The sequence below is a fragment of the Arachis hypogaea genome, chromosome 17 (assembly GCF_003086295.3).
Source record: "Arachis hypogaea cultivar Tifrunner chromosome 17, arahy.Tifrunner.gnm2.J5K5, whole genome shotgun sequence".
Lineage (NCBI taxonomy): Eukaryota > Viridiplantae > Streptophyta > Magnoliopsida > Fabales > Fabaceae > Arachis > Arachis hypogaea.
In genome coordinates this window covers 82,076,152-82,148,240 of record NC_092052.1, presented here as the reverse complement: position 1 = coordinate 82,148,240, position 72,089 = coordinate 82,076,152, and positions in this window count along the sequence as shown.

The window sequence follows — 72,089 nt, the reverse complement described above, 5'->3', positions numbered from 1 at the left end:
TTAGGATGTGTATCATTCAAATAGGAGGGTATACTTGGGAATTCGGGTAGATATATAGGTGTGTAATTGTAGTGTAATTGAAAATTCTAGGATTTGGGAACATACTCATGTGTTGAATGATTAAACTGTATGCATTGAAATTTTGGTTCACAAAGAAACCTCAAGAAAAGGGGATGTATGAAAAAAAAAAAGAAAGAAAGCAATGAAAGGGGATAAAAATGCCCCAAGATAAAGTAATAAAAACAATGCATATGGGTGTGAATTGAAAAGAATACATGAGTGTGCAAAAAGAGAAAAACTCAAGGGTAGCTAGGTAATGTATTGTAGTTTTATAGGTTGTTTTATGTGTCTAGTGGATCCTAGGTTAATCAAGGACTCAAATTTTAAGCCCACTTGACCATATACATCCTTACCTTCACCCTAGCCCCGTTACAACCCATGAATAAGACCTCATGATACTTGTAAGCATGCATCGAGTAACTGTTGATTGTTAGAAGAAAGACAAATCTTGGAAAGCATGATTAGGAGAAGATTGAGTGATGAACCCTATACACTTGAGCGAATAGAGCGAATACACTTCCGGTGAGGGTTCGATGCTCAATGCTTGTTCCCGACTTTCACAAGCATTCGTTCAGCAAGTCATATGCACTCTTTAGTGGTATTCAATTTGGTGGGATTCATGAATTACATACTATTTTCACCCTATATGCCCACATGTATTCTCGGAGGATAGATTTACTCTTGACCAAGTAGGTAGATTACTTTACAATTAGTTGCATGTATCCACTTAGGTAGTTTGCATTTCATAAACCCTTTCTCATCAGGATCTTTGGTCTTTTTATTTTAAGCATGAGGACATTCTTGGTTTAAGTGTGGGGAGATTTGATAAATCCCGATTTTGTGGTTTATCTTGTGCTTATTTTGGGGGATTTTATCAACATTTCTCACACTTATTCACAAGAAATGCATGGTTTTGTGTTCACTTCCCAATATTGCTCCATGATGGAAAACATGCTTATTTTGCCTTAAAATTGCCATATTTTAACTCTCTTCTATTGCCATTCGATGCCGTGATGTATTTGTTGAGTAATTTCAGGAATTATAGGGTAGGAATGACTTAGAAGAGAGGGAGAAAGCATGTACAAAAAAGGGAGGAACATGAAGAATTGAAATCTTGGGAAAAGCAGCATCGGTGTGCTCGCGCACTCCACACGCACGCGTGGACGGGATTGGCTGGAGGCGGCGCGCAAGGATGGACGCATCCGCGCGGATCAAAAATCTCTATCGATGCGCACGTGCACTTGGCGTGCACGCGTGAGTCACAAAAGCAATCGGCGCGCACTCACACACGGCGCGCACGCGTGGAAAGCTGCACGTGATCTCATTAAAGGAAATCATGCCTGGTGATTTCTGAGGCTTATTAAGCCCAATTTCAAGCTGTTTCTGTATGGAAAAGACCTAAGGATGCTAGAGGAAAAGGGGGATCACTCATTTTACACTAGGAAATAATTTTTAGTTAGTTTTTGGTTCTTGTGTTATTCTAGAGGGAGAAACCCTTGTTCCTCTCTAGATCTAGTTTTAATTTGATCTTCCCTTGTTGATTTGTGACTTGGATCTTGTTAATTACTAGTTTTAATTGTTCAATTTGAATTCCTTGTTACAATTTTTCTTATATCTTGTGATAGTTTATGAATTCTTGTCAATTGTCATTTTATACCCATTTCATGAATGTTGTGAATCTTGACTTGTTGATGTTACATTGATGATTTCTATGTTTAGCTTTGTTGTTTGGATGATCATATGTGGATAATTTTTAGTGGGTACTTATAGATTTCAATTTAATTGCTATTTTGAACATGTCTTTTGTTAATGCATACCAAGTGTTTGATGAATTATTTACTTTGATTATGGAGTAGTCTTCTTTACTCTTGGCCAAGGTCAAGGGAATTGGGTAAACTTGAGTCATTGGGTCTAATGGATTTGATGATTTGGGAGCCCTAGGTGGTCAATTTGATACTCATTGACGCCAACCCACTACTAATCTAATTAGTAGGTAGGTTGGGACTTATGGGTTGATGTGATCAAAGCCATTTGACGTACTTCAAGTCTAGGAGTAGATATCACGTACTTAAGACTTTGAGAGTAGACTTAATGAGCTTGGTTCCTCATAATTGTCAAGATAAAGTTGTTAGACAAGGATGGTGGCCCCAATTCCCAAGCCTAGCCAAGAGTTGCTTTTATTATTCATATTTGAAATTCAATTTCCTCAACCAATTGCTTTAGTTGTAGTTACTTGTTTGGGTTATAATAGAATTAAGTGGAATGTTGTTTATTCATTGAAGTTGCTCATGTTTTGCTTACTTAATTGAATTAGTTGTTGCATTTTAAGATTACTTGCTTGTTAAGATTCCCATTTATTTTTATGCTCATAACTCACAACCCCGAATTTCTAACCAATGTTGAAGCACATGTTTGCCCATTCCTTGTGAGACGACCCGAGGTTTGAATACTTCGGTTATTTCTATTGGGATTGAACTTGTGACAACCAGATCCCTCTTCTAAATTTGATCCCTAAGGATTGTTGTTGGTAGAGCTATACTTGCAACGCGACCTTATTGGAGAAAATCTTTACCAATACACCCTTGGGGCTCGTGTCATAGATTCCTTTAATTCTTGCAATCTATATGTTATTTGTTTGTATTGCCCATTAGGTGTTTGATGGAATGCTTCTTTTAGTTATGAGTTAGATTTTGTTCTTCTAGGCTTTGGTTGAGTAATTAGTGACTCTTCAGTTGTCAAACTCTTTTGTTGATTGATAATTAGAAGTTGCTAATTGACTTGAATGCCACTAAAGCTAGCCTTTTATTCTGAGTTGGCTAGGACTTGTGGACTCAAGTTAATTCATCCACTTGACTTTCCTCCATGGTTAGGGGTTAACTAAGTAGGAGCAATGAATAATTCTCATCACAATTGATAAGGATAGCTAAGATAGGACTTCTAGTTCTTATACCTTTTCAAGAGCCATTCTTAATTGTTAGTTTGTTTCCTTTGTCATTTACATTTCTTGATTCTTATCTCAGAAACCCCAAAACATACCTCTAACCAATAACAAGAACACTGTATTACAATTCCTAGGGAGAACGACCCGAGGTTTGAATACTTCGGTTATTTTCATTGGGGTTTGTTACTTGTGACAACCAAATTTTTGTATGAAAGGATTATTGTTGGTTTAGAAACTATACTTGCAACGAGATTTCAATTGTGAAATTCTATACCATCAAAATTTCGTTCATCATTAAGTCAGTTCTTACACATACCACACACTGTGAATAGAATCCTGTCTCTAGAGCAAGTTGAACTGGTTCATGAGAGCACAGGGAGGAAGTTCACAATGAGGGGTGAAGATCTAAGCCTCTATAACTCTCCGTAAAGGAGCTGTCAGTCAAGCTAATGACGATAAAGAAGCGCTTGTTGGGAGGCAACCCAACGATTAGTATCCTATAGTTTAGTTTGCTTTACTTCAGTTTATTTGAGTTTGATTTCATATTATTTCATTTTCTATTGATTTTCATAGTTTTCCTCATTTTTCTAACATTTGTGATCATGTATAGCACTTAGAACAGGAACAGAAAAGCGTGGGAGGAAAAACAGGGCACCCTAGAGGAGACCCCCTAGTGCGCCAAACGCTAGGCTGCCATTCAGTGCCCGGGGGGAGCAAGGTGTTGGACGTTTAACGTCCAGGCGAGAGCATTTCAAGGCCAATTTTTAGCCACCTAGGGCATTTAATTCCCATTCTTAGCGTTAAACGCCGGGAATTTTGAAAAAGAAAAAAAGAGATGGAGATCCCCTGGTGGCGTCAAATGCCAGTCCAGTGTCCAGCGCCCAAGGGGGCAGCATGCAAAATTTGAATTTCAAGCTTCTTTGGCCAATGGATAAACCCCAACCACCAACTACTTCACCACTCACTCTTATCCATTCTTTCTCCTCTCTCACCCACTTTTCCATCCATATTCATCCTTCCCATCACCCATCACTTCCCTTGATTCTCTCAACCCACTCCTCACTCCACCCAATCCCCTCTCATCAATCCCATCTATCTCTCTTCCCAATAACCCACATTAAAATTCAATTTCCCCCCTCCCCATGACCGAAATCACCTCATCTCCCACCTATAAATATCCCTCATTTCATCCACTTCCACCACACCTCACACTACTCTTTCCCTCTTACTTACTCTTTACCATATAAATTCTCTTTCTTCATTCCGTCATCCCAAAGGCCAAAGCCTATACCCCCTATCCTGTATCTCCTTCTTCTATTTTCTTGTCCTTTTCTTATTGTATATTTCTATTTTGCTCAGGGATAAGCTAAGCTTTTAGATTTGGTGTTGGGCACTCTGCTTTTTGCTTTATCATTCTTACCTCCATTACACCAAAAATTGGAGAGTCCTCAAGGAAAAGAAAGGAGAAATCTGATAAATCCTAATTTTGTGGTTTATCTTATGTTAAATTTAGTGGATTTTATCATCTTTTCCCACATTGATTCATTAAAATAGCATAGTTTTGTAATTCTCCCTAATTTTTGCCTAAGAGTGAAAACATGCTTTTTAGGCCTTTAATTAGCTAATTTTAATTCACTTTAATTCCATTCGATTCCTTGATATATTTGTTGAGTGGTTTCAAATTCATAAGGTATGGTGCACGAATTGTGAATCACACTTTTCACAACTCGTACCACTAACCAGCAAGTGCACTGGGTCGTCCAAGTAATACCTTACGTGAGTAAGGGTCGAATCCCACGGAGATTGTTGGTTTGAAGCAATCTATGGTTATCTTGTAACTCTTAGTCAGGATATAATATCAATAATAATTTTTAGTTTTAATTGTAAAAAGTCAAAGGGCATAAAATAAATACTTGTTACTCAATAATGGAGAATATGTTGGAGTTTTGGAGATGCTTTGTCCTCTTTATTTCAGCTTTTCTCTTGTACTCCTCTTTACACACACAAGGCTCCTTCCATGGCAAGCTGTATATAGGGTGTCACCCTTGTCAATGGCTACTTCCCATCCTCTCAGTGAAAATGGTCCAAATGCTCTGTCAATGGCTACTTCCCATCCTCTCGATCATGTTAGAACAGAATCCATTGATTCTTTTGCGTCTGTCACTAAGCCCAACAATCGCGAGTTTGAAGCTCGTCACAGCCATTCAATCCTTGAATCCTACTCGGAATACCACAGACAAGGTTTAGACTTTCCGGATTTTCATGAATGCCGCCATCGATTCTAGCTTATACCACGAAGATTCTGATTACGGAATCCAAGAGATACTCATTCAATCTAATATAGAACGGAGGTGGTTGTCAGGCACACGTTCATGGATTGAGGAAGGTGATGAGTGTCACGGATCATCACCTTCTTCATAGTGAAGCGCGAATGAACATCTTAGATAGGAACAAGCGTGTTTGAATAGAAAACAGAGATAATTGCATTAATTCATCGGGACGCTGCAATGCTGCTCACCCCCAACAATGGGGTTTAGAGACTCATGCCATCAAAGAGTATAAAATTCAGATCTAAAAATGTCATGAGATACAAAATAAATCTCTAAAAGTTGTTTAAATACTCAACTAGTAACCTAGGTTTACAGAAAATGAGTAAACTATGATAGATAGTGCAGAAATCCACTTCTGGGGCCCACTTGGTGTGTGCTGGGGCTGAGACTTAAGATTCTCACATGTCTGGGCTATTTTTGGAGTTAAACGCCAGGTTATAACCTGTTTCTGGCTTTGAACTCCAACTTGTAACCTGTTTCTGGCGCTGAACGCCAAACTGCAACATGGAACTGGCGTTGAATGCCAGTTTACGTCATCTATCTTCGCGCAAAGTATGGACTATTATATATTGCTGGAAAGCCTTGGATGTCTACATTCCAACGCAATTGAGAGCGTGCCATTTGGAGTTCGGTAGCGCCAGAAAATCCACTTTGAGTGCTGGGAGGTCAGAATCCAACAGCATCAGCAGTCCTTTTTTAGCCTGAATCAGATTTTTGCTCAACTCCCTCAATTTCAGCCAGAAAATACCTAAAATCACAGAAAAACACACAAACTCATAGTAAAGTCCAGAAATGTGATTTTTAATTAAAAACTAATAAAAATATAATAAAAAGTGACTAAAACATATTAAAAACTACCTAAAAACAATGCCAAAAAGCGTATAAATTATCCGCTCATCACAACACCAAACTTAAATTGTTCCTTGTCCCCAAGCAACTAAAAACAAAGTAGGATAAAAAGAAGAGAATATACAATGAATTCTAAAAACATCTATGAAGACCAGTCTTAATTAGATGAGCGGGACTATTAGCTTTTTGCTTTTGAACAGTTTTGGCATCTCACTTTATCCTTTGAAGTTCAGAATGATTGGCATCTATAGGAACTCAGAATTCAGATAGTGTTATTGATTCTCCTAGTTTAGTATGTTGATTCTTGAACACAGCTATTTTATGAGTCTTGGCCCTGGCCCTAAGCACTCTGTTTTCCAGTATTACCACCGGATACATACATGCCCCAGACACATAACTGGGTGAACCTTTTCAGATTGTGACTTAGCTTTGCTAAAGTCCCCAATTAGAGGTGTCCAGGGTTCTTAAGCACACTCTGTTTTTGCTTTGGACCTCGACTTTAACCACTCAGTCTCAAGTTTTCACTTGACACCTTCACGCCACAAGCACATGGTTAGGGACAGCTTGGTTTAGCCGCTTAGGCCAGGATTTTATTCCTTTAGGCCCTCCTATCCACTGATGCTCAAATCCTTGGATCCTTTTTATTACCTTTGCCTTTTGGTTTTAAGGGCTATTGGCTTTTTACTCTTGCCTTTTGGTTTAAAGAGCTTTTGGCTTTTTCTGCTTGCTTTTTCTTTTTCTTGCTCTCTTCTTTTTTTTTTCATTTTTTTTTCTGCAAGCTTTGTTCTTCACTGCTTTTTCTTGCTTCAAGAATCATTTTTATGATTTTTCAGATTATCAAATAACATTTCTCCTTTTTCATCATTCTTTCAAGAGCCAACAATTTTAACATTCATAAACAACAAATTCAAAAGACATATGCGCTATTCAAGCATTCATTCAGAAAACAAAAAGTATTGCCACCACATCAAAATAATTAAACTATTTTAAAATTCGAAATTCATGTACTTCTTTTTCTTTTTCAGAAAATAATTTTCATTTAAGAAAGGTGATGGATTCATAGGACATTCATATCTTTAAGACATAGACACTTAGATACTAGTGATCATATAGTAAAGACACAAACATAATTAAACATGAAGCATAGTAAACAAAAAACAGGAAAATAAGAACAAGGAGATTAAGGAATGGGTCCACCTTAATGAGGGTGGTGTCTTCCTCAAGAACCAATGGTGCTCTTGAGCTCCTCTATGTCTCTTCCTTGTCTTTGTTGCTCCTCCCTCATAGCTCTTTGATCTGCAATCAAATGCTCTACCACTAAACTATGGACCCTTGAGAAGAACCTTTCCATCTCTCATGACTCGGAGATGGAAGCAACTGCCTTCCTTTTCCTCTTTCTAGAGGTCTCTTCGGCCTTAGGTTCCATAAATGGTTATGGAAAAACAAAAAGCAATGCTTTTTTCCACACCAAACTTAAAAGGTTTGCTCGTCCTCGAGCACAAGAAGATAGAAGAGAGTAGAAGGAGAAGTGTGAATGGGTGGGTATGGGAGGGAAATGGTATGAATTGGAATGGTGAGGTAGGTGGGGATCCTGTGGGGTCCACAGATCCTGTAGAGGATCCTGTGGGGTCCACAGATCAAGTGGGGTCAAGGACTTAACATCCCTGCTCCAATTAGGCGTGTAAAATGCCCTTGCTATGCAATCCTGGCTTTTAACGCCAGACTGCTGCTTGTTTCTGGCGTTAAACGCCCAAATATAGCCTGTTTCTGGCGTTTAACGCCAGGCAGATGCTTGTTTCTGGCGTTAAACGCCAGCTTGGTGCTTGTTTCTGGCGTTTAAACGCCAGACTGCTCTCCTCCAGGGTGTGCTATTTTTAATGCTGTTTTTCATTCTATTTTTGATTTTTCAGTAGTTTTTGTGACTTCACATGATCATCAACCTAATAAATCACGAAATAACAAAAAGAAAATAAAATAGATATGATTAAATAACATTGGGTTGCCTCCCAACAAGCGCTTCTTTAATGTCAATAGCTTGACAGTGAGCTCTCATAGAGCCTCACAGAAAATCAGAGCAAGGTTGGAACCTCCCAACACCAGACTTAGAGTTTGGTTGTGGCTTCCCAACACCAAACTTAGAGTTTGAATGTGGGGGTTTTGTTTGACTCTGTATTGAGAGCAGCTTTTCATGCTTCCTCTCCATGGTTACAGAAGGAGAACCTTGTGTCTTATAGTTTCCTGAATAGCAAACAATTGCTCATCCGGAAAGGTTTTAGAGATCTCAGTAGGAGGGAGGGATGCTCCTGCTACTGGTTCTATCTGGGACAGGTGATCAGCTACTTGATTCTCTGTCCCTTTTCTGTCTCTTATTTCTATATCAAACTCTTGCAGAAGCAACACCCATCTTATGAGCTTGGGCTTTGAATCCTGCTTTGTGAGTAGATATTTAAGAGCAGCATGGTCGGTGTACACAATCACTTTTGATCCTACTAAGTATGATCTAAACTTGTTAATGGCATAAACCACTGCAAGCAGCTCTTTTTCTGTGGTTGTGTAATTCTTCTGTGCGTCATTCAAAATACGGCTAGCATAGTGAATGACGTGCAGAAGCTTATTATGCCTCTGTACCAATATTGCACCAATAGCATGGTCACTGGCATCACACATTAGTTCGAATGGTAATGTCCAGTCTGGTGCAGAAATGACAGGTGCTGTGACCAGCTTAGCTTTTAGGGTCTCAACCGCCTGCAGACACTCTGTGTCAAACACAAATAGCGTGTCAGCAGCTAGCAAATTGCTCCGAGGTTTTGCAATTTTTGAAAAATCCTTTATAAACCTCCTATAGAATCCTGCATGCCCCAGAAAGCTTCTGATTGCCTTAACATTGGTAGGTGGTGGTAATTTTTCAATTACTTCAACTTTAGCTCGATCCACCTCTATTCCCTTGTTTGAAATTTTATGCCCAAGGACAATCCCTTCAGTCACCATAAAGTGACATTTTTTCCAGTTTAAAACTAGGTTGGTCTCTTGGCATCTTTTCAGAACAAGTGCTAAATGGTTAAGGCAGGAGCTGAATGAGTCTCCAAATACTGAAAAGTCATCTATGAAGACTTCCTAAAACTTCTCTACCATATCAGAGAAGATAGAGAGCATGCACCTTTGAAAGGTTGCAGGTGCATTACACAGACCAAAAGGCATCCTTCTGTAAGCAAACACTCCAGAAGGACATGTGAATGCTGTTTTCTCATGGTCATGAGGATCTACTGCAATTTGGTTGTAACCTGAATAGCCATCCAAAAAGTAGTAATATTCATGACCGGCTAGTCTCTCTAGCATCTGGTCTATGAATGGTAAAGGAAAATGATCCTTTCTGGTGGCTGTATTGAGCCTTCTGTAGTCAATACACATACACCACCCTGTAACTGTTCTTGTAGGAACCAGTTCATTATTTTCATTATGAACCACTGTTATTCCTCCCTTCTTAAGGACAACATGGACAAGACTTACCCAGGGGCTATCAGAAATAGGATAGATAATCCCAGCCTCTAGTAACTTAGTGACCTCTTTCTGCACCACCTCCTTCATGGCGGGATTTAGCCGCCTCTGTGGTTGAACCACTGGCTTAGCATCATCCTCCAATAGGATCTTGTGCATGCATCTGGCTGGGCTAATGCCCTTAAGATCACTTATGGACCACCCAAGAGCTGTCCTGTGTGTCCTTAGCACATGAATTAGTGCTTTCTCTTCCTATGGCCCTAAAGTAGAGCTTATGATTACAGGAAAAGTGTCACCTTCTCCCAGAAATGCATATTTCAGGGATGGTGGTAGTGGTCTGAGCTCGGGTTTTGGAGGTTTCTTCTCTTCTTGAGGAGTTTTCAGAGGTTCTTTTATTTCCTCTGGTTCCTCCAGATCAGGCTAAACATCTTTAAAAATGTCCTCTAGCTCTGATTCGAGACTCTCAGTCATATTGACCTCTTCCACCAGGGAGTCAATAATATCAATGCTCAGGCAGTTGTCTGATGTGTCTGGATGTTGCATAGCTTTGACAACATTCAACTTAAACTCATCCTCATTGACTCTCAGGGTTATCTCCCCTTTTTGGACGTCAATGAGGGTTCATCCAGTTGCTAGGAATAGCCTTCCTAGAATGAGAGTTGCACTCTTGTGCTCCTCCATTTCCAGCACTACAAAGTCAGTAGGGAAGGCAAATGGCCCAACCTTGACAATCATGTCCTCAATTATGCCTGATGGATATTTAATGGAGCCATCAGCAAGTTGAAGACAGATCCGGGTTGGTATGACCTCTTCAGTCAAGCCAAGCTTTCTGATAGTGGATGCAGGGATTAGGTTGATGCTTGTCCCAAGATCACATAGAGCTATCTTGGTGCAGTTACCCTCTAATATGCATGGTATCATAAAGCTCCCGAGATCTTTAAGCTTTTCTGGGAAGCTTTTCAGAATGACTGCACTGCATTCTTCAGTGAGGAGAACTCTTTCAGTTTCTCTCTAATCCTTCTTATGACTCAAGATATCTTTCATGAACTTGGCATAAGAGGGTATTTGCTCAAGTGCCTCTGCAAACAGAATCTTTATTTCAAGAGTCCTGAGATAGTCTGCAAAGCGGGCAAATTGCTTATCCTGCTCCTCTTTGTGGAGTTTTTGAGGATAAGGCATCTTGGCTTTGTATTCCTCAACCTTAGTTGCTGCAGGTTTATTTCCTACAGAGGCAGGTTGAGAAGCCTTCTTGAGGGATTTATTATCAGTACTTGCAGGTGTCTGATCCCTCACTGGCATTTGAAAGCCAGGGTTGGAAGCTGGAGTGGCGTTCGACGCCAACTCCTTACTTGTTCCTGGCATTTGAATGCCAGAACTGAGCTTACATTGGGCGTTTGATGCCAACTCCTTGCCTGTTTCTGGCGTTTGAACGCCATAGTTATTCCTCTCTGGGCTCTTACTGTCCTCAAAGGGATTTTGGATAGCCGGTTCTTCATTTCTTGGCTTCCTGCTGCCTTGAAGTGAGGTATTTAATGTTTTCCCACTTCTTAAGTGAACTGCTTGGCACTCTTCTGTTATTTGTTTTGATAACTGTTGTTCTGTTTGCTTCAACTGTACTTTCATATTCAGATTAGCCATTCTTGCGTCTTGTAGTAACTCCTTGAATTCGGCCAGCTGTTTTGTTAGAAAGTCTAATTGCTGATTGAATTCAGTAATTTGTTCTGCAGGACTGAGTTCAGCAGTTACTGTTTTATGTAATGACCCAACTCCCAGTATGCCATGGTCATACAAGAAGCTAAGTGTTACTAACTTATCCTTCCTAATTATTATTTATTATTTAATATATGAGCCTGTTCCTTGTTAGAGCGATGCCAATTTTACGAGTAACTTTTTTTTTGTTGCAGATGTTCAGGTAAAATAAACAAGCTTACATTGAGAGTAATAGAAAAGCGGCATAAAGAAACATAGAAATACATCTGATAATATACATCATGTACACTATAACAAAACATGTAGCGTTTACACAAGATCAAGTCAGTTTACATCCTCGTCATCCTACGTAGCTAATATTTACACGACACTCCCAGGGCCTGGCCCATACAAAAAGCCACTAAGCTGGCGCCCAGGCTAGCCTAACCACTATATAGCTCCTAGCTCTCGGGTGTACTAACACAAGTGAGAGACTAACTATCAGATAATGTCAGACTAGAGTGTCATCAAAAGAATGCCCCTTCCGCAGTCAAACTATATCTACACGTGGCCGTTTGGAGAATCGCCGTGAGGCTCGTCCATCTCCTCATCCTGCTCTATCTCTATCTCAGGATCATCCTCCTCCTCATCATCCGCAGCTACAGCTATACCCTCAGATCTACCAGAAATACTGCTGTCACTATGTACAAAACCATTCGCGAGCATAGGTCCGTTCGCGTTTATAGGAGCCACTCCACCGTCCGGTAGTGCCGGCTCATCAGGCTGTGGAAAGTCGGGGATCGGCTCAGGGGTAAAATACCACTCTGGTGGTATCACAGGTACGTAGTCACCAACTAACTCAGGCTCATCAGGAATGATAGGTTCAGGTACCGCCTCATTCAAAGGTTGAGCTGGTATAGGGTGCTCAGGATCATCAGGAAAAGGATGTCCAGGTGCGTCAGGATGTAACCAAGATAAAGGAAAGTCGTAAGGAGCATCAGGGTCAAAATGCGGGCTAGACAGAGGATGTTGAAAAGCTCGATTAGGTAACGTATATCGTCTAATACGAGGCTCCAATCCCATGATGAAGTAACTGTGATGTACCGGATCCTCGTAGACGTAAGAGTCCTCGAACTCATAGAAGATCACGCCCGTCTCCATCTGAGGGGGAGGAAGGGAGAGAAGGGGTAAGAACTGGGGAGTTCTTAGTAGGGTCGGGGTTGTTAGTTACGTTCATTTATTCGTTTCGATTAGTAGATGGATAATAGAATACAGTAATGTAGTAAATAGAGGTTAAAAATAGATAGAAAAACAAAGAACAGAACACAAGCAGAAGAATACAAGAAGATAAAGCATAGACATAGCTCTCGAACAAACAAACATAAAGAAATAGATCACACACAAGAAAGAATGCAACAGAGAATGATGCGCAGACAAGAATGATGCATGTCTAGCCCTAGTACAGGCCATGAGCTCATGTGTCGGTTGGCTGCCCGCAATCCCGACATTTATCCGGTCACGAGTAATCCCAATTTCCCGGATATGATTTTCCGTTCCTAAATAAATGCGCATATAATAATAGCTGCTCATCTGAGACAGCCTCTGCTTACTGCAGGAAAATATATATATATACTCTGCTTTGCTCTGGGGAAGCAGAAAATAGCTGTAGGTGACTTAGTTTCCCTACAGAAGCTCTGGGTTGCATTAAGAAACTAATATATATATATATAGCTGTGGGTTGCATCAAGCAACTAATATATATATAAATATCCCTTTATTATACTACTCTTCTCTTTATATCTCTTTACCCTGTTTTGGTTTCTCTTTTCTCTGTATCTCTTTACTCTACTTTAATTACTCTGTTCTCTGTATCTCTTTTCTCTTCTCTGATTACTCTTTTCATTCTGTATCTTTATTACTCTTTTTCTCTCTATCTCTTTACTTTACTCTGGTTACTCTGTTTTCTGTGTTTTTCTACTCTGCTCTGATTGCTCTGCTTAACGTATGTATTTAAAGCTTATGTAAATTTCGGTATGAATAGTTAGCCTATCCCAAGTATAGGTTCATTAAGTCTATACTGAAACAGTTTAACTTTTCATATAATACCTAACCCTATTCGCAATTCCAGGACTAACTATGTTGCCCTAGTTCGTTCACTAGTCTCTGTCTATTTTTCTATCATTAAAACTTTACAGGCTTTTTCTTCGATTTTTATCTTTTCTTCAACTTTTTATCTTTTATTTATCTTTGCCTCACTAATATGTTTTTACCACTCCCTAAGTGTTTTATGAAGGTAATTATAAGATTCTGTGCTTAAAGTTGTCTTTCTAAAGCTTTTACAGAAAACTGCCTTTTCTGCATTATTTTATTATTTTATTAAAATATTATTTTTAATTAAATATTATTATTTAATATTTTATTATTTTTTTATTATTTTATCATTAAATTTTCGAAAATTAACTTACTTTTACTTTTAACCTTTAAAATTCACTTTTTACCACCCGTAACTTTTAATATTTCTACTTTTACCACCCTAACTTTCAGAAATTACCAAACAACCCCTTAAACACCAAAAATTTTACTTCCTTGCCCTTTTTAAGATCTAAGGCCTGTTCTTCATTGTTCTTCATCACACTCAAAGTGTTCTTCATGTTCTTCATAAATTCTTCAGATTCTTTCTTTGTTTTTACCCGTTTTTCAGTCTTTTCAGCAACCGGTTTTTACTATAATTCATAATAAATTAGAAGCCACTATAATCCCATCTTTTCTACATGATTTTAACACAAATTGAACCTCAATTTAAGCTTAGGGTTTCGTTTTTGCAGCTGCCCAAGAACATGAACTTTAAAGCTTGAATTTCATCAAATTTCATCAAAATTTCACCAAATTTTCACCAAGAATCAATCATATATGCAACCAATTTTTAGCACAGCCAATTTATACAACATTCACACAACTCAAACACAAATAATCAAGATTAATTTCGTGACACCCTACCTGGTTTTGCTGCTCCTAATTCAATTAAACTTTCAGGTGGTCCTTAAGCAATTTTTCCTTCTAAATCACATCAAGAAAACACATATTTAAGCATGTTTCCTTGAAAACGAATCAAAAGAGAGATGGTGCAGCCAACTCACCTTGATCCCAGCCTTGATAATTCATATGATCATGTAGAGAAAGAAGAGAGGATCATTTTGGTCGGATTGGAATTTTGATTTGAGTTTTAGTTCAGCAGAAATCAAGCTTTGAAGATTTGGAACTAAGAACTTTTCACTCTTTTTCTCTCTACCTATTTTCGGCCACAAAGTGAAAATGAGCCAGCCTTGGCGGTTTTGGGGGTGTAGGGTGAGTTGTGATTGGTTGGCTTGGAGGTGGATTAAAATAATATTAAAATATCTCAGGTGTATAACTACTAAAACTAGATGTATCAGAACACTTGCAAAAACATCTCTAAAAATTATTTTCTGAGCTACTAGCATAAATGACACTAGTAACATATTTATTATGAGAATAAAACATGAATAATGAGGCCTTAGCATTGCTAAAGTCATCAGAGAGTGCTGGTGCTAAGCTGCACTAGTAAATTGTGAACCCGGTTAAACCGGTTTTCTGTTTTTAACTAAAACTGATCAGGTAATCTTATAATATCATTCAAGAAGCTTCTAATACTAATATAATGATAATATCATCCTATTATCTCTCTTCTCTCATAAATCGGGTCTGGTTTGTCAAACTAAGACTATTTACGAAAAACCGAATCAAAACTCCTAACCGATACGGTTCAAAAACTAGGTTCTTCGCGACCGGGTTATCGAGCTTGTCTCGAAAAAGGTTCTAACTTAAAGATGAAATAATGACAGTGAGGATTGAGGTTCTTGATGATATATCAAAGGTTTTCCCCTTACTGATCTTCCGGAGAAATTCGTACTTTCAGAAAAGATCTCGCGTACTCGAAAATCGGGGTTGTTACATTTTAGCCTCTTCTTTCATAGAAGATTCACTGCTTAGGTACAGATGCTGATTTCTGGAAACTGTATCAATAAGCTCTTGAGCCTCTTCAATTGTCCTTCTCATGTGTATAGATCCACCAGCTGAATGGTCTAGAGAAATCTGAGCTTTCTTTGTAAGCCCATAATAGAAGATGTCTAACTGCACCCATTCTGAAAACATTTCAGAGGGGCATTTTCTTAGCATCTCTCTGTATCTCTCCCAGGCATCATAAAGAGATTCATTATCTCCTTGTTTAAAGCCTTGGATGTCCAGCCTTAGCTGTGTCATCCGTTTTGGAGGGAAGTATTGATTCAGGAATTTTTCTGACAGCTGTTTCCATGTCCTTATGCTAGCCTTAGGTTGGTCTTTTACAGCAAATAGAAACAGTAATAATCTGTAGACATCCTGATCTACTTCCTTATCATGTACTATGTCATCAATTTGTAAAAATTGTGCCAGAAACTCTGTAGGTTTTTCCTGAGGAAGACCGGAATACTGGCAACTTTGCTGCACCATGATAATGAGCTGAGGATTCAACTCAAAGCTACTGACTCCAATGGAGGGTATATAGATACTATTCCCATATGAAGCAGTAGTGGGGTTGGCATATGACCCCAGAGTACTTCTGGACTGTTCAATTCCACTTAGATCCATGATGGAGAAAAGGAAATTGATATGAATAGCAAATAGAATATATTTTTATTTTTATTTTATTTTTTTTTATAAAAAGGGAGTGAATAAATAATAAAAGAAAAGAGAATAAAATAGTTTGAAATTAAATATAGAATTCGAAAATTAGGAACAAGAAATTTAAGACTAAAATAATTACTTAATTAAGATGATTTGAAAAATTTTGGATATGATTTTTGATAAAGATTTGAATTTTGAAATTTTAAAACTAAGATAAGATAAAATAAAAAAATTTTAAAATAAAATCTGAATTTTTAAAAGTAAAATTCGAAAAATCAATTAAAATAAAGGAAAAAGATATTTTTGAATTCAATGAGGAAAGAGAAAAATAATAAAAAGGCACAAAACTTAAAACTTTTAGATCTAATGCTCTTTATTTTCAAAAATTTTGGAGGGAAACACCAAGGAACACCAAATTTAAAAATTTTAAGATCAAAATACAAGGAAGACTCAAGAACACTTTGAAGACTCACAAGAACAACAAGAACATGAAGATAGAACACCAAACTTAAAATTTTTAGAAAACCAAAACAAAATTTTCGAAAATTAAAGAAAAATCAACAAGAAAACACCAACTTAAAGTTTGACACAAGATTTATTTAAAGAAAAATTAGTTTTGAAAAAGTTTTAAAAAAGAAGATAGCCAATTACCAAGAACATAAGCATCACGCTCTAGCCAATTGAGCTATAAATTTAAAGTGTTTTAACAAGGTATTTAATAAATAAAAATTTTTTTTAGATACTAATAATTCGAAAATGCACAAGAAAAACAAGAAAAATCACAAAACAAGAAAAACTAAAGATCAAACAAGGAAAATAAACAAGAACAACTTGAAGATTAAGAAAGAACAGTGAACACAGTTTCGAAAATTTAAAAGAAAATAAAAACATGCAATTGATACCAAACTTAAAATATAAAACTAAACTCAAACAGAAAAACTCTATTATTAGTAAAAATAAAAATAAAATAAAAAATAAAGTTTCGAAAAATTTTTGAAAAAGAAAATAAGGATTCTAAAATTTTAACAAGAACAATAATAAAAGACTCTGACCCAAAAGACAAAATCTTCCTAATCTAAGCAATAGGATGAACTGTCAGTTGTTCAAACTCGAACAATTCCCGGCAACAGTGCCAAAAACATGGTGCACGAATTGTGAATCACACTTTTCACAACTCGTACCACTAACCAGCAAGTGCACTGGGTCGTCCAAGTAATACCTTACGTGAGTAAGGGTCAAATCCCACGGAGATTGTTGGTTTGAAGCAATCTATGGTTATCTTGTAACTCTTAGTCAGATATAATATCAATAACAATTTTTAGTTTTAATTGTAAAAAGTCAAAGGGCATAAAATAAATACTTGTTACTCAATAATGGAGAATATGTTGGAGTTTTGGAGATGTTTTGTCCTCTTTATTTCAGCTTTTCTCTTGTACTACTCTTCACACACGCAAGGCTCCTTCCATGGCAAGCTGTATATAGGGTGTCACTGTTGTCAATGGCTACTTCCCATCCTCTCAGTGAAAATGGTCCAAATGCTCTGTCACAGCACGGCTAATCATCTGTTGGTTCTCGATCATGTCAGAATAGAATCCATTGATTCTTTTGCGTCTGTCACTACGCCCAACAATCGCGAGTTTGAAGCTCGTCACAGCCATTCAATCCTTGAATCCTACTCTGAATACCACAGACAAGGTTTAGACTTTCCGGATTCTCATGAATGCCGCCATCGATTCTAGCTTATACCACGAAAATTCTGATTACGAAATCTAAGAGATACTCATTCAATCTAATATAGATAGTGCAGAAATCCACTTCTGGGGCCCACTTGGTGTGTGCTGCGGCTGAGACTTAAGCTTTTCATGTGCCTGGGCTATTTCTGGAGTTAAACGCCAGGTTGTAACCTGTTTCTGGCGTTGAACTCCAACTTGTAACCTGTTTCTGGCGCTGAACGCCAGACTATAACATAGAACTGGCGTTGAACGCCAGTTTACGTCATCTATCTTCGCGCAAAGTATGGACTATTATATATTGCTGGAAAGCCCGGAATGTCTACTTTCCAACGCAATTAAAAGTGCGCCATTTGGAGTTCTGTAGCTCCATAAAATCCACTTTGAGTGCAGGGAGGTTAGAATCCAACAGCATCAGCAGTCCTTTTTCAGCCTGAATCAGATTTTTGCTCAACTCCCTCAATTTCAGCCAGAAAATACCTGAAATCACAGAAAAACATACAAACTCATAGTAAAGTCCAGAAATGTGATTTTTAATTAAAAACTAATAAAAATATAATAAAAAGTGACTAAAACATATTAAAAACTACCTAAAAACAATGCCAAAAAGCGTATAAATTATCCGCTCATCACAAGGATTGGGTGGAAGAAGTGAAAAGAAAAGCATGCAAAGTGGACAATCCATGAAGAAATGAGCATTTGCAGAATTCATGGCGACAGGTGTATGTGGCCCACGCGTACGCGTGGTAAGGAAATTTGTCAGGCGACGCATGCGTGTGATCCATGCGTACGCGTGAGAAGCAGCACGTGACCTTATTAAAGGCAACACGGTGAGGGTGATTTCTGAGCCATCCAGGCCCAAATTCAACTCATTTCTGAAGCTATTTGATATATAATTCAAGAGGGAACAAGGGGGGAGCAATTACTGTAGTGTAGAACCATCTTTTAGGGTAGTTTTTTGGAGAGAGAAGCTCCCTCTTCTCTCTAGAAATTAGGACAAATTTAGGTCAAACTCTCTTAGATTTAGGTTTTAATTCTTGTTTTCATCTAGTTTCCTTCGCAATTTCTTGTTATTACATCTTTGTTCTCTTTGTTCTTCTTGTTAATTTCCCTTTTATGTTACTTTTTTGTTATGAACTCTTGTTGATTTTAATTTCATTTAATGCAATTTGATGTTTGATGTTTTTTTAGTTCTTGTTTGAGTTATTATTGTTAATTTCTTACATTTGGTAGTTTTAGATTTTATTAATATTGCAATTTAATATGTCTTTCTTTTATTGCACACCAAGTGTTTGATAAAATGTTTGGCTTAGGATTGGAGTAGTTTTTGTGCATTCTTGACTTGGAAAGAGAAATTAGGCAATCTTGAGTCATTAATACCCAACTTATGTTGGTGATCTAGTGTTGTTAGTTAATATTGTTTCCATTGACGCTAATCTCTTACTAATTTAATTAGTAGGTTGATTATGACTTATGGATTGAGATTAACTAGTCTTATTTAATTTTCTCCCGATGTTGGAGATAACGAAATAGGATTATCTCTTGATAATTAGTGTGTTACGATTAATGACTATGATAGAAAGCCTAGATTCTCAATCCTTGCCATGAACGCGTCTCTTTAGTATTTGTTATCTTTAATTATTTTATTTACTTTCTTGTCATTTAAATTCCTTGCCATTTAATTTCTTGCCGTTTTATCATTAACATACTTGATCTCATAACCAATAATTGAGCACCCGATTGTGACTCCTAAGGAGAACGACCCGGGACTAATACTCTCAGTTAACTTTATTGGGTTGAACTTGTGGCAACCAAAATTAAACTTTGATTGAGGCTTGTTTGTCGGTTTGGAACTATACTTGCAACGAAGTGATTTCTTTTATAGAGAAGAAATTATTTATTGACAATAACCGTCTTTCAAAAGCCCCAACTTCCATGCATGGGATTTTAGACAATTCCTTTCCAAGACCCATCAAGACCATTTTTATGATGTGGTGAGGAAGAAGAAGGTGACTCCCGAGGTCCGCTTCGAGCTGAAAGATGATAAGTACCCCGAGATCCTATATCAGATTCTGAGATGGGGTTGGGAAGTTCAGGCCAACCCCGTGACCGAGGTTGGAGTATTGATGGTGCGAGAGTTCTACGCCACCGCTTGGGTGATAAACAAGCATGATAGAAGCGAGAACCCGGAGCTGAAGAATTGGCAGACCATGGTGGTACACGAATCCCCACACTTTTGTACAGCTATACCAGCAAGTGCACTAGGTCGTCCAAGTAATACCTGAGCGAGTCAGGATCGATCCCACGAGGATTGTGGTTTGAAGCAAGCTATGGTTTTCTTACAGGCCTTAGTCAGGTGAAATCAGAAGCTTGTTGGATTCATACAAGGGCAATTAGTAATAGGAATATTATATAAATTACTTTATATATTAGTAAGAAGAATATAGTTGAGGATTGGAGTTACTTTATATATTAGTAATTCCTTTGCTTGTGAATGATTTCTTCAATGGCAGGTTGTTTGGGATTGACACTGCTATGAGCAGCCGCCAATACTCCTCCAGATCAGAACCCCAAGGTTAGTGCAGATCCATTCTGATTGAGGGTAAAGCTCCTGCAGTTCATTCTCCTTGATGATTCTACTCAAAATGCCACAGACAAGGTCGAATCTTCTGGATCAGAGGATGCCACACCTTTGGTTCTAGACTCTACCACAGAGACCCTAATCTCCTCGTAAATATGATAAACTGTTGTCTCGAGAAGTCCTCAACGAAGTCGTGGATTAGCTGTCTGAGAGATGTATAGTCAAGCTGGTGGTTCATCATTGTCTGATGAAAGACGCACTATGAACACATGTAGAATGTGATAACCTTATGCCAGTTCAATGCATTCATAATGATGAAGAACGAATATACATCTTAGAATTGATCATCCACGGATTGAAGAAAAATAGTAACACATTTATTAATTCATAGGACTCAGCAGGGCTCATCCCCTCAACCTAGGAGGTTTAGAAACTCATACTGAAAGGAAAATACAATGGTAAAAATGTGTAAAGTCTGTAAAAAGCTGATCAAATGTTTTTAATAACATAAATCTAATCCCTTAAATACTAAACAAATGACTAGTAAGGGTAAAACAGTCTTTCTAGTGCTAAAATCTATTTTTGGGGCCTACTTGGTGAGTGTTTGGGCTGAGCTTTGATGAGATCCACGTGCTATGAGGTCTCTAGGGCATAAAACGCTAGCTAAGGGGTCTCTCTGGGCATTTGGACGCTAGGCTCTGCTCTGTGGGCACTGGACGCCTGGAAGGGGGCAGGAAGCTGGTGTTGGACGCTCCTTTTGGACTTCTGTAGCTCCAGAAACGCTCTTCCGAGTGCAAGGAGGTTAGATCTATACAGCATCTACAGTACTTTCTCTTTCTCTAAATTAGCTGGAGGGGCATTGGGGCCTTCAGCTTGAGGGACTCTCGGCTCTTCAAGTTGAGGGACGCATGGCTCTTTAGGGGAGAGCTTCTGGTGCTTCAGCTCCTCAATTTCACGCCCCTACTTCTCTTGCTCCTTGATCAGTTTGTACATCATGCTAGTCTAATCTTTCTACTCCTCCTAGAGTTGATCTAAAGTGCTCTGCAAGTGTATTACAGATGCCTTTAGCTGGTCCCAATACTCAATTGGAGGAATCTCTTGGAGAGGCTCAGGTGCCTTTGCTTTAGTGTGGTCTTCTTCTATCTTGGAATTCTCCATCACCAGCTTGGTAATTGGGCTTTCAACTGGAATAAAGTTGTCCACATGGATCAGAACCTCAGCCTCTTGGCATAGGCGAAAAATGAGATTTGGATAAGCCAGCATGGCGTTAGTAGACACCCTGTTTGCTAACTTGTAAATCTCACGGGGAATTATTTGGTGGACTTCTACCTCATTCCCCATCATGATGTAGTGAATCATCACAGCTCTTGGAATAGTGACTTCAGAGCGGTTACTTGTGGTGAGTATAGAGCGCCCAATGAAGTCTAGCCATCCTCTAGCAATTGGCTTGAGGTTTGCCCTTTTTAGCTGGCATGCCTGTCCTTTTGTATTCTCAATCCATTGAGTTCTAGATAGGCATATGTCCTCTAGGACATGATCCAACTTTTGGTTGGCTACAACCCTTCTGTTGTATGATTCAAGGTCATCCTTTTGCAAAGGTAATTTGAAGATCTTTCTCACCCTATCTAGATGAAAATACATGATATTCCCCCTGACCATAGTGCAAAAAGTATGAAAGGTTTTTCCATCTTTCTTTTGCTTATCTGTCATCCAGAGATTTGCATAGAATTTACGGATCATGTTGTATCCAACTTTAGACTGAGGATCAGCTAGAATCTCCTAACCTCTCCTTCGAATTTGCTCTTGGATCTCTGGGTATTCTTCTTCTCCTAAGTTGAATCCCACTTCAGGGATTACTGCCTTTTACTCATTATCTTGTGATAATGCTCTTCATGTTGCTTGGTAAGGAATCGAACAGTTTTGAAAACAACTGTTGAGTTATCTTCTTTCTTGTTCTTTGGGGCGGTTTTGCCACTTCTTGGAGCCATGGGATTGAATTCTTGATGAGAGAACAAGGCTCCTTCCACACCAAACATAGAAGATTTGCTCGTCCTTAAGCAAAAGGTAAGAAAGGAAGAAGAAGAAAAGTGAAATAGAGGAAGAAATAGAATTCGAATGAGAGGTGGTGAATGAGGGAGAGGGGCACGGTCACATATATATAGGGAGAGGGGGATTTTTTCGAAAACAATCATTAAGGAAAGATAAGGATTTTTGAAAAAGATAAAAAAATATAAGTTGTTGAACTTAAAAGATATGAAAAGATTTAAAAAAGATGCAAAAGATTTTAAAGATAAGATAAGACGTATGAAAAAGATTTGAATGTTTAATAAAAGATATGAATAAAAATTTTTAGAAAAGAAAAAATTTTGAAAGAATTTGAAAACAAGTTGAAAAAGTTATGAAATTTTGAAAAAGATTTGAAAAGAATTAAAAATATGATAAGCTTAAAGTTTAATTGAAATGGAAGTATTTGAACAAGATTTGATTTAAAAATCAAAGAATATCTGAAATTGAATTTGAAAAAAAGATGAGTTGAATGAAGAGAAGATGAGAATTTTGAAATTACCTTCATGCTACCTTGCAAGCATTTAAATGCCAGAGTGGTCCTCCCACTTAGGCGTTAAATGGCCAGCCAGGCCTCCTTGGCTGGCGTTTAACGCCAGGCTGATGCTCCTTCTTGAGCGTTAAATGCCCAGCCAGGGCTCCCTGGCTGGCGTTTAACGCCAGACTTGTGCTCCCCATTGGGCGTTAAATGCTCCGCCAGTGCTCCCTAGCTAGCGTTTAACACTAGGATTGCAACCTCCATGGGCGTTTGAACGCCCATTTGCCTACCTTTTCTGGCGTTTAACGCCAGAGATATCCTTACTCCAGGGTATTCTGTTTGCTGTTCTACACCACTCTGTCTCTGTTTAACCACTATTCATATTCACTAACATTAAAATTAACTTAGAACATAATCAAAGACTAATTAAAAAGAAAACTAATTAAAACAGAAATAATCTGAAAATTAATAATGTATGAGCAATCATTGGGTTGCCTCCCAACAAGTGCTTCTTTAATGTCTTTAGCTGGACTTCACTGTACTTAGCTTAGTAACAGTGTCGAACTTACTGGCTCTATATCTTCTTCAAGGTTATGTTTAACTCCCTGTCCATTGACAATGAACCTATTTTCAGGATATTTACCTTGAAGTTCAATGTGGCCGTAAGGTGATACACTTGTAATCACATACGGTCCCTTCTAGTGGGATTTGTGTTTCCCAGGGAATAATTTGAGCTTTGAGTTGAAGAGCAGGACCTTCTCTCCTGGTTCAAATACTCTGGAAGATATTTTATTGTCATGCCTGATAAACCACTATTTTATAGTTTATCTTGTGTTAATTTGAGTGGTTTTTATCAAGTCTTTGCACACTTATTCATACTAATTGCATGGTTTTACATTTTCCTTCCTGATTTTGTGCTATGATTGAAAACATGCTTCTTTGGCCTTAAACTTGCTATGTTTAATCCCCTCTTGTTACCATTCGATGCCATGATATGTATGTTAAGTGTTTTCAAGGTTTATAGGGCAAGAATGGCTTAGAGGATGGAAAGGAAGCATGCAAAAGTGGAAGGAATACAAGAAACTGAAGGAATTGCTAAGCTGTCCAGCCTGAGCTCTTCGTACTTAACTGACCATAACTTGAGCTACAGAGGTCCAAATGAGGCGGTTCTAGTTGCGTTAGAAGGCGAACATCCGGGGATTCGAAATGATATATAATGTGCCATAGTTGCCATGCTGTTAGGCGACGTGCACGCGTAGATCATGCGCACGCGTGACCTGGAGAAAATTCAATCCACGCGTACGCGTCGACGACGCGTATGCGTGACAGTGCCGCATGCTAGACGTATCAGAAATCACCGGGGGCGATTTCTGGGCTATTTTTGACCCTGTTTTTGGCCCAGAAAACACATATTAGAGACTATAAAGTGGGGGAATCAATTAATTCAAAAAAAAACAACTCATTATTCACAATTTAGGTTTTGATGTAGTTTTCTAGAGATTTAGGATCTAGGATTTTGGATTTTGGATTTCTCTTAGTTTTAGGTTTATTTCTTCCCAATTTCAGGTTCAATGTTCCTTTAATTTAGTTTCTCTTCTACTTTTATTTATTCTAGCATTATAGTTTATCTATTTCCCTTATTGATTACTTTATGTTGCTATTTGGTTTATGAATTCTTATGTTTAATTTAATTTTCTATTTAATACAATTTGAGGTATTTCAGATTTATGATTGCTTTCTTCAATTTATGTTATTGATGCTTTCAATTTAATTTAGATTTCTCCCCTTTTGGCTTTGGTGGAGTAATTGGTGACACTTGAGTTATCAAACTCCTTTGTTGATTGATAATTGGAATTTGCTGGTTGGTTTGGATCCCTCTAAAGCTAGTCTTTCCTTAGGAGTTGACTAGGACTTGAGGAATCAAATTGATTGGTCCACTTGAGTTTCCTTTATTTAGTAAGGGTTAACTAAGTGGGAGCAATAAGCAATTCTCATCACAATTGATAAGGATAACTAGGATAGGATTTCCAGTTCTCATTCCTTGCAAGGGTTTTCATGATTATTAATTTATTTGCTTGCTAATTTATTTTCTTGTTCCCCATTTCAAAAACCCAAAAAGATACTTTTTCATAACCAATAATAAATCATACTTCACTGCAATTCCTTGAGAGATGACCCGATGTTTAAATACTTCGGTTATAAATTTTATTGGGTTTGCTTTAGTGGCTGGTGCACGAAATTGGAAATCACAATTCTTCACAAATTCGCACAACTAACCAGCAAGTGCACTGGGTCGTCCAAGTAATACCTTACGTGAGTAAGGGTCGATCCCACGGAGATTGTTGGCTTGAAGCAAGCTATGGTTATCTCGTAACTCTTAGTCAGGATATAATATCAATAATAATTCTTAATTTGAATTGTAAAAAGTAAGAAGGGCAGAACACAAATTATACTTGTATGCAGTAATGGAGAATATGTTAGAGTTTTGGAGATACTTTGTCTTCTGAAATTCTGCCTTCCTCTGTTTCCTGATTCACGCACGCACGTCCTCCTATGGCAAGCTGTGTGTTGGTGGATCACCGTTGTCAATGGCTACCATCCATGCTTCCAGTGAAAAAGGTCCAGGTGCGCTGTCACCGCACGGCTAATCATCTACAGGTTTTCAATCGTACCGGAATGGGATTTACTATCCTTTTGCGTCTGTCACTACGCCCAGCACTCGCGAGTTTGAAGCTCGTCACAGTCATTCAATCATTGAATCCTACTTGGAATACCACAGACAAGGTTTAGACATTCCGGATTCTCTTAAATGCTGCCATCAATCTAGCTTATACCACGAAGATTCTGATTAAGAGATCCAAGAGATATTCATTCATTCTATTGTGAACGGATGTTTTTGTCAGGCACACATTCGTGGGAGAATGATGATGACTGTCACGTTCATCACATTCATATTGAAGTGCGAATGGATATCTTAGATAGGAACACGCATGTTTGAATGGAAAACAGAAATACTTGCATTAATTCATCGAGACACAGCAGAGCTCCTCACCCCCAAAAATGGAGTTTAGAGGCTCATGCTGTCAAAGAGTACAAAATTCAGATCTAAAATGTCATGAGATACAAAATAAGTCTCTAAAAGTTGTTTAAATACTAAACTAGTAACCTAGGTTTACAGAAAATGAGTAAACTATGATAGATAGTGCAGAAATCCACTTCTGGGGCCCACTTGGTGTGTGCTGGGGCTGAGACTAAAGCTTCTCACATGCCTGGGCTGTTTTGGGCGTTCAACGCCAGGCTGTAACCTGTTTCTGGCGTTGAACTCCAACTTGTAATGTGTTTCTGGCGCTAGACGCCAGACTGCAACATGGAACTGGTGTTGAACGCCAGTTTACGTCATCTATCCTTGGGCAAAGTATAGACTATTATATATTGCTGGAAAGCCCTGGATGTCTACTTTCCAACGCAATTGGATTTCTGTAGCACCAGAAATTCCATTTAGAGTGCAGAGAGGTCAGGATCCAACAGCATCAGCAGTCCTTTTTCAGCCTGAATCAGATTTTTGCTTAGCTCCCTCAATTTCAGCCAGAAAATACCTGAAATTATAGAAAAACACACAAACTCATAGTAAAGTCCAGAAATATGAATTTTTCCTAGAAACTAATGAAAATAAACTAAAAACTAACTAAAACATACTAAAAACTATATGAAATTAACCCCAAACAGCGTATAAAATATCCGCTCATCACAACACCAAACTTAAACTGTTGCTTGTCCTCAAGCAACTAGATAAATAAAATAGAATACAAATGAATCAAGAAACAATAATATCTCAGAGTTTTTGCGTTAAGCTCAGATTCTAATTAAATGAGCGGGGCTAGTAGCTTTTTGCTTCTGAACAGTTTTGGCATCTCACTTCATCCATTGAAGCTCAGAATGATTGGCATCTATAGGAACTTAAAATTCAGATAGTGTTATTGATTCTCCTAGTTCAGTATGTTGATTCTTGAACACAGCTACTTTTATGTGTCTTGGCCGTGGCCCTAAGAACTTTGTTTTCCAGTATTACCACCGGATACATAAATGCCACAGACACATAATTGGGTGAACCTTTTCAGATTGTGACTCAGCTTTGCTAAAGCCCCCAATTAGAGGTGTACAGGGTTCTTAAGCACACTCTTCTCTTTGCTTTGGACATTGACTTTAACCGCTCAGTCTCAAGTTTTCACTTGACACCTTCACGCCACAAGCACATGGTTAGGGACAGCTTGGTTTAGCCGCTTAGACCAGGATTTGATTTCCTTAGGCCCTCCTATCCACTGATGCTCAAAGCCTTGGATCCTTTTTATTACCCTTGCCTTTTGGTTTTAAGGGTTATTGACTTTTTCTGCTTGCTTCTTTTTTTTTGCAAGCTTTGTATTCACTGCTTTTTCTTGCTTCAAGAATCATTTTTATGATTTTTCAGATTACCAATAACATGTCCCATGTTTATCATTCTTTCAAGAGCCAACATATTTAACATTCAAGAACATCAAATTCCATAGACATATGCACTGTTCAAGCATTCATTCAGAAGGCAGAAAGCATTGCCACCACATGTAAACAATTAGAATTTGTTTTATTAAAAACTCGAAAATTATTCCCTCTTTGTTCTAAATAAAATCTTCTATTTTATTCATATTTAATGATGATGAGAAAAATAAATTATAGCTTAATTGGAGATAAAATCAAAATATAAATACTAATTGCCATTATATGACTCCTAAGGTGAAACTCAAATAATAGAAAAAAAGTTATCACAGGGTTAAGGTTAAGATCAGAACTCAACAACCTTGACTTTGGGAAGCGTATGCCTCTTTAGTCAGTGGGGTGCTTGGCCCTTCAAGAGATAGTTTCTGACGCTTTAGTTCTCTTAATTCACACCCTTGCACCTCTTGTTCTCTGAGCAGTTTGCAAAGCATGCTATTTTGATTTTGCTATTCTTCCTTCAATTGGTCCATGGTTTCTTGCAACGTAGTGACAGATGCCTCAAGATGCTCCCAGTATTCAAATTGAGGGAGTTCTGGTAGGAATTCTTGCGCCCTCCTCTTGATGGGGTCATCCTGCATTTGTTGTTTTTCCATTGTGATTTTAGTGATTGGTTGCTCCACTGAGATATACTCTGTTATTCCCATCTTTACTCCAGCATCTTTGCAGAGCATAGAGATTAGGCTTGGATAAGCCAACCTGGCATCCTTGGAGTTCTTGTTGGCAAGTATGTAGAATTCAGATGGGATCAGTTGATGAACTTTTACTTCTTTTCCCAACATAATGCAATGGATCATCACTGCGCTTCTAATATTGACTTCAGAACAGTTGCTGGTGGGCAATATAGAACGCCCAATGAAGTCCAGCCATCCTCTGGTGACTGGTTTGAGATCTTCTCTCTTGAGTTGACTTGGGGCACCCTTCGTGCTGGTGGTCCACCTGGCTCCAGGGATGCATATATCCTCTAGAATCTTATCCAGGCCCTTGTTTGTTCTCATCATTCTCCTATTGGAGGAGTCTGGGTCATCTTTCAGCTGAGGTAGCTTAAAGATCTCCCTGATTTTGTCAGGGTGGATGTGGACAATCTTTCCTCTGACCACAGTCCTATAGTCATAGAGGGCAGCTCCAGATATTCTCTGCCTGTCTATTTGCCACAAATTAGCGTAGAATTCTTGAACCATATTCCTTCCCACTTTCGTTTCAGGATTAGCTAGGACTTCCCAGTTCCTGTTTCGAATCTGCTCTTGGATCTCCAGATATTCATCTTCTTTTAGATCGAACTTGACTTCTGGGATCACAGATCTTAGACCCATTATTTTGTAGTAATGGTCTGAATGTTCTTTGGTTAAGAACCTCCCTTGATTCCAAAGTGGTTTTGGAATACTCTCTTTCTTGCCTCTTGGAGTGGGTTGTTTTCCTTTAGGAGCCATGATCTTAGTGGGTATGGTTTAGTGATCACAGATAAACACACCAAACTTAGAGGATTGCTTGTCCTCAAGCAAAAGAAAAGAAAGGAGAGGGATAGAAGGAGAGCTAGTGTTGAATGGTGGATGAGAGGAAGGAGGCCGAATGTGTTTTTAAAAGGGAAGGAGGGTGGGTTTTTTCGAAAATAGGGAGGAAGATAAGATAGAAGATATGATTTAAAAAGAGATAAGTATGATAAGAAAAGATATAATTTAAAATTGAAAAGATATGAAAGATATTTGAAAAAGATAAATTTGGATTTTTTTGAAAAAGATAATATGGAGATTTGAAAAAGATATTAATTAGTTGAAAAGATTTTTGAATGAAAAGAGATAGATTTGTTTTGAAAATTTTGAAAAAGAGTTGAATTGGATAAAAAAAAGGATTTGTGCTTATGGATTAAGTTACATTTGATATTTTTAAAGTGGGGTTTTTAGAAATTAGGGATTTTAGAAATCAGGGTTTGTAACATGTTTATGCAAGAAATCATGAATTGAAACATGAAAATTAAGATTAAAATGAAAAATATGAAGAAAAAACGAATTTACCTCCTCCCCACCATCGTGGCGTTTGAACGCCCAAACGCTACATGTTTTGGGCATTCAACGCCCAACTGCTGCTTCTCCTGGGCGTTCAACGCCCAGCTGTTGCTTCTTTCTGGCGTTGAACGCCAGGAACTCCTTTGTCACTGGGCGTTTTTCTGAACGCCCAGGACGCTGTAAATCTGGCGTTAAACGCCCAGAAGGAGATTCTTTCTGGCGTTCAACGCCCAGAAGATGCTTCTTTCTGGCGTTTAACGCCCAGATGGCTATCCTTACTGGCGTTCAACGCCCAGTGGATGCTTCTTTTGGGCGTTGAACGCCCAAAACAGACTTTTACTGGCATTTTCTTGCCAGTGAGCTCTTTTTCTCTGTTTTGTCTGCAGAATCCTTCTGTAACCCTGTAAACTTATACAATTGACTCTTTACCTTAGTATCAATGAACTTTATATAAACAAATAAAATTAAGAATAGGGCAAAATGCTTAGAGGAAGTGATGCCCCATGGCTGGGTTGCCTCCCAGCAAGCGCTTCTTTATTGTCTTCAGCTGGACCTTGCTGAGTTTTTAATCTAGCCTCAGCCTTGAGCACTCTTGCTCAACATTGCCTTCAAGATAGTGCTTGATTCTCTGTCCATTAACAATGAACTTCTTATCAGAATCAATATCTTGAAGCTCCACATAACCATATGGTGATACACTTGTAATCACATATGGTCTTCTCCACCGGGACTTCAGTTTCCCGGGAAATAGCCTGAGCCTAGAGTTAAACAACAGAACCTTTTGTCCTGGTTCAAAGATTCTAGATGATAGCTTTCTGTCATGCCACATTTTTTATTTCTCTTTGTAAAGCTTGGCATTTTCGAAAGCAGTAAATCTGAATTCCTCTAGCTCATTTAGCTAGAGCAATCTTTTCTCTCCAGCTAATTTGGCATCAAAGTTAAGGAATCTGGTTGCCCAGTTGGCCTTATGTTCCAGTTCCACGGGCAGGTGACAAGCCTTACCATACACAAGTTGGTAAGGAGAGGTCCCTATGGGAGTCTTGAATGCTGTTCTGTAAGCCCACAGAGCATCATCCAAGCTTCGTGCCCAATCCTTTCTACGGGTACTTACAGTCCGTTCTAGGATTCTTTTTAGTTCTCTGTTAGAGGCTTCAGCTTGCCCATTTGTCTGTGGATGATATGGAGTTGCCACCTTATGGCGAATCCCATACCGGACCATGGCAGAGTAAAGCTGTTTGTTGCAGAAGTGAGTGCCCCCATCACTGATTAGTACCCTAGGGACACCAAATCTGCTGAATATGTGTTTCTGGAGGAACTTTAGTACTGTTTTAGTATCATTGGTGGGTGTGGCAATGGCCTCTACCCATTTTGATACATAGTCAACTACCACCAGAATATATGTGTTTGAGTATGATGGTGGGAAAGGCCCCATGAAATCAATTCCCCATACATCAAACAACTCAATCTCCAAGATTCCTTGTTGAGACATGGCATAACTATGAGGCAAATTACTAGCTCTCTGGCAACTGTCACAGTTACGTACAAACTCTTGGGAATCTCTATAGAGTGTAGGCCAGTAGAAACCACATTGGAGGACCTTGGTGGCTGTTCGCTCACCTCCGAAATGGCCTCCATATTGTGATCCATGGCAATGCCATAGGATCCTCTGCGCTTCTTCTCTAGGCACACACCTACGGATTATTCCGTCTGCACATCTCTTAAAGAGATAGGGTTCATCCCACAAGTAGTACTTTGCATAACTAATTAATTTTTTCTTTTGTTGCCTGCTGTACTCCTTGGGAATGAACCTTGCAGCTTTGTAGTTTGCAATGTCTGCAAACCATGGTAATTCCTGAATGGCGAACAAATGCTCATCCGGAAAGGTTTCAGAGATCTCAATAGAGGGGGAGGACGCCCCTTCCACTGGTTCTATCCGGGACAGATAGTCAGCCACTTGGTTTTCTGTCCCTTTTCTGTCTCTTATTTCTATATCAAACTCTTGCAGAAGTAACACCCATCTTATGAGTCTGGGTTTTGAATCCTACTTTTTGTGAGTAGATATTTAAGAGCAGCATGATCTGTGTACACAATCACTTTTGATCCTACTAAGTATGATCTAAACTTGTCAATGGCATAAACCACTGAAAGCAATTTTTTTTTCTGTGGTTGTGTAATTTTTCTGGGCATCATTCAAAACACGGCTAGCATAATAAATGACATGCAGAAGCTTGTCATGCCTCTGCCCCAGTACTGCACCAATGGCGTGATCACTGGCATTACACATTAATTCGAACGGTAATGTCCAGTCTGGTGTAGAGATAACTGGTGTTGTGGCCATCTTAGCTTTCAGAGTTTCAAACGCCTGCAAACACTCTGTGTCAAAACACAAATGGCATGTCAGCAGCTAGTAGGTTGCTTAGAAGTTTTGCAATTTTTGAAAAATCCTTTATAAACCTCCTATAGAATCCTGCATGCCCCAGAAAGCTTCTGATTGCCTTAACATTGGCAGGTGGTGGTAATTTTTCAATTTCCTCTATTTTAGTTTGATCCACCTCTATTCCCTTGTTTGAAATTTTATGCCCAAGGACAATCCCTTCAGTCACCATAAAGTGACATTTTTCCCAGTTTAAAACCAGGTTGGTCTCTTGGAATCTTTTCAAAACCAGTGTCAGGTGATCAAGACAGGAGCTGAATGAGTCTCCATATACTGAGAAGTCATCCATGAAGACTTCCAGAAATTTTTCCACCATATCAGAGAAAATAGAGAGCATGCATCTCTGAAAGGTTGAAGGCGCATTACACAGCCCAAAAGGTATCCTTCTGTAAGCAAATACTCCAGATGGACATGTGAATGCTGTTTTCTCTTGATCCTGGGGATCTACTGCAATTTGGTTGTAGCCTGAATAGCCATCCAAAAAGCAGTAATAATTATGACCTGCTAGTCTTTCTAGCATCTGGTCTATGAATGGTAAAGGAAAATGATCCTTTCTGGTGGCTGTATTGAGCCTTCTGTAATCAATACACATGCGCCACCCTGTAACTGTTCTTGTAGGAACCAGTTCATTTTTTTCATTATGAACCACTGTCATGCCTCCCTTTTTAGGGACAACTTGAACAGGACTCACCCAGGGGCTATCTGAAATAGGATAAATAATCCCAGCCTCCAGAAATTTAGTGACCTCTTTCTGCACCACTTCCTTCATGGTTGGATTTAGCCGCCTCTGTGGTTGAACCACTGGCTTAGCATCGTCCTCCAATAAGATCTTGTGCATGCATCTAGCTGGGCTTATGCCCTTAAGGTCACTTATGGACCACCCAAGAGCTGTCTTGTGTGTCCTTAGCACTTGAATTAGTGCTTCCTCTTCCTGTGGATTTAAAGCAAAGCTTATGATCACTGGAAAAGTATCACCTTCTCCCAGAAATGCATATTTCAGGGATGGTGGTAATGGTTTGAGCTCGGGTTTAGGAGGTTTTTCCTCTTCCTGAGGAAATTTCAGAGACTCTTTCAATTCCTCTGAATCCTCTAGATCAGGTGGAACATCTTTAAAGATGTTTTCCAACTCTGATTCGAGACTTTCAGCCATGTTGATCTCTTCTACCAAAGAGTCAATAAGATCAACTTTCATTCAGTCTTTTGGTGTGTCTGGATGCTGCATGGCATTGACAGCATTCAACTTAAACTCATCTTCATTGACTCTCAGGGTGACTTCCCCCTTTTGGACATCAATGAGAGTTCGTCCAGTTGCTAGGAAAGGTCTTCCTAGAATGAGAGTAGCACTCTTGTGCTCCTCCATCTCCAGCACTACGAAGTCAGTGGGAAAGGCGAATGGCCCAACCCTGACAATCATGTCCTCAATCACGCCTGATGGGTATTTAATGGAGCCATCAGCAAGTTAGAGACATATCCGGGTTGGTTTAACTTCTTCAGTTAAGCCAAGCTTTCTGATAGTGGATGCAGGTATTAGGTTGATGCTTGCCCCAAGATCGCATAAAGCTGTCCTGGTGCAATTTCCCTCTAATGTGCATGGTATTAGAAAGCTTCCGGGATCTTTAAGCTTTTCAGGAAAGCTTTTCAGAATGACTGTACTGCATTCTTCAGTGAGGAGAACTCTTTCAGTTTCTCTCCAATCCTTCTTATGACGTAAGATCTCTTTCATGAACTTGGCATAAGAAGGTATTTGCTCAAGTGCCTCTGCAAACGGAATCTTAATTTCAAGAGTCCTGAGATAATCTGCAAAGCGAGCAAATTGCTTATCCTGCTCCTCTTGGTGGAGTTTTTGAGGATAAGGTATCTTGGCTTTATATTCCTCAACCTTGGTTGCTGTAGGTTTATTTCCTACAGAAATAGTTAAAGAAGCCTTTTTAAAGGGGTTGTCATCAGCACTTGTGTGTGTCTGATCCCTCTCTGGCATTTGAGTGCCAGAGTTAGAAGCTGGAGTGACGTTAGACGCCAATTCCTCATCTGTTCCTAGCGTCTAAACGCCAGAACTGTGCTTCCTTTGGGCGTTCAACGCCAGTTCCTTGCTTGTTTCTGGCGTTGAACGCCAGTCCTGAGCATGGTCTGGGCGTTCAGCGCCAGCCTTCCACCCAATTTCTGGCGTTTTAACGCCAGAATTATTTTTTCCTAGGCTCTTACTGTCCTCAGATGGATTTTGGGTGGTTTACTCATTCCTTGGCTTCCTGCTGCCTTGAGGTGGGGTATTTAATGTTTTCCCACTTCTTAATTGAACTGCTTGGCATTCTTCTGTTATTTGTTTTGACAGCTGCTGTTTTGTTTGCTTCAATTGTTCTTCCATATTTATATTAGCCATCCTTGTCTCTTGTGGTCTATCTTTGAATTCGGCTAACTGTTGTGTTAGAAAGTCCAATTGCTGATTGAATTCAGCAGCTTGTTCTACAGGACTGAGTTCAGCAGTTACTGTTTTAACCTCTTCTTTCATAGAAGGGTCACTGCTTAGGTACAGATGCTGATTTCTGGCAACTGTATTAATGAGCTCTTGAGCTTCTTCAATTGTCTTTCTCATGTGGATAAATCCACCAGCTGAGTAATCTAGAGAGATCTGAGCTCTTTCTGTAAGCCCATAATAGAAGATGTCTAACTGAACCCACTCTGAAAACATTTCAGAGGGGCATTTTCGTAGCATCTCTCTGTATCTCTCCCAGGCATCATAAAGAGATTCATTATCTCCTTGTTTAAAGCCTTGGATGTCCAGTCTTAGCTGTGTCATCCGTTTTGGAGGAAAGTATTGATTCAGGAATTTTTCTGTCAGCTGTTTCCATGTCCTTATGCTAGCCTTAGGTTGGTTATTTAACCACTTCTTGGCTTGGTCTTTTACATCAAATGGAAACAGTAATAATATGTAGACATCTTGATCTACTTCTTTATCATGTACTGTGTCAGCAATTTGTAAAAACTGTGCCAGAAACTCTGTAGGTTCTTCCTATGGAAGACCGGAATACTGGCAGCTTTGCTTCACCATGATAATGAGCTGAGGATTCAACTCAAAGCTACTGACTCCAATGGAGGGTATGCAGATACTACTCCCATATGAAGCAGTAGAGGGGTTAGCATATGACCCCAGAGTCCTTCTGGACTGTTCATTTCCACTTAGATCCATGATGGAGAAAGGGAGATGATAAAAAAATTATTTTTATTTATTTATTTATTTCGAAAATAAAATAAATTAAAATAAAATAAATAAAAATGGGTGAAGATTTTCGAAAAAAATGAGGAGAGAGAAAGTGGTTAGGAAGTTTTGAAAAGGATATGATGATTTTTGAAAAAGGTTTTAAATTTTGAAATAAAAATCTGAATTTTAAAGGTAAATTTCGAAAATTTGCTTTAAAATATAGAGAAAAGATATTTTTGAATTTAAAGAGGAGAGAGAAAAACAATAAGATAGCACAAGATTTAAAATTTTTAGATCTAATGCTCCTTGTTTTCGAAAATTTTGGAGGGAAAACACCAAGGAACACCAAACTTAAAAATTTTAAGATCAAGACACAAGGAAAATTCAAGAACACTTTGAAGATTCACAAGAACACAAGAACATGAAGAAAGAACACCAAACTTAAAATTTTTAGAAAACCAAAATAAGATTTTTCAAAAACCAAAGAAAAATCAACAAGAAAACACCAAACATAAAGTTTGGCACAAGATTTAATGTAAAAATTATTTTTGAAAAAGAATTTTAAAAAGAAGGTACCCAATTTACCAAGAACACAGACTAACACTCTAGCCAAATGGGCAGTAAATGTAACACTTGTTTTGAAAAATATTTTTAATAACTAAGAAAAAATATTATTTTTATTTTTATTTTTATAATTTTTTTTGAAAAGAATATAAAAGACTCTGACCCAAAAGACAAAATTTTCCTAATCTAAGCAACAGGATTCACCGTCAGTTGTTCAAACTCAAACAATCCCCGACAACGGCACCAAAAACTTGGTGCACGAAATTGGAAATCACAATTCTTCACAAATTTGCACAACTAACGAGCAAGTGCACTGGGTCGTCCAAGTAATACCTTACGTGAGTAAGGGTCGATCCCACGGAGATTGTTGGCTTGAAGCAAGCTATGGTTATCTCGTAACTCTTAGTCAGGATATAATATCAATAATAATTCTTAATTTGAATTGTAAAAAGTAAGAAGGGCAGAACACAAATTATACTTGTATGCAGTAATGGAGAATATGTTGGAGTTTTGGAGATGCTTTGTCTTCTGAAATTCTGCCTTCTTCTGTTTTCTGATTGACGCACGCACGTCCTCCTATGGCAAGCTGTGTGTTGGTGGATCACCGTTGTCAATGGCTTCCATCCATCCTTCTAGTGAAAAAGGTCCAGGTGCGCTGTCACCGCACGGCTAATCATCTGCAGGTTCTCAATCGTACCAGAATGGGATTTACTATCCTTTTGCGTCTGTCACTATGCCCAACACTCGCAAGTTTGAAGCTCGTCACAGTCATTCAATCATTGAATCCTACTTGGAATACCACAGACAAGGTTTAGACTTTCCGGATTCTCTTAAATGCTGCCATCAATCTAGCTTATACCACGAAGATTCTGATTAAGAGATCCAAGAGATATTCATTCATTCTATGGTGAACAGAAGTGGTTATCAGGCACGCGTTCGTGGGGGAATGATGATGATTGTCACGTTCATCACATTCATATTGAAGTGCGAATGGATATCTTAGATAGGAACACGCATGTTTGAATGGAAAACAGAAATACTTGCATTAATTCATCGAGACACAGCAGAGCTCCTCACCCCCAACAATGGAGTTTAGAGGCTCATGCTATCAAAGAGTACAAAATTCAGATCTAAAATGTCATGAGATACAAAATAAGTCTCTAAAAGTTGTTTAAATACTAAACTAGTAACCTAGGTTTACAGAAAATGAGTAAACTATGATAGATAGTGCAGAAATCCACTTCTGGGGCCCACTTGGTGTGTGCTGGGGCTGAGACTAAAGCTTCTCACGTGTCTGGGCTGTTTTGGGCGTTCAACGCCAGGCTGTAACCTGTTTCTGGCGTTGAACTCCAACTTGTAACGTGTTTCTAGCGCTGGATGCCAGACTGCAACATGAAACTGGCGTTGAACACCAATTTACGTCATCTATCCTTGAGTAAAGTATGGACTATTATATATTGCTGGAAAGCCCTAGATGTCTACTTTCCAGCGCAATTGGAAGCGCGTCAATTGGATATCTGTAGCTCCAGAAATGTCATTCCGAGTGCAGAGAGGTCAGAATCCAACAGCATCAGCAGTCCTTTTTCAGCCTGAATCAGATTTTTGCTCAGCTCCCTCAATTTTAGCCAGAAAATACCTAAAATTATAGAGAAACACACAAACTCATAGTAAAGTCTAGAAATATGAACTGCCTAGAAACTAATGAAAATAAACTAAAAACTAACTAAAACATACTAAAAACTATATGAAATTAACCCCAAAAAGCGTATAAAATATCCGCTCATCAGTGACAAACAAGTTTTTGTACGAAATGATTCTTTGTTGGTTTAGAAACTATACCTTCAATGTGAATTTATTTGTAAATTTCTTTACTGACAGAAAATCCGTACGTCAATGCCACCTTTTTGCTTTTTCCTTATAGATCTTTGCATTCTCAAATGCATCTAAGCGGAATTCGTCCAACTCATTTAGTTGTAGAAGTCATTTTTCTCCTGCTGCTTTAGCATCATGGTTAAAGAATCCAGTAGCCCAATAGGCTTTGTGTTCTAGTTCCACTAGCAAATGACAGGACTTCCCATATACTAACTGATATGGTGAGGTTCCAATGGGGTGTTTTGAAAGTTGTTCTGTATGCCCGCAGAGCATCATCAAGCTTTCTAGCCTAATCCTTTCTAGAGGCATTTACTGTCCTTTCTAGGATTTGCTTTAGTTCTCTATTTGAGACTTCAGCTTGCTCATTTGTTTGAGGATGATACAGTATTGCTACATTGTGGCAAACTCTGTAACGACTTAAGACAGAATCCAACTGTCTGTTGCAGAAATGAGTACTTCCATCACTAATTAGTGTCCTGGGGACACCAAATCTGCTGAAGATGTTCTTTTAAGTATGAAGGTGTCATAAGTAGGTGTTGCTATTGCTTCAACCCATTTAGACACATAATCTACTACCACAAAGATGTAGGTGTTTAAGTATGAAGGTGGGAAGGGTCCCATAAAATCTATGCTCCACACGTCAATCAACTCAATCTCTAGGATTCCTTGCTGAGGCATGATGTGACCATAAGGGAGATTTTCAGCCCTTTGGCAACTATTGCAATTACGGACAAACTCTCTAGAATTCTTAAAGAGAAAGGCCAGTAAAAGTCACTTTGGAGAACTTTAGTGGCTGTCCGCTCATCTCCAAAGTGTCCTCCAAAGTCTGAGTCATGGCAATGCCATAGAATTCTCTGTGCCTCTTCTTCAAACACACAGCATTGTATCATTCCATCCGAGCATCTCTTAAAGAGATATGGTTCATCCCATAGGTAGTACTTTGCATCATGCATGAGTTTCCGAGCTTGTTGCCTGGTAAACTCTTTGGGAATGAACCTGATAGCCTTGTAATTTGCAATGTCTGGAAACCAAGGTACTGTCCGGATGCAATAAAGTTGCTCATCTGGAAAGGATTCGGATATGTCAGTGGAGGGAGAAGAAGTCCTTGCTACTGGTTTAATCCTAGACAAGTGGTCAGCCACTTGATTTACTGTGCCTTTTCTATCTCTAATTTCTATATCAAACTCTTGCAGGAGTAATACCCATCTTATAAGTATGGGCTTAGAGTCCTGCTTAGTGAGTAGATACTTTAGAGTGGCATGGTTAGTATAGATGATGACCTTAGATCCTACTAGGTAGGATCTGAACTTGTCAATGGCATAGACCACTGCAAGTAGCTCCTTTTCTGTAGTAGTATAGTTTTTTTGCGCATCATTTTAGTACACGACTAGCATAATAAATGACATGCAGATTCTTGTCATGTCTCTGCCCTAGGACTGCACCAATGGCATGATCACTTGCATTACACATTAGTTCAAATGCTAAGTCCTAGTTGGATGCAGAGATGATAGTAGTGACAAGCTTGGCTTTCAGAGTTTCAAAGGCCTGCAGGCATTCTTGGTCAAAGATGAATGGAACATCAGTGGCCAAGAGATTGCATAGGGGTTTTGTGATTTTAGAAAAAGCTTTTTTGAACCTCCTATAACATCCTGCATGTCCTAGGAAACTTCTGATTGCCTTAACATTAGTAGGTGGAGGCAAATGTTCTATCACTTCCACCATAGCTTGATCTACTTCTATCCCTTTATTTGAAATCCGATGCCCAAGAACAATGCCTTCAGTTACCATGAAGTGGCATTTCTCCCAATTTAGAACAAGGTTTGTCTCTTGGCATCTTTTCAGAACTAGGGCCACATGATCAAGGCAGTAGTCAAACGAGTCTCTAAAAATAGAGAAGTCATCCATAAATACTTTAAGGAACTTCTCTATCATATCAGAGAAGATCGATAACATACATCTCTGAAAGGTGACAGGTGCAATGCACAGGCCGAATGGCATTCGCCTGTAAGCAAATACGCCAGATGGGCATGTAAATGCTATCTTCTCTTGATCTTCTGGATCCACTATTATTTGATTGTACCCGGAATATCCATCCAGGAAACAATAAAAAGCATGCCCTGCTAGTCTTTCTAGCATTTGGTCGATAAATGGTAAAGGAAAATGATCCTTCCTGGTGGCGACATTGAGTTTTCTATAGTCAATGCACATACGCCACTCTGTAACTGTCATTTTAGGGATTAGCTCATTCTTTTCATTATGAACCACTGTCATGCCTCCCTTCTTGGGAACAACTTGGACAGGGCTCACCCAAGGGTTATTAGAAATGGGATAAATAATCCCAGCCTCCCAGAGCTTAGTTACTTCCTTCTGCACTACTTCCTTCACTACTGGATTCAATCACCTTTATGGTTGTACCACTGCTTTGGCATTATCCTCTAGCAGCATTTTATGCATGCATCGGGCTAGGCTAATGCCCTTAAGGTCACTTATAGTCCACCAAAGGGTAGTTCTATGTGTTTTAAACACTTTGATTAGTGCTTCTTCTTCTTGTGGCTCTAAGGCAGAACTTATGATTACAGGATAGTTGTCTCTATCTCCCAAAAATGCATATTTCAGGGAAGATCATAATGGCTTAAGCTCAAGCTTTGGAGGCTTCTCCTTTTCCTCAGAGGTTTGCAGAGGTTCCTCTGAATCAAGCTGGGTATCGTCGAGGACATCATTTAGCCATTCCTTGAGACTTTCGGCCATGTTGACCTCTTCCACCAGGGAATCAATGAGGTTAATGCTCATGCATTCCTCAGGGATGTCTAGATGCTGCATAGCCTTGACAGCATTCAATACAAATTTTTCCTCGTTAACTCTCACGGTTACTTCCCCTTTTTCAACATCAATGAGGGTCTGTTGATGAGCGGATAATTTATACCCTTTTTGGCATTGTTTTTACATAGTTTTTAGTATGTTTTAGTTAGTTTTTATTATGTTTTTATTAGTTTTTATTCAAAAATCATATTTCTAGACTTTACTATGAGTTTGCGTATTTTTTTGTGATTTTAGGTATTTTCTGGCTGAAATTGAGGGACCTGAGCAAAAATCTGATTCAGAGGCTGAAAAAGGACTGTAGATGCTGTTGGATTCTGACCTCTCTGCACTCAAAGTGGATTTTTTAGAGCTACAAAAAAAAGGTCTATGGTCACGGTAAAAGCTAGTGAAAAGGGTGACCATAGATCTATGGTCACGGTTTTTTACCGTGGCCTATTCCTTCGTGGCCATAGGTCTATGGTCACGGTTTCTATGGTCACGATTACAATTTTCAAATTCTGGCACTTTAGGCCACAGTTTTTAACCGTGACCATAGGGCAATCTATGGTCACGCATAAAAACCGTGACCATAGCCATATCTATGGTCACGGTTTTGGTCGTGACCATAGCCTCTATGGTCACCCTTCCTTAAAACCGTGACCATAGCCTTATCTATGGTCACGGTTTTGGCCGTGACCATAGCCTTATCTATGGTCACGGTTTTGGCCGTGACCATAGACCCTATGGTTACCCCTCCTTAAAACCGTGACCATAGCCTTATCTATGTTCACGGTTTTTGCCGTGAACATAGCTCTATGGTCACCCCACCTTAAAACCGTGACCATAGCCTTATCTATGGTCACTGTTTTTACCATGACCATAGCCTCTATGGTCACCCCACTTAAAACCGTGACCATAGCCCTATCTATGGCCATAGTTTTCACCGTGACCATAGCCTCTATGGTCACCCCTCCTTAAAACCGTGACCATAGCCCTATCTATGGTCATGGTTTTTCACCGTGACTATAGCCTCTATGGTCACCCTACCTTAAAACCGTGACCAGAGCCTTATCTATGGTCATGGTTTTTCACCGTGACCATAGCTTACCTATGGTCACCCCACAAAATCGTGACCATAGCCTTATCTATGATCACGGTTTTTACCGTGACCATAGCCTGTTTTGTTTTATGAGATTTAATTTTTTTTAAGCATAATCACATCCCAAAATGATGATAATTACAAAATAAATCTAAAAATAAAAAAAGATAATCAACAATTAAGATAAGTTGTAATTAAAGTAACCAGCTAACATATCAATATAGTTGAATGAATACACTTGTCTCAATCTTAGTTTTATACAGTGATATATACACTAACAATAAATAGATACTATTAACAGAATTGTTTCACAGGCATGAGAGCAATACAACTTAGACTCTGCTAGGATAGATTGTTTCTGGTATTGCTATTCTTTCTTCTCAAAACTCGAGAACTTTTTTTTTTTCAGCCACTTTACCATTTGAAAGCTCAGCACCTGCTTTATTAACATGCAAAATAAAGCCACATTAGACATAAACACCTACATTTATTCTTCTTCAACTTAGGAAAAAAAACATATTATAAAAACATATATACATCACAATATAGAACAAAAGAATCAGAATTTTAGTGGGATGAAATAGAATGAATCAATTTCATTATGAACCATTCCATTACAAAATGTAACCATTCAAACCGAACCATTCTAAGTTGTAAATTTAATTTAATTTCTTTCTAATTTAATTTAACTCACCTATATCAAAATTTTCACTGCTTTTGCAGTTGCTTTCGGGTTAAATGCTTTACAGGTCTCTCAGCCACAACAAATTTGTTCCCATCACGAGATCTCTCTCCAAAACCTGCCCAGACTGGCAAAAATAATAGTTCAGAAACAACAATCAAGTTTAATGAATACATCAAGGACATAATCTACGCAGAAGCATTTAGATCTTAAGAAACAGCCAACACGATTTTCACCAATGAACAATGATGCTTTAATTTATATTCAATAATAAATCCCACTTCCAAGAAGCTAATCCACTGGAAGGTTTCTCATTGTATATCAATGGATAGAAACCACACATGTACACAAACAAAAAGTGATTATTGAAGAGCAACACATACAACGAAGGTAATCGAAAAATACAAATTTTCAATCATCATCATCACAAAAAGTATACTTAAATATTACAAAAAAGAAACTTAAATGTGCATATTCCTTTCAGATATAAGAAGTATCAAACATCAGATATAAATACATTCTGTGATTTACTACAAAATTCTAGGAATTTGGATGAAATATGACCAATCATGAAAGCTTCATCCTAATACCTCCAAAATGATGCAAAACAATTGAAGCAGCAACAGTAACATTCAAAGAAGCAGTGCCACCTCCATATTGTGGGATATATACAAAGAAGTCATATATCTCACATTCTTTAGCAGAAAGGCCTGTACCCTACACAGCAATTTTCACAGGAATCAAACAAATTTCTAACGTGATTCTTATGCTCGTTGATCATTTTTAACAACAAACTCAACTATAATTTTTCAATCCAAATCATTATTAACTCATGTACATGAAAAATAGGAGCCACATCTTCATTAGTTACCTCAGTAATCCATGAATTGAAGGCAATAATTTCAACAAAATCAATAATCAAATAGCTATATGATAACGAAATCAATAACTCTTGCCTTATTGTCAAATTGGACCACCAAATTTTTCCATTCTCAGAACTTAAATCCAAAACCACTGTTAAGTGACTAAGGTATTCAGTACTTTGACGAATCTGAAATTAATTGTAGAACTCCATTTTATTGTAGGATCTGAAATGTGATAAGTATGCAATGAAAAAGAAGCAAAATAGTAAAAAGTTAGCAATCTGGCTTGAAGACTAAAGAGGTTGGCTATGTCAGTAAGGTGAGTCAAGGAGGAAATGGCAGAAGGAAGTTCTTCCAGAGAGACCCTTTCCTTGAAGACGCAGCGACGGCAAGCTCGAGAAATGACAGGTATGAATGGCGGTGCGGGCAGCACCTCCTTCTCCTCGCGGAACACTCCTTCTCTTCTCTGGCCATGGCGTTCCTCTCTCCTCCACCAAGTTTGACGATGACGGCACACCCCGAAGCAGCCCCAACAGCGACGACGACGAGGTGTAGCTACGCAAGCAGCGCCCCCTTCTCCGTCGCGTGCTTCCTTCTCCCCCTGTCCTTCTCTCTTCCCGATCTCTCTTCCTCTCCTCTGGCGCGCGACAGCAGCGGCGCTCCTCACAGCTCCATGGACGGCGACCGCGGCTGGGCAGCTTCTCCCTCCTCCGTTCTTCTCTTCTCTCTCGGCGTGGGTGAGGGGAAAAGTTGCCCGTGTGTGTTGTGTGAAGAGGGAGAGTGCGTATGCGTGAGTGAAGGGTGAGGGGTGAGGGAGAGGAGTGGCGGCTGAAGGGCAGCAAGAGGAGTTAGGATTAGGGTTTTTGAGTTTTAATTTGGAAATAAGGATTTGAGTAACTTTAATAAACATTAGGGAATAGAGTAGTTGTTAAAAATTAAATTCTCTCTCAATAAAATTATTTTAAAAGTATCATTTTATTTCATTAATTTATTAATTGATTTTTTAAATAAGTATTTTAATTTAAAAGTTGAGGTAATTAAATAATTTTTTTATTTATAAAATTAATTAAAATTTTTAATTATTTAATTTAAATTATATATAAATTTTTTTATTTTTAATTACGAAAATTTTAAATTTTAATTAAGTAAAAATCTAACTTATTAATTTCCAATAAAAAAAATATCTAATTGTAATTGAAAATTATATAAATTTAAATTAATTTATAATTCAAAATTTCAGAACTTTGATTTATTTACTTTTCAGTAAATACAATTTTTTGAGCAAGGAGGACACGGCGAGCGACAAGAGATGAGCACGATGACCCACGACGTGTGACGAATGACACAGAGAAGCTTGTGATTCGTTGGACAACCTCCTAAAACCGTTATTATAGATACTTCTAGGTCACTCTCCAAAACCGTGACCATAAACCTTTTTAGGTCATCCTTTCGTAAAACGGTGACCATAGACTCCTTTAGGTCACCTCCCAAAACCGTGACCATAGACCCTTTTAGGTCACCCTTTTGAAAAACCATGACCATAGACTCTTTTTGGTCATTGTAAAAAACCATGACCATAGACCCCTTTAGGTTACCCCCTAAAACCGTGACCATAGACCCTTTTAGGCCACCCTTCAAAACCGTGACCATAGACCCCTTTAGGTCACCCTCCAAAACCATGACCATAGACTCTTTTAGGTCACCCTTCTGAAAAACCGTGACCATAGACTCTTTTTGGTCACTGTAAAAAATCGTGACCATAGACACCTTTAGGTCACCCCCTAAAACTGTGACCATAGACCCTTTTAGGCCACCCCTCAAAACCGTGACCATAGACCCCTTTAGGTCACCCTCCAAAACCGTGACCATAGACTCTTTTAGGTCACCCCTCCGAAAAACCGTGACCATAGACCCTTTTTGGTCACTGTAAAAAACCGTGACCATAGACCCCTTTAGTCCACCCCCCAAAAGCGTAACCATAGACCCTTTTAAGCGACCCCCAAAATCGTGACCATAGACCATAGACCCTTTTAGGTCACCCTTTTTTGAAAAACCGTGACCATAGCCCCTTTTTGGTCACTGAAAAACCGCGACCATAGACCCTTTTAGGCCACCCCTCAAAACCGTGACCATAGACCCCTTTTAGGCCACCCTTTTTTAAAAAACCGTGACCATAGGTACTCTATGGTCACCCTTTCTAAAAAAATCGTGACACAAGCTTTTTTTTTGGTCACCCTAAAAAACCGTGACCATAGAGGGTCTATGGTCACGGTTTTTTACCGTGACAAAAAAAAACGTGGCCATAGACCCAAAATGTTGTAGTGAATTAATGCAAGTACTATTATTTTTCCTTCAATTCACGCCTACTTCTTCTCCAAGATATACTCTTGTTCTTAACTCAGTTAAGTTAGAATGAAGGGGTGACCCGTGACAATCACCCAATCTTCATTACTCGCTTAGCCAAGATCCGCGTGCCTGACAACCACAAGCGGTCTACATGATGTTCAATGTAGTCATTGGACGACAGTCGGAGTATATTCTCTTGGGTTTCTAATCAACGATTCACATCATCTCCCCTGACAACAGAGCATCTGAATATGAGATTAGAACCTTCGGGGTATAGGCTAGAACCATTGGCAGCATTCTTGAGATCTGAAAAGTCTAAACCTTGTCTGTGGTATTCCGAGTAGGATCTAGAAAGGGATGACTATGACGAGCTTCAAACTTGCGAATGTTGGGCGCAGTGACAGTGTGTAAAAGGACAATGGTCCTATTTCGACGCTAGCGGGAACCGACAGATGATTAGCCGTGCGGTAGCTGTACATGGTATTTTTTTATCTGAGACGAGAAATCCGACAGTTGATTAGCCGTACAGAGATCGTACATGGATTTGTTTTCATCCGAGAGGATCTTACAGCTTGCCATGGAAGGAGGTAACGCATGCTTGGAAGAATGCAGTAGAAAAGCAGAAGTTCAAAAGCAACAAAGCATCTCCAGACGCTTATCTGAAATTCCCACCAATGAATTACATAAGTATCTCTATCTTATTTTATATTTTATTTATATTTTAATTATCAAAACCTCATAACCATTTGAATCCGCCTGACTGAGATTTACAAGGATGACCATAGCTTGCTTCAAGCCGACAATCTCCGTGGGATTAACCCTTACTCACATAAGGTTTATTACTTGGACGACCCAGTGCACTTGCTGGTCAGCTGCACCAGAGTTGTGAAAAGTGTGAATCACAATTCCGTGCTACCAAGTTTTTGGCGCCGTTGCCGGGTATTGTTCGAGTTTGGACAACTGACGGTTCATCCTGTTGCTCAAATTAGGTAATTTTATTTTATGTTTAAGCTTTTTAATTTTTATTTTTTATTTTCGAAAAAAAATTTATAAAATCATAAAACCAAAAAGAATTTTGTGTTTCTTGTTTGAGTCTTGTGTCAAATTTTAAGTTTGGTGTCAATTGCATATTTTTAATTTTCACTAAAATTTTCGAAAATTCATGCATGTGTTCTTTCTTAATCTTCAAATTGTTCTTGATAAATTCCTTTGTTTGATCTTTGCATTTTCTTGCTTTGTGTCTTTTCTTGTTTTTCATATGCATTTTTTAATTATTGGTGTCTAAAGTTTAAAAATTTTTAAGTTTGGTGTCTTGCATGTTTTTCTTTTCTTAAAAAAATTTTCAAAAACATGTTCTTGATGTTCATCATAATCTTCAAAGTGTTCTTGGTGTTCATCTTGACATTCAAAGTGTTCTTGCATGCATTGTTAGTTTTGATCCTAAATTTTTATGTTTTGTTTCATTTTTGTTGTTTAAAGAAAAAAAAAAAGAGAAAACAACTAAATGATATCTTCTCTTTTTCTCTTTCCTCATTAAAATTCAAAAATAAAAAATATATCTTTCCCTTATTTTACTAATAAATTTCGAAATTTTTAATTGATTTAGTCAAAAAGTTTTAAAATTTAGTTGTTTCTTATTAGTCAAGTCAATATTTCAAAGTAAAAATTCTATTTTTTTCAAATCTTTTTAAAAAATTAAATCTTTTTCATTTTTTATATATTTTCGAAAACTTTAAAAATTTGATTTTCAAAATATTTTTCTTATTGTTATCTCATATTTTTGAATTCATTGCTAACATTTAATATTTAGATTCAAAAATTTCAAGGTTTTACTTGCCTATTAAGAAAGGTTCAATCTTTAAATTCTAGAATCATATCTTTTAGTTTCTTGTTAGTCAAGTAATCAACTTTAATTTCAAAAATCAAATCTTTTTAATTTCCTTTTTAAATCTTTCTCAAAATAAATTTGAATCATATCTTTTTCAAAATCAATTTCAAAATCTTTTCTAACTTCTTATCTTTTCAAAATTGAATTTCAAATCTTTTTCAATTAACTACTTGACTTTTTGTTTGATTTTAAAAGTTTACTATTTCATATCTTTTTCAAAACCACCTAACTACTTTTCTCTCTCTAATTTTCAAAAATCCCTCACCAGTTTTTCAAAATTCTTTTTAATTAACTAAATGTTTTAAATTTTAATTTTATTTTATTCCTTTTTATAATTTCAAATTTTAACTAAATTCTAAATTAAAAACAAAAATATTTTTCTTTTCTTTTAGATTAGTATTCAAATTCTGTCTCCCTCTCATCTCTTTCTATTTATTTATTTAATCATTAACACTTCTCTTCTTCTTAAAATTCGATCCCTTTCTCTCCGTCTATGTGTTCGAATTCTTCATCTCTTCTCTCTACATCACTCTTCTCTTCTTCTCTTCTTATACTCACATAAAGGAATCTCTATACTCTGACATAGAGGATTCATCTTCTTTTCTGTTCTCTTCTTTTTCATATGAGCAAGAGCAAGGATAAGAACATTCTTGTTGAAGCTGATTCAAAACCTTAAAGGACTCTAAAGAGGAAGCTAAGAAAACCTGAAAGAACATTCTTGTTGAAGCTGATCCGAAACCTGACAGAATTATTCGAAAAATAAGAAGAGATGGCCGAACCTAACAACAATGGTGGAGATGCAAGGAAGATGCTTGGTGACTTTATTTCACACTCTTCTGACTTCTATGGAAGGAGCATCTCAATTCCTGCAACTGGAGCAAACAACTTTGAGCTTAAGCCTCAATTAGTTTCTCTAATGCAACAGAATTGCAAGTTTGATGGACTTTCATTGGAAGATCCTCATCAGTTTTTAGCTGAATTCTTGCAAATCTGTGACACTGTTAAGGCCAATGGGGTTAATCCTGAGGTCTAAGGAATTATGCTTTTTCCCTTTGTTGTAAGAGATAGAGCTAGGACATGGTTAGACTCACAACCTAAAGATAGCCTGAACTCTTGGGAAAAGTTAGTCAATGCCTTCTTGGCCAAATTCTTTCCACCTCAAAAGTTGAGCAAGCTTAGAGTGGAAGTCCAAACCTTCAGACAGAAGGAAGGTGAATCCCTCTATGAAGCTTGAGAAAGATACAAGCAATTGATCAGAAGGTGTCCTTCTGACATGTTTTCAGAATGGAGCATCATATGTATATTTTATGATGGTCTGTCTGAATTGTCCAAGATGTCATTGGATCACTCTGTTGGTGGATCTCTTCATCTGAGAAGACGCCTGCAGAAGCCCAAGAACTCATTGAATTGGTTGCAAATAACCAGTTCATGTACACTTCTGAAAGGAATCCTGTGAATAATGGGACAACTCAGAAGAAAGGAGTTCTTGAGATTGATACTCTGAATGCCATATTGGCTCAGAATAAAATATTGACTCAGAAAGTCAATATGATTTCTCAGGGTCTGACTGGAATGCAAGCTGCTTTCTGTGGTACTAAAGAAGCTTCCCCTGAACAAGAAGCTTATGATCCTGAGGATCCTGGAATGGAAGAAGTGAATAACATTGGAGAATCCTATGGAAACACCTACAATCCTTCATGGAGAAACCATCATAATCTTTCATGGAAGGATCAACAGAAGCCTAATCAAGGCTTTAATAATAATAATGGTGGGAGAGCACGGTTTGGCAATAACAAACCTTTTCCATCATCTTTTTAGCAACAGACAGAGAATTTTAAGCAGAGCCACTCTGACTTAGCAACTGTAGTCTCTGATCTATCTAAGACCACTCTCAGTTTCATGATTGAAGCAAGGTCCTCTATTGAGTTAAATCTCAATTTGGTCCTTGAAATTTAGTCCGATGCTCAAAAAGACCCCTACAATTTCGTTGGCCCCAATTAGAACCTCCAAATTTGTAATTATGGCTCTAGCTTGCCCCTGCGATTATCTTGGTCAGCAGAATACTGATCTGATGCAATTACATAACATAGTGGACACTACTTAAATGACGGCGCATTAGTTTCGTCTAAATCCTTTGGAAACCACGTCATTTCAGTTTCTTGTTGGTTAAAACTCTCTTTCTTTCCACTAGGATGATCATAAGTTGCAAAACATCAAGAAAACCCTTACACTACGTGGTTTCCAAAGAGTTTGGGTGCAAAACCAATACGTCGTCGTTTAAATAGTGTCTACCATGTCATGCAATTGCGTTAGATCGGCATTTTGGTGACGGAGATGATCACAAGGGTAAGTTGAGCCACAATTGTAAATTTAAGGATTCTATTTGAGGCCAACGAAATTGTCGGGATCATTCTGAGTATCAGCCCAAATTTTAGGGGCCAAATTGAGATTTAACTCGTTCTCCATTAGAAATTTGAAGGCACAAGTGGGTCAGCTGAGTAAAAGAGTTACTGAATTCCCTCCTAGTACTCTCCCAAGCAATACAAAAGAGAATCCAAAGAGAGAGTGCAAGGCCATCTACACGTCCAACATGGTCGAAACTGTAGAGGAGGGAAAGGTAGTGATTTCTAGTGAGGAAGACCTTAATGGACATCCACTGGCCTCCAAGAAGTTCCCTAATGAGGAACCAAAGGAATCTGAGGCTCATATAGAGACCATAGAGATTCCACTGAATTTACTGTTGCCATTCATGAGCTCTGATGAGTATTCTTCCTCTGAAGAGGATGAAGATATTATTGAAGAGCAGGTTGCTCAGTATCTAGGAGCAATCATGAAGCTGAATGCCAAGTTATTTGGTAATGAGACTTGGGAGGATGAACCTTCATTGCTCATCAATGAACAGAATGATCTGGTTCAACTGAAATTACCTCAGAAGAAACAGGATCCCGAAAAGTTCTTAATAACTTGTACCATAGGCACCATGACCTTTGAGAAGGCTCTGTGTGACCTAGGGTCAGGGATAAACCTCATGCCCCTCTATGTAATGGAGAAACTAGGGATCTTTGAGATGCAAGCTGCAAGAATCTCACTAGAGATGGCAGACAATTCAAGGAAACAGGCTTATGGACTTGTAGAGGATGTCTTGGTGAAGGTTGAAGGCCTATACATTCCTGCTGATTTCATAATCCTGGACACTGGAAAGGATGAGGATGAATCCATCATCCTAGGAAGACCCTTCCTAGCCACAGTAAGAGCTGTGATTAATGTGGACAGAGGAGAGCTAGTCCTTCAATTGAATGAGGACTACCTTGTGTTTAAGGCTCAAGGATCTTCTTCTGCAACCATGGAGAGGAAGCATGAAAATCTTTTCTTAATACAGAGTCAAATAAAGCTCCCACACTCAACTTCTAAGTTTGGTTTTGGGAGGCCTCCACTAAGCTCTGAATCTCTGTGAGGCTCTCTAAAGAGCTCACTGTCAAGCTATTGACAATAAAGAAGTACTTATTGGGAGGCAACCCAATGTTATTTAATTATATTTATTTATTTTCCATTGCTATTTTATGTTTTCTTTAGGTTGATGATCATGTGAAGTCACAAAAACAACTGAAAAATCAAAAACAAAATAAAAAATAGCATCAAAAATAGCATACCCTGGAGGACAAGCTTACTGGCGTTTAAACGCCAGTAAGGATAGCAGAATGGGCGTTTAACGCCCAGCCTTGTAGCATTCTGAGCGTTAAACGCCAGAATGGGCAGCACTCTGGGCGTTTAATGCCAAAAAGGGCTGTCTGGCATCTGGCTGGTGTTTAACGCCAGAAATGGACAGCAGAGTGGCATTTAATGCAAGGAAAGGTAGCAGAGCTGGCGTTAAACGCCAGAATTGGCACAGAATGGGCGTTTGAATGCCAGAATGGTGCAGGGACTCGAATTCCTTGACACCTCAGGATCTGTGGACCCCATAGGATCCCCACCTATCCCATCTCTTCTTCTCTCCTCTTTACACCTTTCCATAACACTCTTCCCCAAACACCCTTGACCAATCCTATTAATACCTCTTCCCCAAACACCCTTCACCTATCAATTCTTACCCTCTTCCCCATAATCTCTTCACCACTCACATCCATCCATCATAAATCCCACCTACCTCACCATTCAAATTCAAACTATTCCCCTCCCAAACCCTCCCCTTCATGACCGAATTCCCTCTCTCTACTACCCTATAAATACCCCTCCTCACAACCTTCAATTTCACACAACATACACACTACTACCACCCTTGGCCGAATTCACACCCCCCTCTATCTCCTCTATTTCTTCTTCTTCTTCTCATTTCTTTCTTCTTTTGCTCGAGGATGAGTAAACATTCTAAGTTTGGTGCGGAAAAAGCATTGCTTTTTTTTTCCATAACCATTAATGGCACCTAAGGCTGGAGAAACCTCTAGAAAGAGGAAAGGGAAGGCAATTGCTTCCACCTCCAAGTCATGGGAGATGGAGAGATTCATCTCAAAGGTCCATCAAGACCACTTCTATGCAGTTGTGGCAAAGAAAAAGGTGATCCCCGAGGTCCCCTTCATGCTCAAAAAGAGTGAATATCCGGAGATCCGGCGTGAAGTTCGAAAGAGAGGTTGGGAAATTCTCACCAATCCCATTCAACAAGTCCGAATCTTAATGGTTCAAGAGTTCTATGCTAATGCATGGATCACTAGAAACCATGACCAAAGTGTGGACCCGAACCCAAAGAATTGGCTCACAATGGTTCAGGGGAAATACTTGGATTTTAGTCCGGAAAAGTTGAGGTTAGCATTTAACTTGCCAATGATGCAAGGAGATCCTCACCCTTTCACTAGAAGAGTCAACTTTGACTAAAGGTTGGACCAAGTCATCTTGGACATCTGTGTGGAAGGAGTTCAATGGAAGAGAGACTCAAGAGGCAAGCCGGTTCAATTAAGAAGGCTTGACCTCAAGCCCGTGGCTAGGAGATGGTTGGAGTTCATCCAACGCTCTATCATTTCTACTAGCAACCGGTTTAAAGTTACTATAGACCGGGCTATCATGATTCATAGTATCATGATTGGAGAGGAAGTAGAAGTTCATGAGATCATATCCCTAGAACTCTACAAGGTGGCTGACAAACCCTCCACTTTGGCAAGGTTAGCCTTCTCTCATCTCATTTGTCACCTATGCAATTCAGCTGGAGTTGTCATAGAGGAAGACACACTCATTGAAGAGGACAAGCCCATCACTAAGAAAAGGATGGAGCAAACAAGAAAGCCCACTCATGGACCTCAACAAGAGCATGAGGAAGTTCCTCATCCAAAAATCCCTGAGATGCCCCAAGGGATGCATTTTCCTCCACACAACTATTGGGGGCAAATCAACACCTCTTTAGGAGAACTGAGTTCCAACATGGAATAGTTAAGGATGGAGCACCAAGAGCACTCCATCATCCTCCATGAAATTAGAGAGGACCAAAAGGCCATGAGAGAGGAGCAACAAAGGCAAGGAAGAGACATTGAGGAGCTCAAGCACTCCATAAGATCTTCAAGAGGAAGAACTAGCCGCCATCACTAAGGTGGACCCGTTCTTTAATTTCCTTGTTCTTATTTCCTGTTTTTCGTTTCCTATGTTTTATGTTTTATTTATGTTTGTGTCTTTATTAAATGATCATTAGTGTCTACTGTCTATGCCTTGAAGCTATGAATGTCCTATGAATCCATCACCTTTCTTAAATGAAAAAAATGTTTTTAATTGCAAAAGAACAAGAACTGCATGGTTTCGAATTTTATCTTGAAGTTAGCTTAATTATTTTGATGTGGTGGCAATTGATGAGCGGATATTTTATACGCTTTTTGGGGTTAATTTCATATAGTTTTTAGTATATTTTAGTTAGTTTTAGTTTATTTTCATTAGTTTCTAGGCAAAAATCATATTTCTGGACTTTACTATGAGTTTGTGTGTTTTTCTATAATTTCAGGTATTTTCTGGCTGAAATTGAGGGAGCTGAACAAAAATCTGATTCAGGCTGAAAAAGGACTGCTAATGCTGTTGGATCCTGACCTCTCTGCACTCGGAATGGAATTTCTGGAGCAACAGGAATCCAATTGACGCGCTTCCAATTGCGTTGGAAAGTAGACATCCAGGGCTTTCCAGCAATATATAATAGTCCATACTTTTCTTAAGAATAGACGACGTAAACTAACGTTTAACGCCAGTTCCATGTTGCAGTCTGGCGTCCAGCGCCAGAAACACGTTACAAGTTGGAGTTCAACGCCAGAAACAAGTTACAGCCTGGCGTTGAACACCCAAAATAGCCCAGGCATGTGAGAAGCTTTAGTCTCAGCCCCATCACACACCAAGTGGGCCCCAGAAGTGGATTTCTGCACTATCTATCATAGTTTACTCATTTTCTGTAAACCTAGGTTACTAGTTTAGTATTTAAACAACTTTTAGAGACTTATTTTGTATCTCATGACATTTTAGATCTGAATTTTGTACTCTTTGATAGCATGAGCCTCTAAACTCCATTGTTTGGGGTGAGGAGCTCTGCTATGTCTCGATGAATTAATACAAGTATTTCTGTTTTCCATTCAAACATGCGTGTTCCTATCTAAGATATCCATTTGCACTTCAATATGAATGTGATGAACGTGACAATCATCATCATTCCCCCACGAACGTGTGCCTGACAACCACTTCCGTTCACCGTAGAATGAATGAATATCTCTTGGATCTCTTAATCAGAATCTTAGTGGTATAAGCTAGATTGATGGCAGCATTTAAGAGAATTCGGAAAGTCTAAACCTTGTCTGTGGTATTCCAAGTAGGATTCAATGATTGAATGACTGTGACGATCTTCAAACTCGCGAGTGCTGGGCGTAGTGATAGACGCAAAAGGATAGTAAATCCCATTCCGGTACGATTGAGAACCTGCAGATGATTAGCCATGCGGTGACAGCACACCTGGACCTTTTTCACTGGAAGGATGGATGGTAGCCATTGACAATGGTGATCCACCAACACACAGCTTGCCATAGGAGGACGTGCGTGCGTGAATCAGGAAACAGAGGAAGGCAGAATTTCAGAAGACAAAGCATCTCCAGAACTCCAACATATTCTCCATTACTACATACAAGTATAATTTGTGTTCTGCCCTTCTTACTTTTTACAATCCAAATTAAGAATTATTATTGATATTATATCCTGACTAAGAGTTACGAGATAACCATAGCTTGGTTCAAGCCAACAATCTCCGTGGGATCGACCCTTACTCACGTAAGGTATTACTTGGACGACCCAGCGCACTTGCTGGTTAGTTGTGCGAATTTATGAAGAATTGTGATTTCCAATTTTGTGCACCAAGATTTTGGCGCCGTTGTCGGGGATTGTTTGAGTTTGAACAACTGACGGTGAATCCTGTTGCTTAGATTAGGAAAATTTTGTCTTTTGGGTCAGAGTCTTTTATATTCTTTTCAAAAAAAAAATTATAAAAATAAAAATAAAAATAATATTTTTTCTTAGTTATTAAAAATATTTTTCAAAACAAGTGTTACATTTACTGCCCATTTGGCTAGAGCGTTGGTCTGTGTTCTTGGTAAATTGGGTACCTTCCTTTTAAAATTCTTTTTCAAAAATAATTTTTACATTAAATCTTGTGCCAAACTTTAAGTTTTGTGTTTTCTTGTTGATTTTTCTTTGGTTTTCGAAAAATCTTATTTTGGTTTTCTAAAAATTTTAAGTTTGGTGTTCTTTCTTCATGTTCTTGTGTTCTTGTGAATCTTCAAAGTGTTCTTGAGTTTTCCTTGTGTAAGATCTTAAAATTTTTAAGTTTGGTGTTCCTTGGTGTTTTCCCTCCAAAATTTTCGAAAACAAGGAGCATTAGATCTAAAAATTTTAAATCTTGTGCTATCTTATTATTTTTCTCTCTCCTCTTTAAATTCAAAAGTATTTTTTCTCTCTATTTTAAAGCAAATTTTCGAAATTTACCTTTAAAATTCAGATTTTTATTTCAAAATTTAAAACCTTTTTCAAAAATCATAATATCCTTTTCAAAACTTCCTAACCAATTTTTCTCTCCTCATTTTTTCGAAAATCTTCACCCGTTTTTTATTTATTTTATTTTAATTTATTTTATTTTTGAAATAAATAAATAAATAAATAAATAAAAATAATTTTTTTATCATCTCCCTTTCTCCATCATGGATCTAAGTGGAAATGAACAGTCCAGAAGGACTCTGGGGTCATATGCTAACCCCTCTACTGCTTTATATGGGAGTATTATCTGCATACCCTCCATTGGAGTCAGTAGCTTTGAGTTGAATCCTCAGCTCATTATCATAGTGCAGCAAAGCTGCCAGTATTTCGGTCTTCCACAGGAAGAACCTACAGAGTTTTTGGCACAGTTTTTACAAATTGCTGACACAGTACATGATAAGGAGGTAGATCAGGATGTCTACAGATTATTACTGTTTCCATTTGAGTCAGTAGCTTTGAGTTGAATCCTCAGCTCATTATCATAGTGTAGCAAAGCTGCCAGTATTTCAGTCTTCCACAGGAAGAACCTACAGAGTTTCTGGCACAGTTTTTACAAATTGCTGACACAGTACATGATAAGGAGGTAGATCAGGATGTCTACAGATTATTACTGTTTCCATTTGCTATAAAAGACCAAGCCAAGAGGTGGTAAAATAACCAACCTAAGGCTAGCATAAGGACATGGAAACAGCTGACAGAAAAATTCCTGAATCAATACTTTCCTCCAAAACGGATGACACAGCTAAGGCTGGATATCCAAGGCTTTAAATAAGGAGATAATGAATCTCTTTATGATGCCTGGGAGAGATACAGAGAGATGCTACGAAAATGCCCCTCTGAAATGTTTTCAGAGTGGGTTCAGTTAGACATCTTCTATTATGGGCTTACAGAAAGAGCTCAGATCTCTCTAGATTACTCAGCTGGTGGATCTATCCACATGAGAAAGACAATTGAAGAAGCTCAAGAGCTCATTGATACAGTTGCCAGAAATCAACATCTGTACCTAAGCAGTGACCCTTCCATGAAAGAAGAGGTTAAAATAGTAACTGCTGAACTCAGTCCTGTAGAACAAGCTGCTGAATTCAATCAGAAATTGGACTTTCTAACACAACAGTTAGCCGAATTCAAAGATAGACTACAAGAACAATTGAAGCAAACAAAACAGCAGCTGTCAAAACAAATAACAGAAGAATGCCAAGCAGTTCAATTAAGAAGTGGGAAAACATTAAATACCCCACCTCAAGGTAGCAGGAAGCCAAGGAATGAGCAAACCACCCAAAATCCATCTAAGGACAGTAAGAAACAAGCAAGGAACTGGCGTTGAACACCCAAAGGAAGCACAGTTCTGGCATTCAGACGCCAGGAACAGATGAGGAATTGGCATCTAACGTCACTCCAGCTTCTAACTCTGGCACTCAAATGCCAGAGAGGGATCAGACACACACAAGTGCTGATGACAACCCCTCTAAAAAGGCTTCTTCAACTATTTCTGTAGGAAATAAACCTACAGCAACCAAGGTTGAGAAATATAAAGCCAAGATACCTTATCCTCAAAAACTCCACCAAGAGAAGCAGGATAAGCAATTCGCTCGCTTTGCAATTATCTCAGGACTCTTGAAATTAAGATTCCGTTTGCAGAGGCACTTGAGCAAATACCTTCTTATGCCAAGTTCCTGAAAGAGATCTTACGTCATAAGAAGGATTGGAGAGAAACTGAAAGAGTTCTCCTCACTGAAGAATGCAGTGCAGTCATTCTGAAAAGCTTTCCTGAAAAGCTTAAAGATCCCGGAAGCTTTCTAATACCATGCACATTAGAGGGAAATTGCACCAGGACGGCTTTATGCGATCTTGGGGCAAGCATCAACCTAATACCTGCATCCACTATCAGAAAGCTTGGCTTAACTGAAGAAGTTAAACCAACCTGGATATGTCTCCAACTTGCTGATGGCTCCATTAAATACCCATCAGGCGTGATTGAGGTCATGATTGTCAGGGTTGGGCCATTCGCCTTTCCCACTGACTTCGTAGTGCTGGAGATGGAGGAGCACAAGAGTGCTACTCTCATTCTAGGAAGACCTTTCCTAGCAACTGGACGAACTCTCATTGATGTCCAAAAGGGGGAAGTCACCCTGAGAGTCAATGAAGATGAGTTTAAGTTGAATGCTGTCAATCCCATGCAGCATCCAGACACACCAAAAGACTGCATAAAAGTTGATCTTATTGACTCTTTGGTAGAAGAGATCAACATGGCTGAGAGTCTCGAATCAGAGCTGGAAAACATCTTTAAAGATGTTCCACCTGATCTAGAGGATTCAGAGGAATTGAAAGAGTCTCTGAAATTTCCTTAGGAAGAGGAAAAACCTCCTAAACCCGAGCTCAAACCATTACCACCATCCTTGAAATATGCATTTCTGGGAGAAGGTGATACTTTTTCAGTGATCATAAACTCTGCTTTAAATCCACAGGAAGAGGAAGCACTAATTCAGGTGCTAAGGACACACAAGACAGCTCTTGGGTGGTTCATAAGTGACCTTAAGGGCATAAGCCCAGCTAGATGCATGCACAAGATCTTATTGGAGGACGATGCTAAGCCAGTGGTTCAACCACAGAGGCGGCTAAATCCAACCATGAAGGAAGCGGTGCAGAAAGAGGTCACTAAATTTCTGGAGGCTGGGATTATTTATCCTATTTCAGATAGTCCCTGGGTGAGTCCTGTTCAAGTTGTCCCTAAAAAGGGAGGCATGACAGTGGTTCATAATGAAAAAAATGAACTGGTTCCTACAAGAACAGTTACAGGGTGGCGCATGTGTATTGATTACAGAAGGCTCAATACAGCCACCAGAAAGGATCATTTTCCTTTACCATTCATAGACCAGATGCTAGAAAGACTAGCAGGTCATAATTATTATTGCTTTTTGGATGGCTATTCAGGCTACAACCAAATTGTAGTAGATCCCCAGGATCAAGAGAAAACAGCATTCACATGTCCATTTGGAGTATTTGCTTACAGAAGGATGCCTTTTGGGCTGTGTAATGTGCCTGCAACCTTTCTGAGATGCATGCTCTCTATTTTCTCTGATATGGTAGAAAAATTTCTGGAAGTCTTCATGGATGACTTCTCAGTATATGGAGACTCATTCAGCTCCTGTCTTGATCACCTGACACTGGTTTTGAAAAGATGCCAAGAGACCAACCTGGTTTTAAATTGGGAAAAATGTCACTTTATGGTGACTGAAGGGATTGTCCTTGGGCATAAAATTTCAAACAAGGGAATAAAGGTGGATCAAGCTAAAATAGAGGTAATTGAAAAATTACCACCACCTGCCAATGTTAAGGCAATCAAAAGCTTTCTGGGGCATGCATGATTCTATAGGAGGTTTATAAAGGATTTTTCAAAAATTGCAAAACCTCTAAGCAACCTGCTAGCTGCTAACACACCATTTGTGTTTGACACAGAGTGTCTGCAGGCGTTTGAAACTCTGAAAGCTAAGTTGGTCACAGCATCAGTTATCTCTGCACCAAACTGGACATTACCGTTCGAATTAATGTGTGATGCCAGTGATCACGCCATTGGTGCAGTACTGGGGCAGAGGCATGACAAGCTTCTGCATGTCATTTATTATGCTAGCCGTGTTTTGAATGATGCCCAGAAAAATTACACAACCACAGAAAAAGAATTGCTTGCATTGGTTTATGCCATTGACAAGTTTAGATCATACTTAGTAGGATCAAAAGTGATTGTGTACATAGATCATGCTGCTCTTAAATATCTATCACAAAGCAGGATTCAAAACCCAGATTCATAAGATGGGTGTTACTTCTGCAAGAGTTTGATATAGAAATAAGAGATAGAAAAGGGACAGAAAACCAAGTGGCTGACCATCTGTCCCGGATAGAACCAGTGGAAGAGGTGTCCTCCCCCTCTGTTGAGATCTCTGAAACCTTTCCGGATGAGCATTTGTTCGCCATTCAGGAATTACCATGGTTTGCAGACATTGCAAACTACAAAGCTGCAAGGTTCATTCCCAAGGAGTATAGCAGGCAACAAAAGAAAAAATTAATTACTGATGCAAAGTACTACTTGTGGGATGAACCCTATCTCTTTAAGAGATGTGCAGACGGAATAATCCGTAGGTGTGTGCCTAGAGAAGAAGTGCAGAGGATCCTATGGTATTGCCATGGATCACAATATGGAGGCCATTTCAGAGGTGAGCGAACAGCCACCAAGGTCCTCCAATGTGGTTTCTACTGGCCTACACTCTATAGAGATTTCCGAGAGTTTGTACGTAACTGTGACAGTTGCCAGAGAGCTGGTAATTTGCCTCATAGTTATGCCATGCCTCAACAAGGAATCTTGGAGATTGAGTTGTTTGATGTATGGGAAATTGATTTCATGGGGCCTTTCCCACCATCATACTCAAAAACTTATATTCTGGTAGCAGTTGACTATGTATCAAAATTGGTAGAGACCATTGCCACACCCACCAATGATACTAAAATAGTACTAAAGTTCCTCCAGAAACACATATTCAGCAGATTTGGTGTCCCTAGGGTACTAATCAGTGATGGGGGCACTCACTTCTGCAACTAACAGCTTTACTCTGCCATGGTCCGGTATGGGATTCGCCATAAGGTGGCAACTCCATATCATCCACAGACAAATGGACAAGCTGAAGTCTCTAACAGAGAACTAAAAAGAATCTTAGAACGGACTGTAAGTACCCGTAGAAAGGATTGGGCATGAAGCTTGGATGATACTCTGTGGGCTTACAGAACAGTATTCAAGACTCCCATAGGGACCTCTCCTTACCAACTTGTGTATGGTAAGGCTTGTCACCTGCCCGTGGAACTGGAACATAAGGCCTACTGGGCAACCAAATTCCTTAACTTTGATGCCAAATTAGCTGGAGAGAAAAGATTGCTCCAGCTGAATGAGCTAGAGGAATTCAGATTCATTGCTTTCGAAAATGCCAAGCTTTACAAAGAGAAATAAAAAAGGTGGCATGACAGAAAGCTGTCATCTAGAATCTTTGAACCAGGAAAAAAGGTTCTATTGTTTAACTCTAGGCTCAGGCTATTTCCCGGGAAACTGAAGTCCCGGTGGAGAGGACTATATGTGATTACAAGTGTATCACCATATGGTTATGTGGAGCTTCAAGATATTGATTCTCATAAGAAGTTCATTGTTAATGGACAGAGAATCAAGCACTATCTTGAAGGCAATGTTGAGCAAGAGTGCTCAAGGCTGAGGCTAGATTAAAAACTCAGCAAGGTCCAGCTAAAGACAATAAAGAAGCGCTTGCTGGGAGGCAACCCAGCCTTGGGGCATCACTTTCTCTAAGCATTTTGCTCTATTCTTGATTTTATTTGTTTATATAAAGTTCATTGATACTAAGGTAAAGATCAATTGTATAAGTTTACAGGGTTACAGAAGGATTTTGCACACAAAACAGAGAAAAAGAGCTCACTGGCAAGAAAACGCCAGTAAAAGTCTATTTTGGGCATTCAACGCCCAAAAGAGGCATCCACTGGGCATTGAACACTAGTAAGGATAGCCATCTGGGCGTTAAACGCCAGAAAAAAGCATCTTCTGGGCGTTGAACGCCAGAAAGAAGCTCCTTCTGGGCGTTTAACGCCAGATTTACAGCGTCCTGGGCATTCAGAAAAACGCCCAGTGACAAAGGAGTTCCTGGCGTTCAACGCCAGAAAGAAGCAACAGCTGGACGTTGAACACCCAGGAGAAGCAGCAGTTGGGCGTTGAACGCCCAAAACATGCAGCGTTTGGGCGTTCAAATGCCAGGATGGTGGGGAGGAGGTAAATTCATTTTTTCTTCATATTTTTCATTTTAATCTTAATTTTCATGTTTCAATTCATGATTTCTTGCATAAACATGTTACAAACCCTGATTTCTAAAATCCCTAATTTCTAAAAACCTCACTTTAAAAATATCAAATGTATCTTAATCCATAAGCACAAATCCTCTTTTTTTATCCAATTCAACTCTTTTTCAAAATTTTCAAAACAAATCTATCTCTTTTCATTCAAAAATCTTTTCAACTAATCAATATCTTTTTCAAATCTCCATATTATCTTTTTCAAAAAAATCCAAATTTATCTTTTTCAAATATCTTTCATATATTTTTAATTTTAAATTATATCTTTTCTTATCATACTTATCTCTTTTTAAATCATATCTTCTATCTTATCTTCGTCCCTCTTTTCAAAAAAACTGACCCCCCTCCCTTTTAAAAACACATTCGGCCTCCTTCCTCTCATCCACCATTCAACACTAGCTCTCCTTCTATCCCTCTCCTTTCTTTTCTTTTGCTTGAGAATATCTGGAGCTGCCCTCTATGACTACAGGACTGTGGTCAGAGGAAAGATTGTTCACATCCACCCTGACAAAATCAGGGAGATCTTTAAGCTACCTCAGCTGAAAGATAACCCAGACTCCTTCAATAGGAGAATGATGAGAACAAACAAGGGCCTGGATAAGATTCTAGAGGATATATGCATCCCTGGAGCCAGGTGGACCACCAGCACGAAGGGTGCCCCAAGTCAACTCAAACCAGTCGCCAGAGGATGGCTGGACTTCATTGGGCGTTCTATATTGTCCACCAGCAACCGTTCTGAAGTCAATATTAGAAGAGCAGTGATGATCCATTGCATTATGTTGGGAAAAGAAGTAGAAGTTCATCAACTGATCCCATCTGAATTCTCTATACTTACCAACAAGAACTCCAAGGATGCTAGGTTGGCTTATCCAAGCCTAATCTCTATGCTCTGCAAAGATGCTGGAGTAAAGATGGGAATAACAGAGTATATCTCAGTGGAGCAACCAATCACTAAAATCACAATGGAAAAACAACAAATGCAGGATGACCCCATCAAGAGGAGGGCGCAAGAATTCCTACCATAACTCCCTCAATTTGAATACTGGGAGCATCTTGAGGCATCTGTCACTAAGTTGCATGAAACCATGGACCAATTGAAGGAAGAACAGCAAAATCAAAACAGCATGCTTTGCAAACTGCTCAGAGAACAAGAGGTGCAAGGGGGTGAATTAAGAGAACTAAAGCATCAGAAACTATCTCTTGAAGGGCCAAGCACCCCACAGACTAAAGAGGCATCTGCTTCCCAAAGTCAAGGTTGTCGAGTTCTGATCTTAACCTTAACCCTGTGATAACTTTTTTCTATTATTTGAGTTTCACCTTCGGAGTCATATAATGGCAATTAGTATTTATATTTTGATTTAATCCCCAATTAAGCTATAATTTATTTTTCTCATCATCATTAAACATGAATAAAATAGAAGATTTTCTTTAGAACAAGGAGGCAATAATTTTCGAGTTTTTAATAAAACAAATTCTAATTGTTTACATGTAGTGGCAATGCTTTCTGCCTTCTGAATGAATATTTGAACAGTGCATATGTCTTTGGAATTTGATATTCTTGAATGTTAAATATGTTGGCTCTTGAAAGAATGATAAACATGAGACATGTTATTGGTAATCTGAAAAATCATAAAAATGATTCTTGAAGCAAGAAAAAGCAGTGAATACAAAGCTTGCAAAAAAAAAAAAGCAAGCAGAAAAAGCCAATAACCCTTAAAACCAAAAGGCAAGGGTAATAAAAAGGATCCAAGGCTTTGAGCATCAGTGGATAAGAGGGCCTAAGGAAATCAAATCCTGGTCTAAGCGGCTAAACCAAGTTGTCCCTAACCATGTGCTTGTGGCGTGAAGGTGTCAAGTGAAAACTTGAGACTGAGCGGTTAAAGTCAAGCTCCAAAGCAAAGAGAAGAGTGTGCTTAAGAACCCTGGACACCTCTAATTGGGGGCTTTAGCAAAGCTGAGTCACAATCTGAAAAGGTTCACCCAATTATGTGTCTGTGGCATTTATGTATCCGGTGGTAATACTGGAAAACAAAGTGCTTAGGGCCACGGCCAAGACTCATAAAAGTAGCTGTGATCAAGAATCAACATACTGAACTTGGAGAATCAATAACACTATCTGAATTTTAAGTTCCTATAGATGCCAATCATTCTGAGCTTCAATGGATGAAGTGAGATGCCAAAACTGTTCGGAAGCAAAAAGCTACTAGTCCCGCTCATTTAATTAGAATCTGAGCTTCACTCAACAACTCTGAGATATTATTGTTTCTTGACTCATTTGTATTCTATTTTATTTATCTAGTTGCTTGAGGACAAGCAACAGTTTAAGTTTGGTGTTGTGATGAGCGGATATTTTATATGCTTTTTGGGGTTAACTTCATATAGTTTTTAGTATGTTTTAGTTAGTTTTTAGTTTATTTTTATTATTTTCTAGGCAAAATTCATATTTCTGGACTTTACTATGAGTTTGTGTGTTTTTCTGTAATTTCAGGTATTTTCTGGCTGAAATTGAGGGAGCTGAGCAAAAATCTGATTTAGGCTGAAAAAGGACTGCTGATGCTGTTGGATCTTGACCTCTCTGCACTCAAAATGGAATTTCTGGAGCTACAGAAATCCAATTGATGCGCTTCTAATTGCGTTGTAAAGTAGACATCCAGGGCTTTCCAGCAATATATAATAGTTCATACTTTTCTCAAGGATAAATGACGTAAACTGGCGTTCAACGCCAGTTCCATGTTGCAGTCTGGCGTCCAGCGCCAGAAACACGTTACAAATTGGAGTTCAACGCCAGAAACAGGTTACAGCCTGGCGTTGAACGCCCAAAACAGCCCAGGCACGTGAGAAGCTTTAGTCTCAGCCCCAGCACACACCAAGTGGGCCCCAGAAGTAGATTTCTGCACTATCTATCATAGTTTACTCATTTTCTATAAACCTAGGTTACTAGTTTAGTATTTAAACAACTTTTAGAGACTTATTTTGTATCTCATGACATTTTAGATCTGAATTTTGTACTCTTTGACAGCATGAGCCTCTAAACTCCATTGTTGGGGGTGAGGAGCTCTGCTGTGTCTCGATGAATTAATGCAAGTATTTCTGTTTTCCATTCAAACATGCGTGTTCCTATCTAAGATATCCATTCGCACTTCAATATGAATGTGATGAACGTGACAATCATCATCATTCCCCCACGAACGCGTGCCTGATAACCACTTCTGTTCACCATAGAATGAATGAATATCTCTTGGATCTCTTAATCAGAATCTTCGTGGTATAAGCTAGATTGATGGCAGCATTTAAGAGAATCTGGAAAGTCTAAACCTTGTCTGTGGTATTCCAAGTAGGATTCAATGATTGAATGACTGTGATGAGCTTCAAACTTGCGAGTGCTGGGCATAGTGACAGACGCAAAAGGATAGTAAATCCTATTCCGGTACGATTGAGAACCTGCAGATGATTAGCCGTGCGGTGACATCACACCTGAACCTTTTTCACTAGAAGGATGGATGGTAGCCATTGACAACGGTGATCCACCAACACACAGCTTGCCATAGGAGGACGTGCGTGAATCAGGAAACAGAGGATGGCAGAATTTCAGAAGACAAAGCATCTCCAAAACTCCAACATATTCTCCATTACTGCATACAAGTATAATTTGTGTTCTGCCCTTCTTACTTTTTACAATTCAAATTAAGAATTATTATTGATATTATATCCTGACTAAGAGTTATGAGATAACCATAGCTTTCTTCAAGCCAACAATCTTCGTGGGATCGTCCCTTACTCACGTAAGGTATTACTTGGATGACCCAGTGTACTTGCTGGTTAGTTGTGCGAATTTGTGAAGAATTGTGATTTCCAATTTCGTGCACCAGCAATACTTTTTGTTTTCTGAATGAATGCTTGAACAGTGCATATTTTTTATATTATTGTTTATGAATGTTAAAGTTTTTGGCTCTTGAAAGAATAATGAAAAAGGAGAAATGTTATTGATAATCTGAAAAATCATAAAATTGATTCTTGAAGCAAGAAAAACTGTGAAGAGCAAAAGCTTGCGAAAAAGGAATAAAATCCTGGCCTAAGCGGCTAAGCCAAGCTATCCTTAACCATGTGCTTGTGGCATGAAGGTGTCAAGTGAAACGCTTGAGACTGAGCGGTTAAAGTTGTGGTCCAAAGCAAAAAGAGTGTGCTTAAGAACCCTGGACACCTCTAACTGGGGACTCTAGCAAAGCTGAGTCACAATCTGAAAAGGTTCACCTAATTATGTGTCTGTGGCATTTATGTATCCGGTAGTAATTCTGGAAAACAAAATGCTTAGGGCCATGGCCAAGACTCATAAAGTAGCTGTGTTCAAGAATCAACATACTGAACTAGGAGAATCAATAACACTATCTGAATTCTGAGTTCCTATAGATGCCAATCATTCTAAACTTCAAAGGATAAAGTGAGATGCCAAAAATGTTCAGAAGCAAAACGCTTAAGTCCCGCTCATCTAATTGAGACTAATCTTCATTGATATTTTTGAGATTCATTGTATATTCTCTTCTTTTTATCCTAGTTTGTTTTTAGTTTCTTGGGGACAAGCAACAATTTAAGTTTGGTGTTGTGATGAGCGGATAATTTATACCCTTTTTAGCATTGTTTTTACATAGTTTTTAGTATGTTTTAGTTAGTTTTTATTATTTTTTTATTAGTTTTTATTCAAAAATCACATTTCTGAACTTTACTATGATTTCGTGTGTTTTTCTGTGATTTCAGGTATTTTCTGGCTGAAATTGAGGGACCTGAGCAAAAATCTGATTCAGAGGCTGAAAAAGGACTGCAGATGCTGTTGGATTCTGACCTCCCTGCACTCAAAGTGGATTTTCTGGAGCATCAAAAGTCCAATTGGCGCGCTCTCAACTGCGTTAGAAAGTAGACATCCTGGGCTTTCCAGAAATATATAATAGTCCATACTTTTCTTGAGATTTGATGGTCCAAACTGGCGTTCAAAGTCAGCCTAAAATATCTTGGCGTAAAACGCCCAAACTGGCACCAAAATTGGAGTTAAACGCCCAAACTGGCACCAAAGCTGGTGTTTAACTCCAGGAACAGCCTAAGTACGAAAAAGCTTCAATGCTCAGCCCAAGCACACACCAAGTGGGCCCTAGAAGTGGATTTCTGCACTATCTGTACTTAGTTACTCATTTTCTGTAAACCCTAGTTACTAGTTTAGTATAAAAACTACTTTTAGAGATTTATTTTACATCATCTTTTACATTATGTTCCTGTTTTGATCTTGTACACATTGGGAGGCTGGCCTCACGGCCATGCCTAGACCTTTCACTTATGTATTTTCTACGGTGGAGTTTCTACACCCTATAGATTAAGGTGTGGAGCTCTGCTGTTCTTCATTAATTAATGCAAGTACTATTGTTTTTCCTTCAATTCACGCCTACTTCTTCTCCAAGATATACTCTTGTTCTTAATTTAGTTAAGTCAGAATGAAGGGGTGACCCGTGACAATCACCCAATCTTCGTTACTCGCTTAGCCAAGATCCGCGTGCCTGACAACCACAAGCGATCTACATGATGTTCAATGTAGTCATTGGACGACAGCCGGAGTATATTCTCTTGAGTTTCTAATCAACTATTCACATTGTCTCTCCTGACAACAGAGCATTTGAATCTGAGATTAGAACCATCGGGGTATAGGCTAGGACCATTGGTAGCATTCCTGAGATCTAGAAAGTCTAAACCTTGTCTGTGGTATTCCGAGTAGAATCTGGGAAGGGATGACTGTGACGAGCTTCAAACTTGCGAATGTTGGGCGCAGTGACAGTGTGCAAAAGGACAATGGTCCTATTCCGATGCTAGCGGAAACCGACAGATAATTAGCCGTGTGGTAGCTGTACATGGTATTTTTTATTTGAGACGAGAAATCCGACAGTTGATTAGTTGTACAGAGATTGTACATGGATTTGTTTTCATCTGAGAGGATCTTACAGCTTGCCATGGAATGAGGTAACGCATGATTGGAAGAAGGTAGTAGGAAAGCAGAAGTTCAGAAGCAACAAGCCTCTCCAGACGCTTATCTGAAATTCCCACCAATGAATTACATAAGTATCTCTATCTTATTTTATATTTCATTTATATTTTAATTATCAAAACTTCATAACCATTTGAATCCGCCTGACTGAGATTTACAAGGATGACCATAGCTTGCTTCAAGCCGACAATCTCCATGGGATCGACCCTTACTCACGTAAGGTTTATTACTTGGACGACCCAGTGTACTTGCTGGTCAGCTACACCGGAGTTGTGAAAAGTGTGAATCATAATTCCATGCTACCATCCGTCCTGTAACTAGGATGGGTCTCCCTAGGATAAGGGATGCATTCTTGTGCCCTTCCATATCCAACACAACAAAGTCAGTGGGAAAAGTAAAGGGTTCAACCTTGACAATCATGTCTTCTATTACTTCTGAAGGTATCTTAATAGAACCATCAACAAGTTGAAGGCATATGCGGGTTAGTTTGACTCCCTTAGTCAAACAAAGCTTCTTTATTAATGAAGCAGGTATTAGGCTGATGCTTGCTCCAAGGTCACATAGAGCTGTCCTTGTATAAGCATCACCTAGAGTGCATGGTATCATAAAGCTTCCAGGATCCTTAAGCTTCTCTAGTAAGTTTTAAAAAATAAGAGACAGAAGATAGGTAATTAATTAAGAAAAGATTTGAAAATAAGATAGGATAGAAGATTAGAAAAGATTTGAATTTAAAAATTGAAATTTAAAAATTAAAATTTTAAATTTTGAAAATTGAAATTGAAGTTTGAAATTTGAAATTTGAATTTGAAATTTTAAATTTTGAATTTTGAAAAAGTCAACGAGATAAGATAAAGATTTGAATTTTGAAAATATTTGATTTTAAAATTTAAAATTTTGAATTTTGAAAAAGATAAGATAAGATTTTGAAAAGATTTGAATTTTGATTTTTAAAATTAAGATAAGATAGGATAAAAATTTAAAATTAAAATCTGAATTTTTATTGATAATTTTCAAAAATTAAGTTAAAATAAAAATAGAAAAGATTTTTTTTTTATTTTTGAATTTAATGAGGAGAGAGAAAAACAAGTAAAAGACACAAGACTTAAAATTCTTAGATCTAGCACCCTTAGTTTTTAAAAATTTGAGGGAAAAAACACGATGGGACACCAAACTTAAAAATTTTAAGATCAAAGCAAAAAGAAAACTCAAGAACACTTTGAAGACTAACAAGAACACAAAGAACAAGACTCAAGAAATTTAAAGAACATAAGAACACACAAAGAACACCAAACTTAAAATTTTTAAAAAACTAAACACAAATTTTCAAAAAATATAAAGAAAAACAAAAGAAGACACAAAACTTAAAGATTAAAAACAAGACTCAAACAAAAAGACACTAATTTAGAAAAAATTTAAGAAAAAGGACTCAAGATTTTCGAAAATTTTAACCAAGAACATAAACAAAAGACTCTAACTAAGAACAAAGATTAAACAAAGAAAATAAAAATATTTTTGAAAATTTTTTAAAATTTTTTGAAAAATAGAGAAAAAGAAAATAAAAATAAAAGACTCAAATAAAATAAAAATTTCCTGATCTAGGGAGCAAGACAATCTGTCAGTTTGTTCAAACTCGAACAATCCCCGGCAACGGCGCCAAAAACTTGGTGCACGAATCCCCACACTTTCGTATAGCTGTACCAGCAAGTGCACTGCGTCGTCCAAGTAATACCTGAGCGATTCAGGGTCAATCCCACGAGGATTGTGGTTTGAAACAAGCTATGGTTATCTTGCAGGTCTTAGTCAGGCGAAATCATAAGGTTGTTGGATTGATGCAAGGGCAATTGGTAATAGGAATATTATATAAATTACCTTTTTATATCAGTAAGACGAATATAGTTGAGGATTGGAGTTGCTTTGTTTTTTTGAATTAACTCTGGTATTAGTATTTCCTTTGCTTGTGAATGATTTCTTCAATGGAAGGCTGTTGATGGTGTTTTTGCGGAAAACGAATTTTTCAAACACACGAAACTAACTGGCAAGTGCACCGGGTCGCATCAAGTAATAAAACTCACGCGAGTGAGGTCGATCCCACAGGGATTGATGGATCAAGCAACTTTAGTGGGTGATTAGTTTAGTCAAGCTATCATTTAAGTGAGATTGGGTGAAATTGTATCCAACAGAAAGTAAATGACAATGAATTTAAAGTTGCAGAGTGTAAATTGGCGAGTAACTTAAAGAGCAAGAAATGTAAATTGCAAGAATCTTAAATTGCAAGAAAAGTAAAATTGCACTAAATGTAAAGGGGAGTGGGTGCTGGAAATTAAAAGAAAGCAGTAGATCAAGTAACTGGAAAGTTAAATTGCAAGAAGAATAAAAGGAATTAGGATTTGGGATGCACAATTAAACAAGGAAATATGCAGAGCAATAAATCCGAGGAAGTAGTAAAATGCAATAGATCTCAACAGAGAAGGAAAATTGCTTAAAGAAGCAAAACAGAAATATAACTCAATTGCAAAATCTAAATGAGAGGTTGAAGATCTCAGGGGTTGGAAGAGACTAGAAAACAAGTCTAGATCTCAAATCCTTCCTTGATCCAAATTCAGAATTCAATTGCAAGAAAAGTAAAGATCAAGCAGTAGAAGAAAGGAATTCAAATATTGATTTCTCAAAAAGTGCAGTAAATAAAACAGAGAGATCTCAGGGTGAGATTGAAACAAAATTTCTTCAATTCTCAACCCAAGATTCAAAACAAAAATGAAAACTAAGAGAGGGAACTCTCAAATCCTAATGCTCCCTAGTGCTCTCTGATGGAGCTCTCCCTTTTCTAAAATGAAAATGATGCCTTTTTATAGGCTTTTACAAACATGACAAATAAAAATGAAATTGAAAAGAAAATTACAAAGAAAATGAAATTCCTAATCAAATTGTTTCTTGTGCCTTTGAGTGATGATAATGGGCTTTGCGTGCTTTGGATTTGGGTCGAAGATGGCCTCTGTTGATTGCACTTGGAGTTGGAGAGAAACCCATTGTGAATTGTGACATAATGCACAAAAGATTGAGTCAAAGTTTGAGGCAAACTTTTGCTCAAGCTTTTTATATCAGCCACCCCTTTTGCTGATATCCACGTTTGAGCTAAAGTTTGAGGTCAAACTTTTAGCCAAACGTGGATCCCCTTGTGTGCATGTGTGGGGTGCTACTTTGTCCTCTTGTCAACGTTGCCAATTTCATGCCAACTATGGCCTATTATATATGGTTGGAAAGCTCTGAATGCCAGCTTTCTAACCCAATTAGAATCACCTCAATTGGACATCTACAACTCAAGTTATGCTCATTTGAAGAGGACATGGTCGCTGGCTTTGGTGTGCAGCGTTTGAGAAAAAGTTTGCCTCAAACGTGGTCGAAAACGCCAGTTTTGGAGCCTCAAACACCTTGTTCACCGCATACTATTATACATTGTTGGAAATCCCTGAATGTCTACTTTCCAATGCCGTTGGAAGCGCATCATTTGGAGTTCTACAGCTCGAGTTATACTCCGTCGAAGGTGCAGAGGTCAGTTGGCCTCACTGCAAGTTGCCACCATGTTCATTTATGCACTTTTCGGGGCAGTTTTCTCCCTCAATTTTAGTGTCCACCATGCAGTGCCATATATGCTTAGAAAGCTCTCGATTCCTACTTTCCATTGCTTTTTGAATCACCTCATTTGGAGCTCTGTAGCTCAAGTTATTCATGTTGGAAGTATACCCCTTTAGGCTGTTGTGGTGTGTGGCGCCAACGTTTGCCAAAAAGCTTGAGGCAAACGTTGGCGCAAGCTTTTGCTCCAGGGTGTTGTTTTTGTGATGCCAACGTTTGCCAAAAAGTTTGAGGCAAACGTTGGCTCAAGCTTTTTCCTCCAGGGTGTTTTCAATTCTTCCAAAAGTTTGAGCTAAAGTTTGAGGCAAACTTTGGCTCAAACTTTTTTCCTCTAGCATGTTTTCAACTCTTCCAAAAGTTTGAGCTAAAGTTTGAGGCAAACTTTGGCTCAAACTTTTTGTTCTCTCTTGCTCCTAGCCATTCCTTCTTCCTTCAACCTTCTTCAAAACTCTTTTCACCTATCATCAATCAACCAAACACATCAAAGCTATGCTCAAAATCATGAGTTTGTTATTCTTTCATAATATATGACAATTATAGCATAAAATCTCATGAAATTGCATTAATTCATCTATGGTTGATTGAATCAAAGGAAATATGAAATTTCACCCAATTGGCTTACTTATGGCTCAAGAAAGTGCATAAAACCTATTGAAAACAAAGGAAAAAGCATAGAAAAACATGACATGGTGACATGTCATCACAACACCAAACTTAAACCTTGCTTGTCCCCAAGCAAGAAAAGAATCATGCAATAGAGATTGACAATCCAAGGTAAGAAGAATAGCAACTCAATGTTCATGGCAAGCTAGTTTTCTATGCATTCTACAATTACAAAAGAGATGTAAATGATTGATGCTTCTCTCTAGCTCAATTTATGAAATCTTTCTTTTATATTTCTTCCTTGAAATAAGCTTTTGATTTTCTTATTTAGCTTCTCCTTTTCGGTGCTTTGCCCCATGAGTTGATAACAAAGCTACGACTTCTAAATGATTTGTTTTCAAGTATTACCACTTGATACATAAGCACTACAAGCATTTGATTAGAGGACTTCATTAAGCTCATTTTTCTTTTCTTTTCTTGACTCTCTAATCATTGATGCTCAGAGCCTTGAGCTTTGAGGGAGTGCTTTTGCACTTTGAGCCTAACCTTGACTTCTAAGTGTTTTGTTTTCAAGCATTTGGCTTGATATATAAACACCACAAGTACTTAACAAATAAATTACCATTGGTACTCAGAGCCTTCAGCTTTCTCATTCTATCCCTTTTTCTTTTCTTGCTTTAATTGTATTTGCCTCTTCAAGGTTTTCATGATTTTCAAAAGATTTCACAAAATGTCCTA